This window comes from Sus scrofa, chromosome 16, assembly GCF_000003025.6.
Source record: "Sus scrofa isolate TJ Tabasco breed Duroc chromosome 16, Sscrofa11.1, whole genome shotgun sequence".
NCBI lineage: Eukaryota > Metazoa > Chordata > Mammalia > Artiodactyla > Suidae > Sus > Sus scrofa.
In genome coordinates, this window is record NC_010458.4 from 61,815,764 (window position 1) to 61,887,852 (window position 72,089).

General features: G+C 36.0%; 1 protein-coding gene across 2 annotated transcripts; it reads right to left on the bottom strand.

The window, feature by feature from the left end:
* On the bottom strand, window positions 39,935–56,740 carry GABRA6 (gamma-aminobutyric acid type A receptor alpha6 subunit). Of its 2 annotated transcripts, none has more exons than XM_021076850.1 (9): window positions 56,280–56,740; window positions 55,958–56,071; window positions 55,320–55,387; window positions 52,876–53,096; window positions 52,708–52,790; window positions 52,250–52,393; window positions 51,688–51,840; window positions 50,092–50,351; window positions 39,935–40,981 (listed from the first exon to the last, which is right to left on the bottom strand). In XM_021076850.1, exons 3-9 carry the CDS (start codon window positions 55,320–55,322, stop codon window positions 40,706–40,708), a joined length of 1,140 nt encoding a protein of 379 aa, XP_020932509.1. In that variant the 5' UTR covers window positions 55,323–55,387; window positions 55,958–56,071; window positions 56,280–56,740; the 3' UTR covers window positions 39,935–40,705. The 2 variants fall into 2 exon arrangements, with proteins under 2 accessions (XP_020932509.1, XP_003134138.1); XM_003134090.4 differs by having other exon boundaries at window positions 55,958–56,076; window positions 56,280–56,738.

Below are 72,089 nucleotides of genomic sequence, written 5' to 3' on the forward strand. Positions count from 1 at the left end.
CTAATTAGTATAAATCAATGAAATTGAAAACAGGAAAGCAATAAAGAAAATCAATGAAACAAAACTTGATTCTTACATAAGATTGATGAAATTGATAAACATCTAGCCAGGCTAACCAAGGAAAAAAAAAAGAGGAAGACACAACATCACTAATATTAAACGTGTAGAAGTGATTGTCACTATTGATCCTTTGTCGCTACTGATATTCAGAAAAAGTCAACAAACTGCTGCAATTCACACAAGGAGAAATATATAACCTGATAAATCCCAACTGTATTAAAGAACTTGAATCAATAATTAATACCCTTCTGAAATGAAAGCAACAGGTCCAAATTTTTTCACAGGTGAATTCTAGCAAACATTTAAAGAAGACGTAGTACCAATTCTCCACAATTTCTTCCAGAAAATAGAAGCAGAGGCAGTTTTTCTAACTTGTTAACTTCCAAGGTAACTAAAAAATCTAACTTCTTTAATTTATTTAAGGATGTCTATTTTAAAAGTGCAGTTGATGTCATATTTAATTACAAGTCTGGATTTCTTTTACTAAGGAGAACTATGTAAGAATGTCCTTTTTTACCAGTCCTATCCATATCATAAAAGAGCTTCTGGGAGTTCCCTTCATGGTTCGGCAGTTAATGAACCACGGCCTAGGATCCACGAGGATGCAGGTTCGATCCCTGGCCTCGTTCAATGGGTTAAGGATCTGGCGTTGTTGTGAGCTGTGATGTAGGCGGCAGACATGGCTCAGATCGCGTGTTGCTGTGGCTGTGGATTAGGTTGGCAGCTACAGCTCCAATTAGACCCCTAACCTGGGAATCTCCATTTGCTGTGGGTGTGGCCCTAAAATAGCAAAAATAAATAAATAAATAATAAAAATACAATAGCTTCTAAATAGAACAATAAAACAAGTTTTAAAAAGTTATGCAAGTTGGAAAGAAATAATAATGTTTTCATTGGCAGGTAACTGTATTGTCTATGTGGAAAATTTCAAACCACCCCTCTTGGGATGCCAAAAAATATATAAATAAACTCCCAGAAATAATACACAAGAATAGAAAAATCTTAGGAAAAAAGATCAATACATACACGAATTATGCAGAAGTATCAAGATGGCCGAGGAGTAAGGCATCGTGCTTGCCTTCTCCCACAAACACATAAAAAAAAAAAAAAAACACATCTACATCTAGAACAATTCACACAGAACATCTACTGAATGCTGGCAGAAGAACTTAAACCTCCACAAAGGGCAAGAAACCCTCCCCATAACTGGGTAGAACAACAATAAAAAAAACCCACACAGAGAGAAAAGAAATCAAGATGGGACTAGCACTCCTGAGAGGGTGCTGTGAAAGAGAAAAAGAACCCACAGGCTGGAAGCCACCTAACCAACTGGGAGATCAACTGAGATGGAGGGACTTCAAAGTCGCTGAGAAAAGTGCAGCAGCTGCACTGAGGAAGGAAAAGCAGAGTGAGAGGCGCACAGATCATCTGTACCACTGCCCTGGACAGCACAGCCTGATGTCTCGTGCAGGGGCTGAATGCTGAGACTCAGGCTCCAGAGGTCAGTTCTGGGGAGATGACTAAGTTTGGCTGTGTGGAGACAGCATGAAGGGCTAGGGAGCAGTGTGCCATTGGCTGGGGAGTTAACTTGGGAGGAGGTCTGGGTCCACAGGAGAAGCAAGGCACCATTGCTGGGGAGGGTGAGAGGAGGAGGGGTGGACCACCATGGGAATCTCTTTCCCTGTGCATGACCAGGCTCTCAGAAGGCAGGTGCCTCGGGTGCAGGCTACAGGTAGTGAGAAGCCACTTGCTCAGGCTACAGGAGACCGGGCGCCTCTTATGCAGGCTGCAGGTGACAAGGGCTTAATCTTTAAAATATACAAACAGTTCTTACAACTCAACAGCAAAAAAAAAACCACAAAAAACAAAAAAAATACCTAATTGAAAAATGGGCAAAATACCTGAATAGACATTTCTCCAAAGAAAATATACAAGTGGCCAACAGGCACATGATAGAAATGCTCAACATCACTAATTATTAGAGAAATGCAAATCAAATCCATTATGAGGTACCACCTCACACCTGTCAGAACGGCCATAATTAACAAGTAAACAAAAAACAACTGCTGGACAAGGTTTGGAGAAAAGGGGTACCCTCTTACACTGTTGGTGGGAATGTAAATTGGTACCACCACTATGGAAACAGTATGGAGGTATGGCAAAAAATAAATATAAAACTGTCATATGACACAGCAATCCCACTCTTGGGCATATATCTGGACAAAACTTTCATGGAAATAGACACATGCACCCATATGTTCATTGCAGCACTATTCACAATAGCCAAGACATGGAAAAAACCTAAATGTCCATAAACAGATGAATAGATTAAGAAGATGTGGTCACATATACACAATGGAATACTACTCAGCCATAAAAAGAACAAAATAATGCCATTTGCAGCAGAATGGATGAAACTAGAGACTCTCATTTAGTGAAGTCAGAAAGAGAAAGAAAAATACCATATGGTATCACTTATATCTGGAATCTAATTTATAGCACAAATGAACCTTTCCGCAGAAAAGAAACTCATGGACTTCAAAAGCTGACTTGTGGTTGCAAAAGGAGAGGGAGAGGGAGTGGGGTGGACTGGGAATCTGGGGTTAATAGAGGCAAACTTATTTGGAGTGGATAAGCAATGAGATCCTGCTGTAGAGCACAGGGAACAATATCTAGCCACTGTGACAGAACCTGATGGAGGGTAATGTGAGAAAAAGAATATATATGTGTGTAAGACTGGGTCACACGGCTGTACAGTAGAAACTGACAGAACACTGTAAATCATGATAATGGAAAAAATAAAAATCATAAAATAAAAAAAATCCAATTGCTTTACAATACACCAATGGTAAACCACTAGAATGGGAATAAATATATATTTGCAGTAGCAACAAAAACAATGCTTGGGTATAAATATAACAAAATAAGGCTTTATTCTTGTATTTATCCATATTTCTATCCATAAAATAAGGCTTTATTCTTGTATTTATCCATATTTCTATCCATTTATCTCCTCGTTAAAAATATGTATGTGTTTCCAACATATTATAGGCATTATGTATGTAGATATGAACCAAAAACATGCTATTCATAAATTTACAGGAAAGTGAACATTAAAATATCACACAAATTTTAAACATCACAAGTGCTGATAAGTTCAACAGGGAGAACACATGGAGACCAAGGTCTGTCATTAAAGTCTTATCTAAGAATGCAACACGTTGGCTTTAAAATAAGAGTAGTTGAGATAGTCACAAATAGAAAAGGAAGTACAGACTAGAAGGACCCTCAAAAGGGAATAATCTAGTGTGCTTAGTCAACTGAAAAAAAGGCCAAAAGGGCAACAGGGAAACTGGCCCAAAAAATCTGGAAAAACGAATGGGGGCCCAACCATGAAGCCCACTTTAAGAATTCTAAATTTTTGTCCTTAGTAAAGAGGGTTACCTGCATGAATTTTTAAAGATAATAGATCACATTTAAGTAGTTAGAAAAAGGGAATTAGTTATGATGCTAAAAGAGTGTATAAGAGAGGCTAAAGACAAGATTACAACAGCCCGAAGAATAACCTAGTATATGATATGAACGAGCACACAGAACTCTGTTAGCACTAGGCATTTCCATGTTTCTGCATTATTCTTTTCTGACTACCCTTGGAGCTTCTCAGGCTCAATAGCTGAACTTTCCTTATAAATGCAGGTTAATGGCAGGAAAGGCAGAACTGCCAGTCTTCCAAGAGCACCTGGACATTCAGTATACCACATTGCCCCCACCCTATGCCTCAAACTCCCTCTTCCTGCTGGATCTTTCTTTCTTCCTTTCTTTCTCTTTCTTTTCCTTCCTTCCTTCCTTCCTTCCTTTCTTCCTTCCTTCCTTCTTTCTTTTTCTTTCTCTCTTTCTCTCTTCCTTCCTTCCTCCCTTTTTTGTCTCTTTAGGGCCACACCCTCGACATGCAGATGTTCCCAGGCTTGGGGTCAAATCAGAACTACAGCTGCTGGCCCATTCCGCAGCCACAGCATTGACATTAGCAGTACTGTAGGTTGCAGACATGGCTCAGATCCCACGTTGCTGTGGCTGTGACATGGGCCAGGGATCAAAACTATGTCCTCATGGATATTAGTTGAGTTCATTACCACTAAGCCACAATGGAAAATCCTAGACATCATTTCTGGTACGCAATCTAGAGTGGGATCTGGACCCTAGTCTTCTCATATTTTTTTAAAGCCCAATCTGTGCCCCATCTATACAAGAAAACCTTCCTACACTATCCTAGTCTAGATACATTACTCTGGTTTCCTTACTCTCAAAATACATAATCTCTTAAATATCTTAGTATTTTGTTAAATGTTGCCTTCATTTGTTCTTAAATAAATATCTTCTTGTAATTTGTGTCTTGTTAGCCAGAATTCTAGATATTTCAGGACTGAAATTATGCGTGTATCATTCCCGGTATGCCTCCCACTTGGACACATACATAATGATTGCTCAATGAAAACATTTGCATAGCTAAATAAATGATAAAGTTAGGTGGATACATAAAAGTATTATTTATTAAATACATTTCAAAGTGTTTATGATGTATTTTTTGTGTGTCTTATGAAAGACTTATATTGGATCATTTTAAATTTAGCTATGGAATAAATTTGCTTTATTCCCCCCATCCCACAAGATAACAAAGTACTATGCCCTAGGCATTCAGACACAGGCATTCCAAGTGAGGAGTGAACTTTTCTTCCCATATTCTTCAAGATCTTCATTCAATTGCTTTCATCTTTCACCTGGATTATTGCATCAGCCTCTGCTCTGGAATATGCCTGATTTTCTTTTTTTTTTTCAAGGTAAATTTCTTATTTGTTTAGAGGAGATGCAACAGTCATAATTTTTGTTTTCTTATTTTTCTTTTTTCATTTTATAAAAGTTTCATTGAAGTAGAGTCGATGTACGATATTGTGATAATTTCTCCTGTATAACAAAGTGATTCAGTTATGCATATACACATATCCATTCTTTTTTAGATTTTTTTCCCCCTATAGATTATCACAGAATATTTGATAGAGTTCTCTGTGCTATACAGCAGGTCCTGTCGGCCGGTCATTCCATACACATCCATGTGCATATGCCAATCCCATGCCCCCAACCCATCCCTCCCCCTACACCTGTCCCCTTTGGTAACTGTAGATTTGTTTTCAAAGTCTGGGAGTCTGTTTCTGTTCTGCAAATAAGTTAATTTGTGCTACTCTTTAATTAGTCCTCCACATGGCTGTCAGAGGGGTCCTTTTAATGTGTAAATATGAAGGGTCAGTGTTCTGATTAAAATCTCTTAACGGATTCCCTTTACCATTATGAAATCCATACTCTGGCATAACTCTCAAGGGCCACTGTGAGGAGTCATCTCTCTACCTCTATCTCTTGGGTGGTCTATGACCAGTCATCTAGAGATTTACTAGCCATTCTGAGTTTTCTCTCACGCCCTCTACCTTGATTGACCCCTACGCCCTTTTTAAGCCATTGCTTGGGAAACGTCTCCTATAGTCACTGAGATGAATGACTGATGTTTTCAAGCCTTTAGTCACCAGTAGCCATCTTGTGCTAAACCGTGAATTCTTCAGAGTGGGGATAATGTCTTTGAGCTCTTTTCAATCAGTCCTTAGCACTGGGACAGGCATAAAAATGATTCTCAATTAAAATACGTTAAATAAATAAAAAAAGTACCTGTACCCAAAAGAGAGACTTTAAAGAGCCCAAATTATTTTGAGGGCAGAGGAGAGACTTCTATGTTCCACCCCCCTGCAAAAAAAAAGGATTTTGGATTGGATTGAGTTAATGTTTTCCAGAGAAGTCTTAAACTATTTTAAAGCATCTTAATTAGAAATCCTTGAAAATATCTAAAATCAGTTTTTGGTGTTTTTTTTTGTTTGTTTGTTTTTTTAATAAACAGGCCTTGTATAACCTCAGTGGCCATACCATCTGTTAAGCATTTTAGTAACATCACTTATAGTGAATTGCATTTTCTAAGTTTGGCCCATCAGTCATCTGTTCTGTGTGGTAAATGGCATGGCATTTTTAGCATGTTCAAATTGCAAGTAATTTAGCATTTGTGAAAGTTCCTTGGTGATTTGAGTCATATTCAGACAGTAATTATGAATTGTTTGAAAATGGACCATAATGTGTGATTATTGTATCATATACATTGAAATGCATTTATTGACTTTCTAAGTTTTGAGTACAGTAATTACTCTGAAATGAAGCAAAGCCAATTTTACTTGTTTTTATCAACTTCAAAATATGCAAGTTAATGAGATTTATACACTGACAATTTTTATTATTTTACTTGTTCTGATTGTGGTGAATGTTAGCATCCCAAAATCAACATATTATCATTTGATGTGATGTCCACAAGAGGAAAAGTTTAGGTTTTATTGTCTCTTTTTTTTTTCCACATAGGTGGTACTTTAGATCTTAAGGACAATCAATATGGAAGTGTTTTACCTTCCTCAGAATATCTTTAGTGGATGCCTACCTCATGCCCATTTTCCCATCAACCTTTATGAAATGAATGGCAGTATTCAAAGAAATGGTGAGGTGAGCCTAGGACATTTACATCCCTAATAACTTGCTTTGACAAATGGGTAAGTCTTTAATTCACTCACTTATTCTTTCATTAAGATATATTTAGCAATCACCTATTATGCAGTAGATACCATTGTAAGCATGGGAGACTTGTCAATAGAAATGAAAGGTGCCCTGTCTGGCCTCACAGAGCTTATAATGCAGTCAGTGAAAAATGCAAATAAAAAGACAAGGTAATACATGGATATGTACTATGACCCAATAAATGAAGAATACTAAACAAATGTATAGGAAAGATGTTTGGCCCAGTTTGGGGAGAGAAACTGGGCCTCTGGTTTGAGTGAAGTGATAACTCATCAGAGATCTAATGGACAACAAGAGGCACCTCTTCACTCAGGTGATGCAAACAGAGATTGATATTTAGAGACTTGTGTGCAAGATGAGTTCTGAATCCTGAGAGGATATGTGATCTACACCATGGTTTACAATGTACCAAAACAGCCATAATTGTTCCTAAACAACACTCCTCTCCACTTTCATTGGAGGTTGCTGCGTTCCTTGTTATGTAAGTCAGTATCAGGTCTAATTCTTGAACTTTTGCTCCCCTTTGTGAAAAATAGAGTTCTACCAGCTTCTCCTTGTTTAAGAGATTAATCATGTGTTGAATCTCCTTTTAGTACACTTTTCCTTTAAATGAATCCTTCAGCAAGTCTTGTTAAAATCACACATCCTCACCTGAACATTCTTCAGAAGGATTGGTGCTATGCACGAGTCTTCATTAGGAAAATGACAGAGTCTTGATTTTTATTTAATTTAGAGAAAATGATACCTCGTGTCTGGGCATGCTAGTTCATGGACTTAAAAATAAAAGTGAGATCTCAGAGTCAGGTGGACTAAGCTAGCTCAGGCTGTGGAATTCTGAATAGGGAAAATGATTCAGTGATTAGGACAGCTTGTGACTATTTTTATTCATTCTTTAATTTTGCATTTTAAGGGCTCCTCATATTATTTGCAAATTCACCACATGGGTTGTTCAGTATATGAATGAGACTTTTTAAGACATATATTTTTCTACACTGAATTAGAAGCACATATAAATGATCTGTAATTAGAACTCTGTATGATCTCAAGCAATAAATCCCTCCCTTTCAAAAGGCTTCATTGCACCTTCTATGAAATGAGGAAACTGATTTTGATAACAAGTGGCAAATACCAGATACCATAATTTTCACATTCTGCACCCATGGCAGGCATCACTAATCAAGGTCAACTTCAGAATCATTCTTAGCACAGTGTTCTGGGCAACTGTGAATCAATTAGAGCTAGAAGATAAAAATATATTTAGATTATTACAATAGAACAGATGATTCAATATATTTATTATCCCTCAACTCTCTTTGGCCTTTTATGCCCCTAACAGTCCTCAAAGAGGATGATTTTATAGTGGAATTTTAGTGCTATATTGGTTTTAGTTTTTAATGTTACTTTTATGCAAATAGAGATACATATTTAAAAAAAAAACCCTCATGCAATGAGATAAACAAGATTTCTTTACTTTGAACATCTATGTATTAACATGATTTATTTATTCCCAAACCTTTTTATTTATTTATTTATTTATTTATTTAAATATGAGATCTCACTTTTACTGGCCAACTCTTGTCTTCTAGGAAAGCTGATACCGGCCTGACAATTTAGGGTCTTTATAACAAATACCAAAATTGCTCCCTCTGGGAAGGACCCTTATTTCTGATTTTAGAAGCACTCACATCCCATGGGCCATATCACCTGGAAGGTACCTGTGACACAGTTTTTATCTATATGATCAAAAACCAATGATAATCTTTTTGAAATGTAGACTGATTTTTTATAGCATAAAATAAATCTGTCTAAACCTCAGGTTGGATTATATGACATTTTGGCTTAAAATATTTCTAAGGACCATGATTGTTCTTAGAATGAGATCCAAATACTACAACATTACATGTGACATTATTTGTGATCTGGCCCTTCCTAACCTCTCTGTTTTTTTTTCCTTGGAGGGTTTATCCCCAACTTTTACTACAAGCTGACTAAATTATTTTCAGTTATCAAGGGGATCAATCACTCTAGAGCCTTTCTACACAATGCTCCCTTTTCATCTGGCAAACTTCTAACTTCCAGAAGTTCATCTTTCAAATATTATACATTGAGTTCCCTTTCTTTGGAAAGCCTTTACTCTCGTAGATTAAACAGGATGACTCTTGTTTGTTTCTCTAAATGATTTCAGTAATAACAGTTACAGTCATTGTAGAGAATGGCAGACACTTGGATACTTGGTATTCACCTTAACATCAAAAGACTTCTTACTATAAATGTGAATAATTCTCCACCTGAAGAATTTTGGGGAGAGGACAAAAGTATAATGAACCTATACTTAGGACAAGTGAGAAGTGTAAGAAAATTAATGTCTTGGGAGTCCATCATCTACCCATGGCAGCATGTGAACTGGAAACCCTTTCCAATACCCTTGGTTTCCCCTCCCCATGCACTGAGGGTGGAGGATAAATATGGGATGTGATCCTGTGATGTGTACCATCTGCCTGAATCCCTGGCAGGATTAAGCTCATGGTGCTAACTACCTTGTTAATGTAAGTATTCCAGGATAACCTCCTAGATAAACTTTTCATAGTCAAATTCTTGTCTTAGCAGCCATCAAGATTAAGATCAATGAAACAATTCCTCTCACCATCATTTAATAAACACTTGCAACAGGTGTGACATTAAGCAGTTTTCCTGCATTGTCTCACTTGTTCCTAAGAATAGCATTAAGTGAGAATATTCTCCCCATTTATAGCTTGGATATTACCTCGTCTTCTTATATTTCATGATATTTACATATTTATTGTCTTTATATAAGACTGAACAACTTAAACATAGGAGTCTTATCAGTGGATGTCAACTAAATGGGTATTTTGAAAGAGTTCCTGACATCCTTAGAAATTCCTTGAAAGCCAAAGATCTTTTATTTTTCATTTCTGTATCAGAAGACAAGGTCAAAATAATTAGTCCTAAGAATAAAATGCATTATTTAAATTATAAATTTTGCATGAAGAAGATACTTTTCATGATTAAATATTTTTAGAGGAAATTTTATTTTCAAAGATGATAATAGCTTTGGATAAATTCACTGAGCTGAAATATCTAGGAATACTCAAGGCTACTCTTTTATAACTAAAACCTAGTGTCATAAAGGACATGAAAAAAGTCTAATAGGCATGAAAAAAGAAGAAAGGGAAAGAGTAGAAAATTGAGAACTGAAAGAAAAGGCAACATGAGAAATAACTGCATCCAAACAAGTTCATTCAGTCTGTTTATAACAATAATGGCTAAATTATAAAAAAGTCTAATAATTTAGTCCATTATAAAATAATATTAACAAATTATAATGGAATATTTAATATAGAGAATAATTGTAATAAAAATTTATAGCAAATTATAAATCATTTTGTAAATAGAAAAACTAAATTCCCCTTCATTGCAATCTCTCTGACCTAACATAAAGCATTATTATATTTTTTACAAGCCTCTATGTTACAAGCCTATGTGTCAGGTCAGAAAGAATATAGTAAGAGGAAATACACGAGAAAGATAAACTCTTCTAACATATAAGAAATGAAAATACTGGTTGCTGCTGTAGTTTTTTTTTTTTTGTTCTAAATGACACTACTTTAGAATGCAAATTTCAGGGAAACAAATTGTGCTATTATAATGTTTCTCTAACAGCCTTGTAATTTACTTCAATTAAGTTTCTAGGTTTCTCATATTTGTTTCAATAACATGCATTCAAAAATGTATATGTATATACACTTGATATGTATTCGGTATGTGTGACTACTGAATATATGTGAAAGACAAGTTTTAGTTTTTATATAATGAAAACTCAGTGAGAAATTTTGGGCCTTGAGCATTATACCCAATGTTTCTCACATCCTAAATGTATACTTCAGCAATTCTTCAGTTTTGCATTATTTTTCACCTTTTAATGTATCATATCCATCAGCATATAAAAAGCTGTTACTATTCTCATCTTTAAAAATATAATACTCATAAATAAGAAAATACACAACCCAGAGGTGGGAAGAGGTGTAAGATGTGGTGCTCAGCTTCTCCTACAAACACATCAAAAAAGCCCATCAACACTTAGAACATCTGGCACAGAAATCTGCTGATGCTAGCAGAACACAGGCTATATGTGGCGGGGCAACTCTTGTGCAGGCTATAAATGGCAGGAGCAAATTGATGCAAGCATCTCAGACTCCAGAAGTGGGCATGGTCTGCCACCACTAGGCATCCCTGAGTGGGCAACACCTATGGCTCTAGTCACCTCTGGACTCTCCACAGAGGATGGCCCTGAAACTGAGCATCACTTGTTGCCCTCACTCTCCTGGGAATGCTTATACCCTTCTGTTGCCACTGCCAAAGGCCCTGGGCACCACCTATACCTCCATGAGGGTTACTGCCATTTTCCAGAGCCCTACAACAAGAATCAACCTGTGCCACCTCCCCTTGGGTCCTTGCCACTACCAAAGGCCTAGCAACAAGGCACTTGCTATAGGACCTGCCCATTGCCTCCATCTTCATGGAAGCAAGTGCAGCCCTTATATGAGCACACCCTCTATTGAGGGGATAACAGTCTATACACAATGAAGAGAGAGACACCAAGCATCTAAAGCAAAAGCAGCCCCCATGCCAAAAAAAAAAAAAAAAAAAAAAAAGTAAACCTGCATAAACTACACAGGGGAGCTCTCGAATATAAATAGCTCTCCAACACTACAGGAGTTGTTTTCCTCAGACTCACAGAATAAAAAAAAAAAATAAGCAAAATGAAGAAGCTCAGGGACTGTTCCCAGTTAAAAGAGTAGGAGAATTCCACTGAAGGAGCAAACAATGAAATAGACCACTGCAGTCTAATGGACACTGAGTTCAAAAAGGAGATGGTGAAAATACTGAAGGAATTAAGAGTGGATATGAATAGTAATGCAGATTACTTTAGAAAGGAGCTAGAAAATGTAAGAAGAAGCCAAGAAAAATTAGAAAATTCATTAGCAGAGTTGCAAACTGAGTTAAAGGCTTTGAAGAGCAGAGTGAATAATGCAGAGGAACGAATTAGTGAAGTGGAAGACAGAATAATGGAAATCACACAATCAGGACAGCAGACAGAAAACCAAATGAGAAACATAAAAGCAATATAAGATTGATGGGATAATATTAAGTGGTCCAACCTACACATGATAGGGATTCCAGAAGGTGCAGAAACAGAAAAGGGGATTGAAAATACATTTGAAGGAATTATGGCTGAAAACTATCCAAATCTAAAGGAAACAGCTCTCAAGATACAGGAAGCACAGAAGGCCCCAAACAAGTTGAACCTAAACAGGCCCACACTGAGACATATTATAATAAAAATGGCAGAAGTTAAAGCTAAGGAAAGGATTCTAAAGGCAGCTAGAGAAAACCAAGGAGTTAATTATAAGGGATCCCCCCCCCAATAAGGCTATCGGCTGTTTTCTCTACAGAAATATTACAGGCCAGAAGAGAGTGGCAAGATATATTCAAAGTTCTAAAAGGGAAAAAATTGCAGCCTAGAATATGCTACCCACAAAATTATCATTTAAAATGAAGGAGAAATAAAGAATTTTTCCAACAACCAAAACTAAAAGAATATAGCAAGTACTAATCCCATTCTAAAAGAAATACGCTAAATAGGAAAGAAATAAAAAGATATAGGATCTAGGAAATCACTACTGGAAAGCAGACACTTAAATAAACCAGTATACAGATCTAAAAGGGGGAGAAAAATAAAGCCCTGTTTTTAAAGTCAACAATAAAAGGAATAGCAAAAGGATAAACATAGATATGTTTAAAAAGACAAGAAAATCATAAAATGAGGGGAAGGAAAGTAAGAAAATCTAGATTCTTCTTCTTCTTCCTTTTTTTTTTTTTTTTTAAGAATGTGTTTAGCCCATAAGAACATCAGGCTAAAGCAAGCAGATATAAGAAGGAGTTAACATACTTGAAAAACAGGGCAACCACAAATTAAAACCAAAAAATAAATTCACCAGAACTAAAAAGAGGACACAAGCATAAAATAAAAGGAAATAATCCAACCCAAAAAAGAAAGGAATAAATGAGAAACATAGAATCAACTGGAAAACAAGATTTAAAATGGTAATAAATATATATTTATCAATAATTACCTTAAATGTTAATGGACTGAATGCTCTAATCGAAAGACATAGAGTGGCAGACTGTATAAAAAAGAAGAGCCTACAATATGCTGCCCATAAGAGATTCACCTTAGGGCAAAGCACACATATAAATTAAAAGTGAGGGAATGGAAAAAGATATTTCATGTGGATGAAAATGACAGTAAAGCAGAAGTCATATCAGACAAAATAAACTTTAAAACAAAGGTCATAAAGACAAAAGGATCAATTCAAGTAGAGGATATGACAATCGTCATATATATGTCCCTAATATAGGAGCATCCAAATACATTCGACAAACACTGATAGACATAAAAGGAGAAATTAATGGAAACACAATAGAAATAGGAGATTTTAGCATCCCCCTCACATCAATGGACACAGAATCCTCTAGACACAAAATCAATCAGGCAAAAAGAGATCCTAAATGGCACAGTGGTATGGTTAGACTTAATTGGTATTTTTAGAACATTTAATCCAAAAAAATCAGAATATGCATTCTTTTCAAGTGCACATGAAATGTTCTCAAGGACTGACCACATTCTGGGGCACAAAGCTAACCTCAACAAATTTAAGAGTATAGAAATTATTTCAAGCATTTTCTCTGATCACAGCTGCATGAAAGTAGAAATTAACCATGGGAAAAGAAATGAGAAGAAACTGACTACCTGGAGACCAAACAACATGATACTAAAAACAAAAACAAAAACAAAAACAAAAGACAGTGGATAAATGAGGAAATCAAAAAAGGAAATTAAAAAATACCTCAAGACAAATGACAATGAAAAAAACCATACGAAATCTATGGGATGTTGAGAAAACAGTTCTTAGAGGAACATTAGTATCAACACAGGTCTTCTTCAAAAAAATCTCAAATTAACAACCTGAGTTACCAACCAAAAGAATTACAAAGAAAAGAAAAAGCAAAAACCTAAAATCAGTAGAAGGAAGGAAAAAAGACCAGAGAGGAAATCAATAAAATAGAGATTAAAAAACAAATATTTTTTTTAAAAAATCAGTAAAACCAAGGACTGGTTCTTTCAAAGGGTAAACAAAATTGAGAAGCCAGACTCACCAAGAAGAGAGGAGGAACTCAAACAAAATAAGAAATAAAAAAGGATAATCATCAAGGGATACTGAAGAAATACAAAAAAGAAAAGAAAAAGAAAATCCTACGAACAATTATATACCAACATATTTGACAACCTAGAATAAATGGACAACTTTCTAGAGACATACAGCCCACCAAAAGTGAATCAAGAGGAAATAGATCATTTGAGAGTTCCTGTCATGGCTCAGTGGAAATGCATCTGACTAGGAACCATGAAGTTGCGGGCTCAATCCCTGGCTTTGCTAAGTGAGTTAAGGATCTGCCGTTGCCATGAACTGTGGCATAGGTCACAGACATGGCTTGGATCTGGCATTGCTGTGGCTCTGGTGTAGGTAGGCAGCTACAACTCCAATTGGACCCCTAACCTGGGAAACTCCATATGCCATGAGTGTGGCTCTAAAAATAACAAACAAACAAACAACAACAAAATCATTTGAACAGACCCATCATTAGAAATGAAATTTGATATTTGTAATAAAAACACCACTCCACAACCTAAAATTCAAGACCAGATGGCTTCACAGGCAAATTCTACCAAACATACAAAGAAGAACTTACATATCCTTCTTAAACTTTTCCAAAAGATTGATGAAGGAACACTCCCAAAAACGTTCTATGAAGCCATCATCACCCTAATATCAAAATCAAAGATACAATGAAAAAAGAAAATCATAGGCCAATATCTTTGATGAATATGATGCAAAAATTCTCAACAAAATTTTAGCCAACCAAATCCAATAACACATAAAAAAGTTTATACACCACAAACAAGAGGGTTTCATCCAAAGTTCACAAGGATGGTTCAACATGTGCAAGTCAATCAATACCTACACCACATTAACAAAAGAAAAGTAAAAAACCACATGATCATCTCAATAGATGCAGAAAATCTTTGACAAAATCCAATATTCATTCATGATGAAAACTCTTAACAAAGTGAGTATAGAGGGAACATATCTTAACATAATAAAAGCCATTTATGGAGTTCCCATTATGGTTCAGTGGAAATGAATCTGACTTACATCCATGAGGATGCAGATTCAAACCCTGGCCTTACTCATTAGGTAGGATCCAGCATTGCCATGAGCTGTGGTGTAGGTCACAAATGCGGCTTGGATTTGGTGTTGCAGTGGCTGTGGTGTAGGCCAGCAGCCACAGCTCTGATTGGACCCCTAACCTGGGAAACTCCGTATGTCATGGGTGTGACCCTAAAAAAGACAAATAAATAAATAAATAAATAAATAAATGTCATTTATGACAAACCCACAACCAATATAATAATCAATGGAGAGAAGCTGAAAGCCTTCCAACTAAAATCTGGAACAAGACAAGGATGCCCACTTTTACCACTTTTATTCAACGTAGTACTGGAAGTCCTAGCCACAGCAATCAGACAAACAAAAGAAATAAAATATCCAAATTGGAAGAGAAGAGGTAAAATTGCAACTGTATGCAGATGACATTATACTATACATAGAAAATCCTAAGAAGTCCACACAAAAACTGCTCAAACTGATCAATGAATTCAGCAAAGTAGCAGGATACAAGATTAACATTCAGAAATCAATTGCATTTTTGTATACTAACAATGAATTATTGGAAAAGGAATCTAAAAATTATACCTTTTAAAATTGCACTCCCCAAAATTAAATACCTAGGAATAAACCTGACCACAGAGGCACAGAGGTGAAAGACTTATATGCTGAGAACTATAAAATATTAATTGCAGAAATTAAAGAGGATTCAAGGACATGGGAAGATATTCTATGCTCCTGGATTGGAAGAATTAATATCATTAAAATGGCCATACTACCCAAAGCAATGCAATCCCTATCAAATTATCCATGACATTTTTCACAGAACTAGAACAAATGATTTAAAAATGTATATGGAACCATAAAAGACCCAGAATTGCTGAAGCAATCCTGAAGGGGTGGGGGGACAGGCAAGAGGCATAACTCTCCCAGACTTCCCAGACTTCAGACAGAATTACAAAGCTATAGTAATCAAGACAGTGTGGCACTGGTACAAAAACAGACATACAGAACAATGGAACACAGTAGAGAGCCCAGAAATAAACCCAGATACTTACAGTCAATTAATCTGTGATAATACATATAAATATTTTCTTGGTTCTATCCATCAAGGCAAAAGAAATAAAAACAAAAATAAACCAGTGGGACCTAATCAAACTTGCAAGCTTTTGCAAAGCAAAAAAAACCATAAAAAAAAATGAGAGAATACAACTTACAGAATGGAAGAAAATAGTTGCAAAGTATGCAGCCAACAAGGGCTTAATCTCCAAAATATACAAACAACTAGTACAACTCAAGAGCAAAAAAAAAAAAAAAAGACAACCTCATAAAAAATGGGAAGAAGACCTCAACATCACTAATTATTAGAGTCATGCAAATCAAAACTACAACGAGGTTCTACCTCACACTGGTCAGAATGGCTATCATTAATAAGACTACAAATAACAAATACTGGAGAGGGTGTGGAGGAAAGGGAACACTTCTGCCCTGTTGATGGGGATGTAAATTGGTACAACCACTATGGAAAACAGTATGGCTGTTCCTCAGAAACCTGAATATAGAACTATCATATGATCCAGCAATCCTACTCCAGGGCATATATATCCAGACACAACTTTCATTTAAAAAGATACATGCACCCCTGGAGTTCCCAACGTGGCACAGTGGTTAACAAATTCGACTAGGAACCATGAGGTTGCGGGTTCAATCCCTGGCCTTGCTCACTGGGTTAAGGATCCAGCGTTGCTGTGAGCTGTGGTGTAGGTTGCAGATGTAGCTTGGATCCCACGTTGCTGTGGCTCTGACGTAGGCCGATGGCTATAGCTCTGATTCAACCCCTAGCCTGGGAACCTCCATATGCCGCGGAAGCGGCCCTAGAAAAGGCAAAAAGACAAAAAAAAAAAAAAAAGAAAGAAAGAAAAAAGAAAAAAAAAAAGATACCTGCACCCCTATGTTCACTGCAGCCCTATTCACAATAGTAAAGACATGGAAACAATCTAAATGTCCATCGACCTATAAATGGATTAAGCAGATGTGGTACATATACACAATGCACTATTACTCAGCCATAAAAAACCAAAATAATTCCATCTGCAGCAATATGGACGGAACTAGAGACTCTCATACTAAGTGAAGTAAGTCAGAAAGAAAAAGACAAATACCGTATAATGTCAGTAATTTCTGGAATCTAAAATATATCACAGATGAACATGTGACATAAAACAGAACAGAAACAGGCTCACAGAATGGAGAGCAAAGCTCTTATTGCCAAGGGGGAAGGGGAGGGAGTGGGATGGACTGGGAGTTTGTGGCTAATAGTTGCAAACTATTGCATTTAGAATGAATAAGCAAGGAGATCCTACTGTATAGCACAGGCTACTATATCAAATTACTTGTGATAGAACATGATGTAAGATAATGTGAGAAGAGTGTTTATATATGTATGACTGTGTTACTTTGCTATACAGCAGATATTGACAGAACATTGTAAATCAACTGTAAAAAATTTTTTTAATGAAAAATAAAAAAGAAAATACACAACCCAATAAAAAATTGTGAAAAAGATCTGAACAGACATCTCACCAAAGAAGATATAAAAATTCTTGTACAAGGACATGTTTTTCTTCCTTATTTGGTTGTAATATTTTTTTCTGTTTTTCAATTAAATTCGAGCTAGTTATACATTCAATAGTGAATGATTTCTGTGAAATGTCTACTTTCTAGCATCTACACAAGTATATTTTGAAGCCTAATATGTGGCCACATTTGTAAAGGGTCCTTAAAAATGAAGTGTAGTGTCTAATTTTCACATCCATCTATTATGTTCACTATAATTGGCTTGCTTCATTTTTTGTCAATTGAAAAATCAAGAAGTAAAAGAACTGTTAGTTGTACTATTTTGTTTCTATAAATGTTATCTAGTTTTTCCTATTGATTTTATACTCTGCATTTGGTTCCTATAACTTTTTGTTTTATAAAGATTGAATACATAGTAAGCTTAAATCCCTTAAAATGATATTCTTGAAAATCATTTATCTTGATTCCTTGAATGGAGTGTAAGGAAATCCTTATTCTATGCCAAATTTTGGTCTTGGTATAGACCTAGATACAGTCTTCTTTTATACTTTCAGAATAAAGATCATGCTCCCTGTTACTCTGGATATTTTAAGGAACTGGGAAGTAACTACTATTATCTGCAAGTAAAACATTAATTTTTTCTACAAAAATGTTATTTGTACAGTAATTACACATAGTTATATTGATCTCAGAATACGAAATACCCTTTTTTTAATAGTAATAGGAATAATTTTACACTGAGACAACCGTATTCTTTAAACCAAGTTGTTCTTTATGAACATGAACAAAAAAATTTTAAGATAGCCATCATAGGTTAAATGCGTAATCTGAAGTCTATGGAAGAGGATGGATTAACCTGTAGAGTACTGATATTTACACTCCCCTTACAGAAATCTATGCAGCAATTTGTAATAATTTGTATCATGTTCTATAAACATTTCAATGTTGTATTGTTAGTCTGTATTAATTTTTTAAAAGGAAAACCAAATTGTGGTAAGCCCTTGATGACCCTTGCCCCAAATTCTTTAAAATTCTTGTCATGTAGCACAAAGTTTTCTTTCCTAATCTATGTACAAAACAACCCAGTGAGAGTCAAAACACTGTCCTACTTATTTCACTCAGATGAGCACATAAAACCCTCTAGAAATTGAGCTTTTTTTTTTTTAGCAGTGCAGAAGTTTAAAACTATAAAGTTTGGCCTGACAAACTAATTAGATTTGTTAAATTTATAAGTTTTATCCTGTCTGCATATAATTTCTTTTGTTAAAGTTTCACAGAGAAATCTAGAATAACATGCAGCACAAGTGATATTATGTATTTTAAGCTTAGGAATAGAACTATTAGTTGTCGTTTATGACAGTAAAACATAATTGTATTTCTGGGCTAGGTTTTAACTTTAGCACCTGTCATAAGTATCATTCATACAAAATTATTCATACACACACTCATTAGATAGATGAATATATTGAAGAAAACAATATTTTAGTGAATATGGATACTGGTAAACTCTGCAGAGCTTATAATTCAATTTATTAGAAGATAATAAAAACAGAAAACACCTTTACATAATAGAGATCTTCCTCTATGTTTAGGAGTAAAACCAACAATATTATTTATTACTATATCTTGCATAGTACTTTGTATATGGTAGATGCTGGATTTTTGTTTATAGATGGATATATCAGGCTGCTATATAGGAAAGATATTAAAAATAGTTGTCATGGATTATCCACTGACTCCTAATTGAATTAGCTGTTCTTGGAGAACTATGCATGTAAAAGTCAACATAACCCTTTCTCTTAGACAGGAATTTTGAATATATAGGAGTAATAGTTTTCCCTCCTCACTACACCTTCCTACTGTAGCCAAGTACTCCATTGAATTGAAGGAAATGGATGATATGATTTAATAAAGGTATATATACTGTTTGTGAAAAAAAAAAACTGGAAAGTATATACACAACAGAAAAATGTTTGAGGTACTGCTTGACAGTAAGAGGAATACAAGTCAACCATGTTCTATGGCCAGCATGTCATCCTAGGTTTAATTAATAAACTGAGATAATAAAAATTGATATTAAATTAAAAATTTTTGAGCAATTATTTTCAGTTCTGAGTCCACACTTGAAATGAAAAGAAAAGAAAAGAAAAAAGAAAAAGATGGAACCTGCCTGCTGGAAGAAGGCAGAATGAGAATACAAAGATGCCTATACCCAGAAAGCATTGTAGTTTCCAGAATGCTGTTATCCACCCGTTAGACTTCACATTTAACTACTCATAGTTTCTGTTGATGAGTATAAGCTAAACAGGGATTTAATGTAGGATGGCTGTGCTGAAAATGTTTTATCGTCTTAATTCTTTTTTTTTTTTAGGGCCACTCCTGTGGCATATGAAAGTTCACAGACTAGGGTTTGAATCAGAGCTACAGCTACCAGCTTACACCTCAGCCACAGCAATGTGAGATCTAAGCGACATCTGTGACCTACACCTCAGTTCATGGCAAGGCTGGACCCCTGACCCACTCACTGGGAGAGGCCAGGGATTGAATCTGAATCCTCATGGATACTAGTTGGATTCATATCTGCTGTGCCGCAAAGGGAACTCCTGATTGTCTTAATTCTTTATCAACATATCTTTAAGTTTGCCAATGATTGTATTTTGTCAAGGACTTCAATTATGTTCTCTTTTCTTTCACCTGATAGAGAAAAAGAGAAAGAGAGAAGGAGTGAGGGAGTGAAGAGAAGACAAAAGGGAGAGAGTGATGGAAGAGAAGGTGGGAGAGAATGAGAGAGGAGAGAGGGAGAGAAATGGAAGAATTTAAAAAGAGGAGATGATACTATTGGCCATTGCCTACTGTGAATAATATATAGGCTGGAGTGATCTTGAAATGACAGAAGAGAATTTCTTATTTTTTCTTTAATTCCCAATTTTCTTCCTCTTTCCCCATTATCTAGAGAGTATCTTGGAACATGGGCTTCTAGAATTTGCAGATATATAATTTTCACCACATGACACTTTTTGTATGTATTGAGTATAACTGTATATTGTCTATTTTATTTTCCATGGGCATTTTAAAGAATTAAAGCCTATATTCAGTAGCATATAATTCTTACCTTATATACTGGCTTTGAAAGCAGATTCCATATAATATGTTTCTATCTTGCATACATCCAAATTTCAGAAAAGTTAAATGTGTAACATATTTATATCATAGATACAGAAAATTTCTTTTTTTGGGTTAGTTCAAGTCATTATTTTGAAATAGTATATAGCAATTGAATAAGCAGTGCTAATAATGCTGTATGTTGAGAATAGTTCTATCGAGCCCTTATACACAAGCTCTATCTGCATAATGACTTTCATGAAAATAAAATAATTTCAAATGTGCCTATAAGATAAATAAAAGAGGAACACTGGAACATCATATCTATAAATAACCTAACAGATTTTTTTCTCAAATTTCCCTTGTTTTCAACTATACTTTAAGCTACTTTAGCATTTATTTCAGTATTTGCTGCAATCTTAAGATTTTCTCTAACCTCAGAGCATATAATCCCCAAGTATATGAATAAAAAGCAGTACAAACAATTTTAGAGCTTCCCCCCCCCCCAAGCGTTCTACAGTGGCCCAAGAAACACATCAAAAAAGAGCTTTAAACAACAGCTCTAAATCTGTATCACAGCACCATAAACGGAGTTTGATATATAATAATTGCCTCTCATAAAGTTTAGAGAAGACACAGAGAAACTGTCTACATTATAAATTTATCTTTGAAGAAGTACTCCAAAAGAGTTTTAAAAATGCAAAGAAAGGGGGAGATAATTTGTTCCCTTTTCTTTTTTCAAAGAGACTGAAATGTTTGCAGTATTTGGGAGCAATGAAAAATATTTGTATAAAGGGAAATCTCTGAAGGTTTACTTCAGCATGCTTCATGTTGTTAGTAAAACAGAGATATGAGTAAGGATTTTTTTCTTATTCAGATAAAACCAATTTCCAGACTAGATCTTCAATTTCAGCTTTAAAAAGTAATACCGTCTTTCTATGTATGTCTAAAAGAAAGAGCTGGGAAATACTGCTTTAAGCTATTATAGTTTGAGCCATATTATCATATTTTATGTATTGGCTCTTTTATTCAGATTTGGCTTCAGCTATAATGTCACAAGTTAGAATACTATAAAGTTAACCAAACTCAGAACCACAGAGTTCATTTAGTTCTATGGAAAGATGACAATTGACTCCCTGTGGAAATTTCAGAAAATGACTTGACCACATGTGCCCTCTATTTTCTTATCCACAAAATGAGAACAATGTTACCTTCTCATGTGGATTTCACTAAGATTCCAGGAGGATCAACTCAAAAAAATCAATTCAAGTGCTTTGAAATGTATTAAGCATGAAGATAGCAGTAAAATACTATCAATAAAATGGTGAGGATAAGTGAAATTTCATAGATTGGATAAGTGAAATTTCATAGATTGAATAAGTCCACAAGTAGAAATCTTTCTAATTTTGCTTTCATGATTAACTTTAGAAAAATTTCTCATTTTTTCTTACAATTTAGTTGACAACTGGTACATACACATTGAAATTTATATCAAAAGATGACCTTTAATTTTGTTTAAATATGAACATTTTAACAATAGTAAGTCTTGGACTTCCCATCTTGGCTCAGTGGTTAATGAATCTGACTAGGAACCATGAGGTTGCGGGTTCAATCCCTGGCCTCGCTCAGTGGGTTAATGATCCGGCGTTGCCGTGAGCTGTGGTGTAGGTTTCAGACATGGCTCGGATCCTGCATTGCTGTGGCTCTGGCTGGCGGCTACAGCTCCAGTTGGACCCCTAGCCTGGGAACCTCCATATGCCACAGGAGCGGCCCTAGAAAAGACAAAAAAAAAAAAAAAAAAAAAAAAAAAAAAGAATAGTAAGTCTTCCAATCCATGAACATGATGTCTTTCCATTTATTATGTCTTTAATTCCTTTAATTCCATGTATTATAGTTTTCAGTGTGTATGTCTTTCATCTCTTTGATTAAGTTTAGTCCTAAAGCATTTTATTCCCTTTGATACTACTGTAAATGGGAATGTTAATTTCCTTTTCAGGTATTTCATTGTTAGTGTGTAGACATGCAAATGGTTTTGATATGTTAATTTTGTATCCTGCACCTTTGGAAACTAAATGTCTATTGAGAGATGAATAGATAGATGAAGTTGTATTTACTTACAGTATAATAGTACTTGACCTTAGAAAAAAGGAACGACATGGATGGATTTGGAAGACGTGGTTCTAAGTCCATCACAGAAGGGCACACAATTGCACTACTCCAATTATATGAGATTCTGAAATACTCAAACTTTTAGAAGCAGAAAATAGAATGTTGGTTGCCAGGGGATGGTAGCAGGGGGAAATAGGGAGCTGTACAATGGGTAAAATGTGAGAGTCATAAAAAAATGAGTAAATTCTAGAGATGTGCTGAACAACAAAGTGCCTATAGTTAACAGTGCAGTATTGGGCACTTAAGAATTGGTAGAGAGTAGGTCTTATGTTAAGCGTACCTATCACAGAAAAGAAGAAAGAAAAGAGAAGAGGAAACTTTTGCAGGTGATGGATTTGTTTATAAAGTTGCTTATGGTGATGGTATCACTACGATATGCATGTTTGCAAACTTGTCAAATTGTATATATTAAACACATGCAGTTAATTTTGTATATAGATTATACTCAGTAAAGCTTAAAAGAAATTTAAGTAAGACTGGAGTACATTCACAGATACATAGACACACACATATGCTATAGAATATTTATCTGTTCTACCATGCAAACATAAATACATAAACCACTACTGCAAATTATTGATGTCACATTCCAAACCTCCTACCAAATAAACTTGTGAATAGCATTGATTTTGAAAAAGAAAGGAATGAAATAAATTTAAGAAGAGGTTTTTAACAAAATTTGTAGGAAAATCATTTTATTAATCATCTTCCTACAGAGTTAAATAAGTTGAATTAGGTAAATATGAGCTTATAGACATGATTGCAGAAATGTTCTATACAGCATTATTTAAGCTTGTTTGCTCTGTTCATCAAAGTGTTAGTCTTTAAGGAGTTTCCATCATGGTACAGCACAAACAAATCTGACTAGGAACCATGAGGTTTTGGGTTCGATTCCTGACCTCGCTCAGTGGGTTAAGGATCTGGTGTTGCCCTGAGCTGTGGTATTCGCCGAAGACGCGGCTCAGAACCTGTGTGGCTGTGGCTGTGGCGTAGGTCAGCAGCTGTCGCTCCGATTGGACCCCTAACCTGGGAACCTCCATATGCCATGGGTGCAGCCCTAAAAAGCCAAATAAATAAATAAATAAAAATAAAAAATTAAAGTGTTAGTTTTTAAAAACTAATGCTTTTTAAAGTATTTGAACTTTCTGGACTTACCTTCTGAGAAACTGAATGAATAAATGCTTGATTAATTTAAAAAGATTGGGTAGACACAATTACAGTGCTTCACAGAAGTCTAGGGTTTATACTAAACAAAAAGGAAATAATTTTGCCACTTAACAAGTGGAAAAACATTTTCACTCATCAATTGATACTCCCTAGGGAAGTTTAAACATTTATTTTCTAAAGGTGTCATAACAGAAAACACGAAATGTGGACCTTAGTTTCTAACATCAGGTAAAGAAGAAATAATTGATATCACTAATTGGTTGAGTTCAGAGCAGCTTTGTTAGCTGAATTGGATTAAACCTGATGACTTTTACTTTTCCCAGTGAAGTATCTGCTCTACTTTTCTACCAGTCCAGAGTGGTGTTAACATTGCTGAAGGCAGTTTCATGATTGACAACCTCTTGTTATAAATCTAATCATGAACGTGTTTTGGTCAGGAGTTATCAGCAGAGCAAACTCCATGCTGAAGATAAGCGCTCCAGTTGGTGACCTGCGGATCATATCTCCCTGCTCATCTAAATGGTATTTGTTTTTGGAAGCCAGAAACATTGTTGCAGGAGGGGTTTTTCTCATGTAGTGAAGGAAAACATACTCTGATGCTTCTTTGAGTTTCCAAACCCCAAATGCCACAGACTGGAGAGAGAAACATTGAACAATAGAATAGAGAGTGAAAACCTCAAGAATATTCCAGGAAAATTTTTTTCATTTTTCATTTTTATTTTTTCTTTCAAACACTTTATTGAATCCTTTAAAATGCCACTGCCAAGCAGGGGAAATTTGATTTCTTGCAGAGTTGTTCCTAGGCATTAAGTTGCACAATGTATTAACTAAGCTTTGACTCTTTATATCCTTTCCACACCTCTTAAAAGAGAGTGTGTCTCTAGCATTGAGTGATTTTTTTTTTTTCTGTTTTTCCTCAAGGAGCCAATAAAATTGAAATTTATATCAAGAAAGGGTAAAAATTAGAGATAACTATGGTGAAATCATGCTTTGAGTACTCAGGTGTTTTTTTCATAAACTACTCTCTACTTAATCATCATAATATCTCCTTGAGAGAGCAAAGTAGATGAATAAAAACACCCACTTTTACTTTGAGAAGTGTCTTTCCCAGTTTTATTTTTAACACAAATTTCCTTTCACTTAAAGTATGATGAAGTACAGCAATAATATCACATATGTTCTTTAAATGTGGCCAAAAATATATTATCTATAGTTTTATTTCATGGATTTGATGATATTCCAAGAAAAGTAATTATGTACCACGACTTAGTAAATTCCAAGTTCTTTCTGATTTCCAAATAATAATAGTTTGGAGTTCCCACTGTGGGTCAGCAGTAATGAACCCAGCTAGTATCCGTTAAGACACAGGTTTGATCCCTGGGCTTGCTCAGCGCGTTAAGGATCCAGCGCTGCTGTGAACTGAGGTGTAGGTTGCAGGTGCAGCTTGGATGTGGCGTTGCTGCGGCTGTGGCATAGGCTGGCAGCTTCAGCTCTGATTTGACCCCTAGCTTGGGAACTTCCATGTGACATGTCTGCAACCCTAAAAAAAAAAAAAAAAAAAAAAAAAAAAAGAATTTAATAATTCAGGTGAATTCACCAAACTTCAAGAATGTATCAGCTCTTTCATTAATTCATTGTATGTTCATGCTCAAATTCTTTAACTTTTTTGTTCCTCTTTATAAAAGACTGATAATTTTGTCGTTTGTTGTTTTTGTTTCCTTTTTAAAAGGTCATGCCTACAGCATGTGGAAATTCTCAGGCCAGGGATCAAACCCACACCACAGCAGTGACAATACCAGATCCTTAATCAACCGCACTCCCAGGGAACTCCTTGGCTGTTTTGCCAATATTTAAATTACTTACATGCATTATACAAATTCAAAACAATGTTATTATTACATCTGAAATCAATATTTATCCATTGACATGGAAAAATACCAGTGAAAATAATGACTGTCTCAAATCCCAATGGTTCTAACAGTTTCTCAAATTGGTACAAATGTAGATATAAAATTACATTTGTATGTATGCATAATGCATGTAAAAAGCATACATCTAACTAGGTCTCACTTCCTTATCTTTCTATTTTTCATTGAACAGATGAATCATAGTTAATATAGAAATAAAATTAGTAGCTTTCTATAAAAGTGTTTGATATTTAAAAAATTATAGCATTGGACATCATCCTAGTAATAATGTACTTTGTTCTCTCATTTTCCAGTGTGTTGATGCTGCAGAGGAGGGTGATTTAAGAGAAAGTATGTGGAGAAAAACACTTGAACTTAACAACTGACTACGACTAGGCAGCTCTGTAGACTTGGCCAAAACCTCAGCCTATTTTTTGCACTTTTGTAACTGGATCATTAGTTTATAATTCATCGCACTGTTAGTGTTAAGTAAGGCAATATATTCAAAGCACTTGGTATATTGAAAATATACAAGGAGGAACAGAGGATGATAAAGAGATGAAATGATAGGCTTCTTTGTCCAAAGGGCTACCAGGTGGATTCTTTGTGTTCTATTAGAAAGATTTCTCTTTGATTCAGTTTTCTAATGTCCTTCCTTTCCCCCTCTCCTGGAGGCAATGGATAAAGGGTGCATAAGCATCCATCTATGAACATTTCCCTATTTTTGCCTCCATATCTCTTAGCTTCCTTTGCAGCAGTTCCCACTGATAAACAAACTAGTTTGGGGAGTGAGCCAATTTGGCAAAGGTCCCTCATCTCTTCCTGAGTTACTTAATGCACTTAGCAGGGCATGGCTCACCATGTCTTTTTCATTGCTGCCATATTGTGTTATAAATATCTCAAAGAGCACTTCTTTCCCTAGATTCTAATTATCTGTTGATGTTTCTCTTTTCACCAGACTGAGATCCTTGAGGGCATAGTGTATGTATCACTTACTCCTTTTTTAAAACTTTTTGCACAGCTCAGGCACATGTTAAGTGCTCAGTATGAATTAATGAATGAAGTTTCTATTTCAGATAAAAAATGGGACATAAATTCAGAAAAGGAGAAGATACAGATATACATATATACAGTAGGTATTGCCTTAGAAAAAAACGTATGTAGAATGGAGATTTTGACATTTATAATTTATGGTTACCATTCTTGCTATATTTGCCCATGTTCTACATTGTCCTCTCTTTGTGGGCCCTCTCCTAAACCTGATGGTCACACTTGATATGAATTTAATATTTGCATATTATATGAGGAATGAGCTACATTTTCTTTGACATTGATTATTCCATGGATATTTTGGCTAAAAAACTTCAACCTCCATCCCAGTTGCTGTTCACCATATGCCATGGTTTGTTGATCCTTGAACATGTAAGCACCATAGAAGGATCTGTACATTTAAATTTTAATCCTCATGAATATAGTGAAAGAATTTTGGCATTCATATTTTACAGATAAGTACATGAGGGCATGGAAGTGAAAATGATGATACTAAATTTATAGATAATTATACACATATATTGATGTTTCTTTCTCCAAGTGACCTTAAGATGACTTGCTAATTAAGTTCACAATGTCCTGATCTAAATATGCTTTTGCTAACCACAATGAGAAAAGAGCCAGCAGCTGGACAATTACTAGAAAAATGAAAGGATAGGAATAGTGCGCATACTGGATTATTGACCCACTTGGTTTATCTGTGTGACAATGGAAAGAGCATCCCACCCTCTTTTATCCTAAATATCACTTCTCAGTATCTAGGATAGACTCACAAACAAGGAGAGAGGCTGCACAAGTCACTGAGGAGGACTAGTGAAGAGGCCACTGCTACAAACTTGCTAACATATACAGGTGATGTATATAGGCACAAGACCTTTCTCAAATCTCCTCATGATATATAGGCCAGCAGAGAGAAGCAACAATGCAGCCTGGTTCAGATACAAGTCAAAACGGGATTCCAATTTCCATTCTGCTTTCCTTTGCTGACTGTGAGCAAGTTATGTGAGCTCGTTCCTTGTCTGTAGAAAATGGGGGAAAATATCTTAATACTTTCCTTAAGAGATTTTATACAAAGTAAACTACCTGATATCCCATATGACCTGTAATAACCCTTTCAGGTAAGCAAAGCTGGTCATTTAGGTCCATCAGATGTTAAAAATTTGCAACCTTAGAGAAGTAAATGACATGAGTTCAAAAATTTATGAAGCCTCTAAAAGATATATGGTATTGCACTAGGCACTGGGGAAATGAAATAGAGCCCAAACATAGCTCTCAGTTATCTCCAGTCATTAGTATGCTTGTTCGTAATTGTTCTGAAGCAGCTAAAACATGTTTTTTTAACACTTGGTATTCAGATACTATTTTACATATATATTTATTTAGGCTTCATAACAGCCTTTTAGGCTAAGAATTATTATCATCACCAGTTTTTAGATGAGAAAATCAAGTATATGATCAGGCCACCCAGGATAGCTGTTCTCTTACTCTCTGCACCCTCTGCTGGACCACGGAACTGCTTCACCTACCTACTCACATGGACCTTCCTATATACTTGCCCCTATCCCAGCTAGAGATTGTCCTGATCTTTAGATGGGAATATCTTCACCTGTTAGCTTATCAAAGGAGCCATGAGGGAACTGCCCTCTTCTGGTTTCCTTGGTAACAAATGAACACACCTGATGTCAATTTCCCTATAACTGGTAACCTCCCCTTGCCCCCTGGGAGTGAAGCCTGGTTCCATGTTTTGCCTGAGTCTGCTGCACATGATGAGGGGTCACTCCAGGACCTTGCTTCAGACAGGTAAGCTCCCCCATCCATTAAACCATTGATGTCTCTGGCACTGACTCCTGGCTCTTTCTTAGGTCTCGAAGCTGGGCAATTACAGGCCTTTCAGTCCTGCTGGGCACAGCCCTATACCCAGGTGGAGCAGCCAGGAGAACTAGGGGAGGCTTGTGAGCCTGATATGTCCAGGACAGAGGATGGGAATTTGCGGGCCTCCATTAATATGTGTGCCCTGAAGTTCTGAGAGTAATCCTGGTGTGGCCTTGCATGAGGATGTCGTGCCCTGTGGTGGCTGTCGTTGGTGAATAAGGGCTGCCAAGAGAATACAGAGAACTCATAGACACCCCTATGGCTGTTGGGGAGATACTAGCTGCTTTTACAGTGGGAAAAAGTAGCTGCAACTGTAGGCTGGCTGCTGCTTTTTGTATTAAGGAAGGCCACTGAGGCTGGGCTGATAGCAGAGGTGAAGATTGATTTCATACTGATTTTCGTTCTTCTGAAAGTGAGGCATGTGAGTGATAACCATTATTGTCTATTACTGTTATTTGTTTAAATTGTATTGACTATTTGGAAACAGAAGAAAAACTTTCTTCAAATGTCCAAGATGGGACCTTTGGACATTCTGAGTCTAGTTTTTGCTTATGCTCCTAGAGGAAGTTAGCTTTTGAGAAGGAATTGTTATTTATTTTGTGGCTTTGAGATGTGAAATTAAAGCTTTTAAGTAAACTCTATAGGAATATTTATGTTCTGGGAATGTCTATAATAGTCTCTTCAGATTTTGGTAACTTGAAACTAAACTAAATGAAGAGAATCTGTTGACTTTTGGGGTCATTTCAAATATAAAATACTGGAGCATTAATTGCTAGGTGGGTCTAAGTTTACCTACCTTTGTCTTAGGAGAGAAAGATGAAATCATTAATTTTCCAATCAGGAAATATTGGTATGGCAAACAGTTCATAATGACTTTCTTCTTGGTTTTTGCCGGAGATTAAGGTTTTTAAGGGTTAAAATTATAATCAGTCATGATTCTAGTTATTGTCACCAAGTTTATCAATTACATTGTAATAAGGTGTTTAACCATGCATTTTTTGACTATTTTGTCATTTATAGACAGTTATTGTTGTACCCTGATGCTTTTGCAAAAGTGCTTCACCTTCAGGAATGTTCATTAGAGGGACCTTTTGATAAGTGCGTGTGTCTGATCAACTTCAGATCATACCACTGAACTTGGAAAGAAATTCAAAGAATCCTAAGGGAAAACCTGATAGCTTCATAAAAAGTTAGCAAAAGGATTGATAACTTGGGTGAACTGGTGAATATGGTTATAATTTTTTATGTTTTTATGTGGAATATGACTAGTTTTGATGTGTGTTTTCCAGATATAGGGAAGCCTTTCACCTCCAGTTACATGTGACTTAGAGCAATTAGGTAAACTACACGTGTGGGTAGAATTGAAACTTTTTTTTCTCCCTGCCTGGTTCGGAAGTGGGAGACTCTTGGGCTCTGAGCAGCCTCATCAGGTGACTGGGAAAGACTTTCCTGGCATGTGCAGAAATCTCAATATTTCGGATACTTCTAAAAGAGAGAAAACCACTGAGGTGGAGGCTGAGGGCAGGCTTTTGACATGGCTTTCCTGACCTTGACAGTCCTTTTGGAAATTCAGTCTAGACTCTTTGTGAGGAATTCTACCACAGCCAGTCTGGAGGAGATTATGTGCTCAAATAACCAGACTTTTTTTATAAACAAATTAATCTTGATTTAGTTGAGTTGGGTGGAGATAAGGGTAATTTATCTTACCTTTATAAAAGTATTATATTTCAGTAGATATTTAATTCTACCTCTGCTAATTGAGGCCTGTATTCATGAAAGTTACTGTGCTAGCCATACTTTTGTCCTGATGTTTAAGATGTGGATATTAAATTCTAGTCCTGCTAATTGAGGTCTGAAGTTACGAAGTTTATGTTAGCCTTACTTTTGCCCTGATGTTCAGGATGGAAAGAAAGTTAGGGAAGCTGTCACAGTGTCTAACTCCTTATAATATATCACTGCTTGCTTTAAGTCTGCTCCTAAAAGCCCATATACAATGTTTGTGTAATAATTTGGTGTAAGTGATACAATGTATAGTTTAGAAAATGTTTCCCCATTAACATACCCCTGAGCTTGTCCACAATATGTGATCAGTTTTCCATCAATGTAGATAACTAGGTGAGTAGGAAGGAGGCCTAGCATGGAGGGCTATGATCTGCACCCAGTGCAGGCAGGCAGGCGTCATTCACCCTGGCTTCCAGGGACGTATACTTTGGTCTAGCGAAAGATTTGCAATCAAAAGAGGAAATGATGGAAACATCTTCACATAGGAAGATATGGGAACGTCCTTCTGGTTTAACTTAAACTTTATGGACCAGACTGCTCTGTTTGTGGCCTATCGAACATGCTTTGTACGTCTACTTTGGCCATTGTGGAGGGGAATTCATTTAAAAGTCAGAATGGAGTAGCTGTAGTTCAGACATCCAAGGTAAAACTAGGTGGCTGTTGTAGATATGATTTTGGGCATGTTCTTGCACTACTGAAAACTTCTGCATTTTCTGAACTGTATGGCAGACCAGGACAAAAACCACAAGCTGGTGTCTTCTTATCTCAGAATGCAGGTACTTGCATTTTTGCTTAATAGTCAAGATCTCCCCTGTGTTGTGCCTGTTTGATATCTAACATTTCATCCCTAGCCTGAGCAAAGGAAACTTATTTGAAGACTGGGAAGCAACAATGGCCTCACTGTGAAAAGAATCTATTTGCTTTGTCTACAGCTAGATGCCATTGTCATCCTCCTCTGGATGTCCATGAAAAATTGACCCAGCTAATATGATTATGTAAGGGTAATGGGGGAAAAAAGGCTTTGGCCATCTTCCTGTCCCATATGCCAAACATCAGAAAGACCTACAGGATCTAGCCATAATGGCACTCAACATAAATGGTATGGCAGACCCGTACTTTGACAGCTGACCCCTGGCTAGGTCACCAGAATGTTTCTTTTACAGCTGGGGGCTCTGGGCTTTTGAAAAAAAAGGTGGCTTTACCTTCCTTATTACCTTTCAAGATTCTGGCACCATTGATGCTCTTTCTTCTCACCTACTGATCACTTGCTCAAAATTTACCCATATCCTGGTAAACGACTATTATTAGCATAGTAGGTATATTACTCTTGATACTGTTTAGCTGCTGGTGTATGTGTTGTATTTGCGGTGTCCAGTTGCAGTGCCCTTCTGTATATCTGACCTCAGGGATACAGCAGAAGATGAGGGTATGAGGGGTCAGGCAGGGTATGAGGGGTGGAGTGTATGATCAGACCACCCAGGATGGTTTTTACTCTTGGTCTCTACATCCCCTGCTTGACCGGTGCCTGCTACTCACATGACTGACCATTCTATGTACTTGCTCTAACCTTTAGGTTGGAATATCCCTACCTTGATAGCTTATCAAAGGAGGGGGATGCTCCTCTGTTGGTTTCCGTGGTAACTGCTGAGTCCACCTGACATCAATTCCCCCTATAACTCATAACCTTCCCCTCTCCCAGGAGTGAGGACTGCAGTTAAGTCTTGCCTGCATCTGCCACACACATTGGGGTGTCACTCCAGGACTTTGCTTCTGATATGTTAAGTTCCCCATCCATTAATCCATGGATGTCTCTGTCATTGACTCCAGGCTCTTTCTTAGGTCTCTAGAATGGGCAAGTACAGGGCTTATAAGCCTCTGGGGCACGGCCCAACATCAAGGTTGTAAGAGTATAAGTAACTTGCCTAAAATGATACATTTGAAAAGTGCAGCTATACCAGATGGCCTTCATCATTGATGTCACACCTGGGAGATCTTGCTTCTTGCATGTTATTTCCATTGTTAGGGAAAGGGGACAGCAACTTATGATCAAGACATCATGGGAGGATATTTGTGCCTACTTCTTTGCTTCAAATACAGAGAAATGACAGATTTCTAAGAATAAATAGATCGATAACAGCCTTGTCCAAAAAGAACAGAAAACTCTCCATGTATCAGCAGTTCCTTTCTGATAAGTTGGTATAGGGGTGGGATCAGCAGGGGGAAATCCTCTTCAATTACTTGAATGCTCTTAGAGTAACTTGGACCACTGGCTACAACAGCATAATCAATAGCTGCAGGAAGTCAGAGTCAGGGGCCCCACTCCTAACCAGTGAGCTGTAATTGCAATAGCACAAATGATACATCTACCTTTGCAAACCAGAAAATTGCTGGTGTCCTGTGACCCAGGAATAAAGTGGAAGCACCCATACAAACACATGGAGATTATCTGTGCTACTTTGGGAGCAGATGACAAAAATGGATCCTGGATATTGCGTCACCGTGAGATACTAGGATGTGAACACCACCCGTGTGAGCCTGTTTCCTCAATTGTACAGTGTGTGTAAATAGAATCTACTGCACTGAATTGCTGCAAAGATGACATCAAAAATACATGCAAGCGCATATAAAAATGCCCTACTTTGCTAAATAACAAGTATTTACTACTAATAAGACCATACCATTTTGATTTATTTAACTGCTTTTGGGAGATATATTTTAAAAGATGTCACATATCCTTCCAACACTTTAAACGGAGGTCATGGAAAATACATTTTTAAATTGTTATAATAGAAATTTAGGTAGTTAAAGGGTTTTGAAAATCATCTAATCAAACCCCTAATTATAAAGCTATATGCATCAAGAGCCAGAGAAGTAAGTGACTAGTCCATGGGTCATGCCACTTAGTACAGTAATCTGTTCCAAGGCACTGATGACATCGGGGCCGTAGGGCTGATGTGCTTTACTTTGCAATGCAGGGCCATGTGCCCCAACGCACAAGGAGCCCACCATTTTGAAACTTATTTTTTATAGTCTTCCACCTGCTTTCTATCTGCTGTCATCTCTACTTCTGGTTTATCTGGCTCTAATGTCCCCGGTATTTCTCCACATTTTTACTCCCCTCATCCACACTGGGCTAAGAAACAAATTAACTAGTGTGAACTAGGTTTAAAATATAAATGAGTAGGATTTGAATGAGGGTGGAGTAACTCTTCAGTGAGTAAAACACTTGCCTTCCAATGCCTTTATTTTGGATTATTTATTTTGATTACTTCCCATTTGTACATGGTGGTGAGAGTTGAGAGGAATTCTGGGCTGAGCATCAGGTCATTGGCATTCTTGAAAATTAAAATCCTAGGAAAAGTGAACTCCAGACAAATGTGAGGCATTGATGCATTAACATGTGGATAAATGTGAAAATTAGACTTTGAAAGCAGATTAATGAACCACCATCCCCATCCAACAAAAAATAATCCCAGAATGGTAACTAAATTATGAGATTTTAATGTGTTGAATTAGAGCTAGCATGTAAAAATTAAAGAAAGCAGTCCATCAATTCTGTTCTAATTGAGAAACAAGCAAATTAAGAAATGTAGGAAACTTCTATTTATATATTGTCTTTCTGGCTCTCCATAAATCATCTAGCCTGCAAGAATTCCCATTCCAAGGGACATTGTTATTACTGTGCTAATCTTCCATTTCCCCCAATATTTACCAACATGCTCAGTACACACGCCGTCAGAAAGATGAATGTAGCACAGGTTCTGGAGGGTTTAAGACAATAATTGTCATCGATTTTTCTGGGAAGAAAGCATTATACTGCCAAAATCATGGATTAAGAACATTATTAAATCATAACACGTAATCAAATAGCCAAACTTTGTAGGAAGGTCTTTGAAAATGTACTCTTTGGGGCATCACTCAAATTTTCGACAGTTAATTTGTGGTTTTCTTTTGCTTTGCTTTGTTTTTGGTGTGAGAGCACACATTTTGGTACCATCTAATATCTGTTATCAGGAAATTCATGATTATACATTTAATAACCTGAACATAGAATGCATTTAAACCTTAATTTTATCAACTGCATATCAGTGCTTAATACTAGCATGTAGTAAGATGCTTTGATGATAATGATACTATTACTACTATAAGCTACACTTACTATGGTGCTTTATATATGCCAGGCACTGTTCTAAGAAATTTACAGATATAAATTCATTCAATTATAACAGACATGAGTTTTTACCAGCAAGTATTCTCTAATCACAAGTTTCCCTTCTCCTATATGGTTCCCCCGCTAGCTCATTATGGCTTTTGGAATTCAACCATTAATGAAGAATTTTTGAGGGCTTTAAATGGACACCAGAATAGTTTACATCTCAGTCTGATATTGGCTGACCTCCACTTGGTTCTGTCACTGGTTTGCATTGCATTCCCAGGAATAGCTTTATCATGTCCTAGACATTGACCATTTCTTAGAGGTCTGGGCCCCGACTTCTTAAGAATCTTTCCCTAAATGATAACTCTAGCCCCTTTTCTTTTTTTGATTATTGTTACATATTTTTAATGTGGAAGTTATAAAAATATGACAACTAATTTGAAGTCCTAGAATCACAAATTTACACTGAGTAAAAGAATATGGAAGTGAATCTAACAACTGAAAACCTGGCTTTTCCCATAGTGCTGGGAGGGTTGAGGGGTTGGGTAGTTGAGAAAAGAAGGGTTTGAAGACTAGAGAGAAGTTATTTACATGTCTATAGATAAGAATTAACCCCACAACAAGGTTATAGAGAGGCTAGGAAGCCAAGTTAAGAAACTCCATCAGGGTTCACCTGAAGTACTCATAAATTTATTTATTTATTTATTTATTTATTATTTTTTTTAATGGTTTATATAAATATATTTTTTCAGGGGATTATTTTAAGAATTATCTATTGATTAAACATTTGAAGGTATTTTCCCCTCAGTTCTTAATTCTTTCACATTTACAGTTAAATGATATTTTGATTTTGGAATAGAAAATAGTGTTAATTTTGAAAGATTATTTGAGTGGCCTATAAATTTTTTCTGTTTTCTTTCTATTTTTAAAATTTTTTATGATTGATTTACAATGTTCTGTCAATTTCTGCTGTACAGCAAAGTGACCCAGTCACACATATATATATACATTCTTTTTCTCATATTATCCTCTATCATATTCCATCACAAGTGATTAGATATATAGTTCCCTGTGCCATACAGCAGCATCTCATTGTCCACCCACTCAAAACGCAAAAGTTTTTATCTGCTAATCCCAGACTCCCAATCCATCCCACGCCCTCCCCACCCCACTGCTGGCAAACTTGAGTCTTTCCTACGTGTTTGTGATCTTTTCTGTTTTGTAGATAGATCATTTGTGCCATATTTTAGACTTCACATATAAGTGATATCATATAGTGCCTGTCTTTCTATTTCTGACTTACTTCACTCAATTAGAGAGTCTCTAGTTCCATCCATGTTGCTGCATATGGCATTATTTTATCCTTTTTTATGACTGAGTAGTATTCCATTGAATACCTGTACCATATCTCCTTCCTAGTGGGAAATGAGATACTAGTGATTTATAATATTAAGCTTAATTATAGTTAATATAAATTATCCCTTCTTGTTGATTGTAATGAAATATCCTGAGAATCAAGGGTGTTTATCCCTTAATTTTTGCAGTACTTATCATGACTGCTGGAACTGTGGAGGTGATGGCCTCTTCTGACTGCACTGGAGAATCTACAGACAGAAAAGTATAAATTCAGGTCTTCTTATCTTCAATTCAAGCAATAGAGAACAAATGAGTTTTGATAGCAATCTTAGAATCTCTTTTTCTTATAGCTGCAGGGCTGATTTCTTTTAAAAAGTAGATGCATATTTTCATTGTGCTAATTGCAGAATTACAGTGTAAATCAAAATCTTACACTTGCCATGTCTCTCATGAAAAAGCCAGGATATTAATTGAGAGACTAAGGCTGATACTTGTATAGTGACATCTGAGTGGACTCAAACAGTGCTGAGAATCTTAACACCCTAAGGCTTCCTAAGCCTTCTTGGTAGTGGAATCAATAATTGATCTTCCTAGATGTGAGAAAACTATCCTGCTCTGAGATAAAGATCCTTCAATGATTTTGTGAGATAAAGAATTCCAAATCAACCAGCTGGAATGTTGACTGAGAGACAAGGAGTAGAAAGGAAGTTATTTATATCAATTACCATCATGTAACAAATAACAGAAATGGGGACTATAGGCGCTATGCTTTGTTTTGATCTTCTTACTTTTGTCCCTTTAGTATTTTACATAAAGGGGTTGTCATCATGGATATGTTTACAATTAGGTATTTAGGAAAGAGATTATTCAGATTGAACTGTGATTATTTATAACAGAATATCAAATATCATCATTCAGAATTGATGAGTAAGTGAACCAGAAATGAATGCAATGGCTGTTTGGAGCAGTATAAATATATATGGAAGTATATATGGTACTGAATAAACAGATGAGGGAATTATGTTAGTTATTAGGCATTTTATGTCAGCTCCAAATCCCACCTTCTGTATTCTATTTTGTGATGCTTGAACTGGACTCTATAATTTTCCTTTCTTCTCTGCCAACGGGATTTCTGTCAAGTTCTTCCAATAGGAGGTACTGGAGAGAAATTAGAAAGCAGGTAAAAAGAGTATTCTCCCTGTAAGAGACTTGCTTTGCCTTTTAATGTCACCCTTTACCTTGAGATGGCAATAGATTCCAGTCACCAGTCATTGTGCTTTCCCAAAGGTATCAATTTTAGCCAAGCAAACTTTGCTCCTTGTGAGTCTGATCTCAAAGGCGTAAGTGTAAGTGTTCTCCTGCAAGCTCCCAAGATGCTGGCAGCACATGGGCAGACCTCAGAGGTCTGAGATGCCGCTCGGCAGAGCCTCTCACCTGATGATGTGCGATATTCCTATCAGCCGAGGGGTATCCTGTCCTCAGCAGTCTGAATTTCAGCTCTGGGGCTCTCTTCTCTGAGCTACTCTCCCCATCCAGGTGATGTCCTCTCTTCACATGATTGATTCCATCTCTAAAAGGTCTCTTGCACAAGTTTTAGGTTGTGTTAACCCTATCCTCTTCCTTTTGGTGTCTGCCTCCTGTATTTACTATCTCTGTGTTACTCATGGAACAAATCCTTCTGTATTCAATTCTCACTATTGAAATACCTTGTCTGGTTTCTATTTTACACAGTCCTAATTTGTTCTCTAATAGTTTCATGAAGTAGAATGTCATGACCCCATTCAGAGACTTATCCTTTATCTGCTTCATAGTGGTGAGGGGAGAGAGTACTACCAAGGTGGTCTTTCCCAAGTGGTTTTCTGAGGCATGTTAGTCCCAGCATCTCCTCCTTGAAAAATGATATTTATGGCTATGTGTATTTGGGAAATGTTTGATACCATAGCAAACTATGAAAAAAATAATAATGCACAGAATCATTAAAAAATGCTTAAGAAATCCAGCAGAAAAGAAACATTTTACTTTGATTTACAACCTCCCTTCAAATTCTTTAACTCAGGAAATTTTGATTCTCAGTTAACCTCTATTGCCACTCCGTGATATACACTGAGAAATAGTATTCTCTAGAATCCTTAGCACTTCAAGAATTATGTAATTTTTTCAAGATCCCTTCATTGAGGAGAAGTCTAATGCCTGCAATAGGTAGTGATTTTAATGGGTTTTACTTGTTTCAGCTCTAAGCATAAATGTTGACTGAGAGTAATATCCTTTGCAGTGAAATGTAGAATAAATATTGAGAAGGGGCAGGAAGGACACCAAAACACCAGAAAAATTATGACAGGAAATGAAAGACAAGGTGAGAGAGTTCTGGAGGGGATTACAGAATAAACTCATATTGCATGGTTATGGCTAAGTGAACAAGCTTAAGACACTCTCTGGGAATGACTCTCAGCTGTAGCGTTTGAGTGACACTTGATTTTGAACAAAATTATTCATCTTCTCTGTGCCTTGGTTTCTCATCTTTAAATGGAGATAACAGCATTGCATGCACTGCAGTTTTGTGAAGAATATGAAATGTAACATAGTAAATAATGTGATAATCACCCACCTAGCAATTCATTATTTAATGTAATATCAAAAACAGGAGGAGACCTTGTATAATGATAATTTATTTACTTTTTTTACTGTACCCATGGCATATGGATGTTCCCAGACCAGGGACTCAATCCTAGCTGCAGCTGAGATCTATGCCACAGCTGCGCCAACATCGGATTCTTAACCCACTGCACCAAACAGGAACTGAATAATGACTTAATTTTAGTAGAAAAAAATTGTAATAAAACATATATAAGCTGTTAAAAATGGAAGGACCTACAGAGGGTATCTCTCCCATCTCCCACATCCTATAGAAAAGACTAGAACTACATCTTCCAGAGACTAAGAGATTTGGTTATGGATCTACATAGTAGGGAAGTTGGATGGAGTCTTTAGCCTCCTCACCCTTGGTAGAGACTATTTTAATTAAACTCTAATTTGTTTGGCTGTAGAATTTTTGGTACTTTCCTGGATAAAGGCAAGAGTAGTAATTCCAAAATATTTTTTTTCTAGGTTCTGAACTCTGGGTGAGAGCAGCAATGCTTAAGACCTAGCTGCAACTAAGGAGGGCTTTATAGATTTAGACAAACTATACCACATGCTTTTTCCAGTTTCTAGTCCCTGTTTCCCTAAGACCATTCTATGTGAGAGAAACATGGGTGGAGTTAGCATCAGGCAGAGCTGGAATAGGAAAAAGGGAGAATAGTCTCATTCATTTTTTCACTTTGATTGAGGTATAGTGGATAAAATTGAAAATATTTAAAGTGTACAGTGTGAAGATTTAATATATTGTGAAATAGTAAATTGTGAAATGATTCCCTCCATTGAGTTAATTAACATATCCATCATCCCACATACTTTTTTATGGTGTAGATATTTAGTTTCTACTCTCTGAGCAAATTTCAAGTCTACAATACAGTGTTATCAACTACAGTGATCAAGTTGTACATTAGATCCTCAGATCTTACTCCTCTTATAACAGAAGGTGTGTTGAGAAGGCAGGAAGGAGATGAAGGATGGACCATTTTAATACAAACTCGAATCTTTTTAAGAGCTAGGTGACCAAGCTTGGCTGTCCCATACCTTCCACCTCTCAGAAGCCCCAGGAATGCTAACACTGGGATGGAAGTAACCATTTCATTCCCCCACACCTAAGGAAATGCTTCTAAGCTTTATGAAACAGATCCAGAGAACCATGTTTATTGTTGCTTTCTTTAGCAATAACACTTAGTACAGTGGAGAATACGACATATAACCACAGTCAACGTCATGGAATTATGATGAACATATTGTTTTAAAAAAGCTTAATGAGATAAAACAACACTGTACTGCAGTCCAACTAAAGCTATGTACAAATGCCTACATAATTTATGTCTATGTATAATTCATATGTACACAAACACCATACTTTATTGAGGTAAAATAGCACAGCAAGGCTAAAAACAAATGGCTAAGCTCAACGCAGGCTTTACAATGCCACTGAAAGCATTTTGCTAGCATAAAGGCCTCCAACATGCTGGGATTAACCTACTGATAAATATTTAGACTATTTATATTTTATTCTGTTGAAAACTAGCCAAAATAAACATATTTTAAGGCAACCTTTGGAAGTGTCAGCATTTCAGCATCTGTTTTGTGGTAAATGCTATTCACAGTGACAATTAAAATATTGAACAATGAAGGACAAAGACTGGCAAGTTCATCTTGTATCCATTTTATCCTATTACAGAAGTTTCTCTAATGTACAGATAATTCCTATTTTTCAACAACCTTCAACTTCCAATATTGAGGAGTAATATTATTGCTTTTTTGCCCATACATGCTTATTCAAAGACATGGATTACAGATTTTCAATTTTGATTTCACATTCAGAAAATCATCTCTGCAGGTCTTACTGATGTTTCTTTAATTCAGAAAATGAGAACCTATAGAATACAGGTTATTGTGGCTGCAAGCTAGTCAACACTGCTACTCACTTCCATTGTGTCTTTGGAAAGATAAACTATCCAATATACAAGGTTGAATCCTGCAAATGCAACTGGGAAGAGAATCCGAGAATATTGGTCTATTTTACTGGTATCTCCAAAGACTGGAGAGAGGGGTGGGGGTGTAGCAGGTGTTGACTGTAAGATGGGAGCTCTCGCGAGGACTTTGCTGGCCTCAAAAGATGGAACAATTGGCAAGGTCAGAGAGGTGATTCTTTTCTTCAGATGATACTTGGAATCAGGATGCTGTGGAGAAAAATACATAATAAGCCTGAGCAAAAGTATAGACATCACTTATCTAGTTACTCATTTTTAGTCATTGACAGCTACTTACTGACTACTTGCTATATAAGCTAAAATATCAGTAAACTATTAATAGTATTTGTTGGTGTTAACTTTTCCAAGAAAGTGGTAAACAATTTTTTTTAAAAAATGATTTGCTTCCATCCAATATCCTATGAATTATTACATCAGCAATTGATGCCAAGCATGTCCCATGTTCTAGAAACTATGTTAGGTATTGTACCATTAGTAAGAGATAAGCCAAGTTACACGTGCTTATCTAACCCCTACCCCCAGTTATGCATAAACCTATAGGGCAGTGGGTATGGGCAATGAGAGGGGATTTCAAATTAGAATATGTAGGCAGTGAATACAAGAAAATAACAGGTCAGTTAAATGATATCACTTTTCTAAACACATTCCCAGCTTACAGACTGATCTTTACTCATTCGTAAATTCCAACCAACTGAGGTTATCAACAACAGTACAAAAAATACTAAGGTGCTCTTGGATTTCAAAAGCCAGTGACAAAATAGAAATAACATTAAATTCAATGGGTGACTACTCATCCCTTATAATATGAGTGCCTCTTGGTCCAGAAGTTCTGTATTGAAAACTTTCTGCTCCCCATTCAAAACCTCTCTGCTGGTCTCCCTCCGTCTTAAGTAACCAATAAATGATTCACTTACTAACCTCAGAATTTTTGCTTGTTCTTTTCTATCATTAGATTTTCTGTTCCACTGAAAACAACCAATTCTAGTCTTGAAAGGGATATTTAGTGCATCAACTGATAGATGAGGAGGCTAAGGCCCAGGTAGGGGAAATGCTTTGCCCATAATTGCATAGCCAGTAATAATTGACCATGGTCAATCTCAGTGCTTTTTTATCCTAGCATTTTCTCATCTTTAAAGTATTGAGCCTCTAATTCTGTTGGCTTTAGATTCCTCTTGTAATGTTGGAGACTGGAGGGGGCTTTCTCCAATTCTTGTCTTTTCTTGTTTATAGCCTATAATAATCATTCTCCTTGTGGCCAGGTTGTCCTTGTTGGGTCTCTGCCTTCAGACACTGGCTGTGCATTATCCCTGCTCTTGTAAAACTGCCTTGTTTCCTCCCTGGCAGCAAAATCACCACTTTGCTGCCTGGCAGGGTGTGTTACTCATGTGGGCAGGCTCCTGTGGCTTTAGACAGCAACCCCACAGCAACAAGATGAGGCGGTGGCCTCCCCTGTGCTGGTTGAGCCACAGGACCAGAGTGACCCGCCGATACAGTGACATTTGGACTGCAGGAAACAACAACCCCAAAAACCTCTTTTCTCTCTATTCCCCTACTGAATTTTGCTTTTGATTTGTCAAGGAAGTTGCTGAGTATCTAGATAGTAATAGTCATTGTAGAGCGTTCGAGCCCAATGTTCTTTTAGGGTCGATGGCAAAATCGGTTTCTTTGCCAAAAGTAGAAATAAAATCTGTGTAAAATCTGATTTGACATGACCATGGCGAATTTCAAGCAGAGAATATCTTTATTTGTTATCTGTTGACCCAGTATTGTGCTAGGCATGCTGGACAGAATTAAATAAATCATAGGTCTTAGAAGCAGAAGATGATGTAAAACAGAAGAGTGCCCAGTCCATTGATCTTGAACAGGAAATAAGTGACATTTTCTATTAAAAACGTGACACCTGAGGACCACTGTGTGCCCGGAGTCACCAGAGGTCTGGTGTGGGGATAGCAGCAGAGTCATGTTGTTTTGGTCTCAATGCATGATCCTCTCAGAGAGTAAACACAGCATTGTCCACCAAGAACTTTCTTCTACCATGTTTCTCACACTCTGCTTTGAATTTTCACATACTATATATGTTATTAAACTATTCTCCACCTGAAAGAGCAAAATGTGTCACTCTTTAATTATCTCAAAAGTGTTCTTCTTCTCCCAGGTATGTGGAACATTAAAATACTTTACCCTAGTAAATTTTCTAAGGATCATAATGGAGTAGAAAGAAGGCAAGCCTTTAGATCAGATTTTCTTTCTAAACCCATCTTGATTTGGAATAGCATGCATTGCCTCTCTGATACCTATATTTCTTTCTTTTTCATGGAGAGAGAGGCTCGTTGAGATAAAAAAGTGATTGTAAAACATAGTCTAGCATAAAAATGGAAAGCATTAATTTATGTCTCCTTCTCTTTTTGAAGGTGTGAGGGAAAGTGATTTGCCAGTCTCTTGGTATTGCCACAGTGTCACAAGTGACGTAACGGGGATTACCAAATAACCCTGGTGCGGAGTTAAGCAACATCATTCTAAGACCAAACAGCATGAAAAATGTATGCACAGTGATGTTAGCCTAGAATTAAAGGTTCCCTAAGACAGGATTCACCTTTTCCTCGTCTACTTTCCCAAACAGTTGCTATGGAGGGTTGCTTAAGATTTAAGAGGGCAGCAACATCAGGAAGCCCATCCTGCACTTTCGTGTGGACAACTTACCTGCTCTGGGACTTACACATGCCATAGGAGTCACAGACTCTTCCTAAGCTTCAAGTTCCCAACTTTAAAGTTAGGGACAATTATTATTTCATGTAAGGTTTTTTTTTTTTTTTTTTTTTTTTTTTTTGTCTTTCATTTAAGAACTTGAGAAATAAAATGTGTCTTTCCTCTGTACACTTTTCTGCCTCCTTAGCCATTACAACTCTCCTTGCTGTCATCACATTCTTCCTTGTACATATTATTTCTCCTGTGCTTTACCCCCTTTCCTGACATGAAATCTCCTTAAAGGTAGAGTGCCTATTACTCGTTTGTGTAGGTACTCTACAGCACCTAGCCAGTGCAGAGAACACAGTAAATGCTTAATAAAAGTAAGCTGAATCAACAAATGAATGAAAATCGAAACATTTCCCAAGGTTGCTTAGGCCAAGAGAAGGGAACAAAACGGTCTATGAGTATTATGCCTTATATTTTAACATATTACTTTATAGTCCATTATATTATAGGTATCATATCTAAGTGCTTACCATTTACAAACATTACATGGCATTTTGCATGCTTTATTTTGCTTATTACTAGAAAGAATCTGTAATGTAATATTACTTTCATTTTAGAAGCAAATTAAGGCTTAAGCAGGAAGCTTACACAAGTAATAAGTGGCAGTGTCTGAATTCCACCCCTTTCACATGCCCAAAATCATACTCTTAATAAATACCATTTTTTCCCCATCAGATTTAGGGTTTAGGGCCCAGTTTCTTAACCACAAAACTATTGACATACTGATACTTAGCTGTGGGGAACTGCCTTGTACATCATGGGCTGTTGAGCAGTACCTTTGTCTTCTACCCACAAGATGCCTTGGAGTTTTGATAACCAAAAATAGCCTTATATCTTGACAAATATCCTCAGTGGGGTTAGGGGGGATTCACCTATCATTGAGAATCGCTGGTTTAGAGTTACACTGTCTCATTGCCCAGTGGTGATTAGGGGGAGTTCTAGCAGGCAGCAAAAACAATGTGCTCAAGTAAATGCAAGAGGGCTGGCTAACCCACACACTGGATAGTCAGCTCCTGGATAATTGGGAATTGGTAGTATCAGAGACTGGACACCAATTCAGAAGAATCACATTGAATTTCTGAAATGAAAGGCAATTTTGCAAGCCATTCAAGCTACAGGTTTGCATCAGATCCCGCCTGCTCTATTGTAAGCTCAGCAGCTTCAGCTGATGGTAAAATAGGCTTTTGTCAGAGTCCAGATGAGGGCTCAGCTTGGGGCTGTCACTGTTTTGAGTGGAACACCTGTGGTTTTGAATTTTTCCAGGGCTCCCCTGCTGCTCAGTGCCATCCTGCTTTGGGTATTTTTAGAGCACTGCTTTGTTTTAAGTAACACCATATTGCAAAGGTACTTTGAGTCAAACTGGACTTTGTGACCATCAGTTATTTGGTATAAGATAAGGCATTTGGGAAGTACTTAGAGCAACTTTGATACAACATTCGGTGAGTCTGAGGAAGGGAGCAGTGGGTTACCTCTTAAGAGAGAGATTCTTACTAAGGCTGCCTTACTCAAGGGACGAACAAAGCATCAGCTTTTATAACCAGCAAGTAGGGGCACTAAAAATAAGAGAAAATAACCTGGAAAGCATTTAGTATTTGGCACTTTTAATACTCTCAGATTAAGCATTATGGTGAAAATAAGCTCTGTCAAATATCCTTACATTTATTTTACAGCTGGTAGAATTGAGAGCAGAGACAATTCCCAAATGTCTGCAGAGAAGCAGTTTTTTGGTAGGCATTTTCTGGGCCAGTGGTACCAGGAGGATGTCTGTAAACCATGTTGGAATGTTTGGAGGGTACAGAAAGGAATATTGGATGGTGATTTGATGGACAGTCTAGGAAAAGATGTAACTGCCTACACCCCTGTCTAATCCACCCCTTCTTTTCTCTAAGTCATACAATGGCACCACCATGGGGAAGGGGCATCATGATCTTTCTGTGCCTCAGAGTCTCCGATGGTCTTAATTCAACCGTTAATTCTGGGGAGTAATGATAGCAGTCAAAAAAATCTTAGCAAGATTTGGAACAGAGAAGGTAAACCTTTGAGTACTCCATGCTTTGTATTTGCCTACATAGGTAGAAGGCAATGTGAACGGCCCAGCAGACATTCCCACCTTGACAAGAGTATGGAAGGGACAGTATGTCTTATCTATGTGCCCAAATTTCTAACAGCTGATTTAGTGGCTTCTAGAGCAGGGCCAGGCTCATTTTCTGTTTGTAGCATAGGCAACCCTTCCTCCAGAATCACCCCTCCAGACTAGGTAAGGTACTCTTGTAGGGGTCCTCTTCACCCTACTATATATATATAACTACAGCTTTTATCACTATGTATTGTCTGGTCTTCGTGATTTTCCTCTCTTCCTGCTCGACAAGAAGCTCCATGATGGAAAAGGCCCTATTGATGTCACTTACCAATGTATCCTCAGCATGCTGAAAAGGGTCTGGCACATAACAGCACTTACCAAATGCTTATGGAATGCATAATTTGATGAACACATAGGTACTTAATAAATAGGTGTCAGGTGAAAAGAAATGTAATCAATATAAATATAATTGTCTTGACTAATTAAAATTTGGTCCATATTTTTTGTATATAATTTACCAAGAACACACACCTCCCATGAAAAAGAAGCCACATGGGTGATAGGCAGGGGGACAGGGGATTCATTCTTAGGAACATAGTGATGAGGGCTTAGACTAGCAAAACATCCAAAAAGAGATCAAGGTCTAAACTTGATCTTTCATAGAAAATAAGTATGCTAGAGACATATAACAAACTCTGAACCAAATACAGCAATCTCCCTCTCATGCAAAAATAGCACACCAGATAAAAACAACATGGAAAGATACCATATAAATGTGAAAGAAATTGTGGACAATTCTCAAAATCTAAAAATATAAAGTCTCCATTTCCAAATGCCTTTAAAACAGAAGGATAATTAGTCTGAAGAGCACTTGAGAAGATTTAGTTTTAGATGTCTCTTCAGGTTTGAGTATTAGATTTGAAATACCTGAATTTCCTTGTCATTATTAAGTTTAAAGGTCAAATTCAAAGTGATGAAGTTTTCATATTCGAAGTAGCTTCTATGAAAAGCAATGTGCACATTAACACATAAAACTTAGAATCACATGAAGTAGCTAAGCACTTAATTTCCTTTCAGCTTCACCATATTGCTTTGCTGTTTCAATGTCCAACTTTCTCAAATAATGTTATTTTGATTACAACTGAATAGGCATTTTTAAATGTCATGGTATTTGAAAGAAAAAAAAATGACCTTGCAATCATAGTATGCCACTGTGCTGTATAAATTCCAAATGTGTAATTTATGTTTGTTCCTCTACATTATACAGACTAATTGACAGGTTTTGACATAAATAAAATGTGCGTGTTCTATATAATCATCTGTATTTACTTTCTGATAGCTACCAAGGTTTATATTGTTAGGTTTGGTTATTTTTGTTTTTATTTTTATTTTTACACTTTGACTTAACCTTTCAGAAACAAAATTCTGCTTTCGATTGCTTTAAAATATTTTAGTTGCAGCCAAGTTCAGAAATACAATTTTTCATAAGAAAAGTCAACTTGTAAGAAAAAAAGTACTTGGAGATGATTTGAATGCAATTTTCTATCTAGCTTCCCTAAGGACATCCTCATTATACGTTACTATTTTAGAATTACAGAAGGCAGTTTATATGAAGACCTGAGATCTTAAATTCCATCTTATTAATAAATTATACCTTTAAAATAGTAGACTAAAGGAATAATAACTCTATGCTTTCTCTAAGAATTTGAAATCATTTTCTCCTCAGTAATATATGTTTCAAGAGTTGAAGTAAGGAAGTTGGTCTTTCTTTCCATCTCAATATCTGATCAATGACAATATTCAAAATCATTAGAATTATTTTCTTATCCTGTTTCTCATGAATTTTTATTTTTACTGTATTTCTCACATAAGAAACTGTTAAACAGAATTCTGATAAATATACAATTCTTCTTTTCCAGATATATGTTAAGATAATATATGATCTTTGGATGATATGTCAGTTATATATCTATATAAATACAGACATTATATTGTAACATAATCACTTATTTTTATGAACATTAAGTCTCCATAATATTTGGCATGTATCTTTGCTAAAAAAATAATTTCCAAGTGTCTTGAACTGAATCTTTAGACTAACATATTTTTTGCTACAAGATTTATATTTATTATGATTTTTCAGAATACACATGCATATATTTTAAAAACATCATTAAATCAAGGGAAGAATTTGGAGACTGACTTTACCTACATTCAGCAATATGGGTGAAACTAGAGATTTTCATACTAAGTAAAATAAGTTGGAAAGAGAAATTTCTGACAATACCACATGATATCACTTATATGTGGGATCTAAAATATTGTGCAAGTAAATCTATCTACAAAACAGAAACAGACTCACGGACATAGAGAACAGACTTCTTGTTGCCAAGGTGGAAGGGGAGGGAGTGGGATGGACAGGGAGTTTGGGGTTAATAGATGCAAACTATTACATTTACAATGAATAAGCGATGAGGTCCTACTGTACAGCACAGGGAACTATATCCAATCTCTTGGGATAGAGCATGGGGGAAGATAATGTGAGAAAAATAATATATATATATATATATATATATGTGTGTGTGTGTGTGTGTGTGTGTGTGTGTATATATATATATGTGTGTGTGTGTGTGTGTGTGTGTATGACTGGATAAAGAATATATATATATATATGTGTGTGTGTGTGTGTGTGTGTATATATATGTGTGTGTGTGTGTGTGTGTGTGTGTGTATGACTGGATCACTATGCTGCACAGCAAAAATTGGCACAACACTTTAAACTATGATTTTAAAAAGCAGATGTTTTAACCTAGTGGTGTGTGTGCTATTATATTTCAGTCTTTGAGAAAGTGTTGGGGAGGGGAGGGCCTCAGGTTCTATAAGTCTGTGGATATTAGGAGTTCTGGAATCGATTCCTAATTTTTCTACCATCTAGTGAAAACTACCTTCTCTGAGATTCTGTTTTTTATGTCTTAGGGGAGGTAATTAGACTGGATTGCTAGATGGTAAACTTTGCTTTCCTTTTTTTAAAATGAGGCAAACTATTGTATTTGGAGTGGATAAGCAATGAGATATTGCTGTATAGTCACTGGTGATATCTAGTCGCTTGTGATGGAACATCCTGGAGGATAATGTGAGAAAAAGAAATATATATATATATATATATATGTATATATATGTATGTATGTATGACTTGGTCACTTTGCTGTACAGTAGAGATTGACAGAACACTGTAAATCAACTGTAATGGAAAAATTAAAAATCTTTAAAATAAAAAAATAAAAACTTTAAGTTAGTATTGCTACTTAGTACAGGACTGGCCTTATCCTCCTTAGTTTCTTAGTTTGTCAAAGAGAAAAGTGTCAGTAAAAAAAACCTGTCTTTTAAAGCCAATAAACATCTGAGTACTTGGAAAGTAAAATATAGATAACTTTGTAATATTTATCATAAAATTTAACCAAGGATTAACTGGGCTACATGTATGTTTACTACTTTTATAATATTTATCATAAAATTTAACCAAGGATTAACTGGGCTACATGTGGTTTTACTACTTGGAAATATTCGTAAGAATTGATCAGTTACAAAGAAATGTTCAGTTCAAATATCTGCATTACTTGATTTAGCAGAGCAGAATTTTCTTTTCAATAGCTGCTATTTGGAGTTTTTATTAAAGTACAAATGTATACTTCTAAATTACTTATATAATTCCTTTTTAAAAATTGTGTGCAACTTAATTGTTGTGAGAATTTACTCATATGTGAATTTGAAATTTGGGGGCATATTAATGACCTTTGGATTATTAATGCTATCATTTATTTTTTTATTCAAAAAATCAGAGGTTAGGTACTGTAAATCTAAACTTCATTTTATGGATATTTTCACTGATTGTAAGTATTTGAATAAAAACCCATTAATATACATAAAATATGTATTTTATATACATATAACATGAATGCAAACATGAGAATGTTTTCATGTAAATAAAAAACTTGGCTTATAACTCAGCATCCATAGAACTGAATACTCACATCTTGCCTGCATGAAATCAAGCAGTAAGCAGATTTCTAACTAAAATTGTTCATAGGAGTCCATATTTATTTCCTTGAGACTCTGAAGCCTCATTAGGAACTTTTTTTTTTTACTTTATTCTCCCTGGTTGGTATAAGTGAACCTGTTCAAAGGAAACATCTAAAGGCTAAGAATTTTTCTCCTTTCCTCTGAGAGCTTGAAATCTGCCAGTACTACTGAGAATGATGAAAGAGGAATACCAAAAGTTTAGAGCAAAGATAAATGAAGGATTGTTGCCAGGCTTTTTTTCTGTGAAGCTGGAGAAGAAGTTGGCCTCAGAACCAAAGTTATGTAAGCAGTGTCCCACTAATACTACTTTTGAACTATCTAGCTGACAATTATTGGGCTGCTTTTTCCTGTATGTTGGGTATCATTTAGGAAAGTAAACAGTTACCAAAACAATCTCAGCTTCCAAGGGTTCAGTCGCTTTTGTGATAGTCACAGGGGATGAGGCTGCAATCTGTGCCTTCTTTTTGGCCTTCTGAGTCTGAAGATTGGTGAAGTAGTTGACAGCCGCAAACTCAATAAGAGCAGAAAAGACGAAAGCAAAGCAAACAGCTATAAACCAATCCATGGCGGTCGCATAAGACACTTTTGGCAAGGAGTGCCGGGCACTGATGCTTAAAGTGGTCATGGTTAAAACAGTGGTGATCCCTAAAATGAAAAAGAATGAGAAACGCAGTATTAGCATTTGCAATCCAATAGCAAGATCAAATGGGAACATGTTGATGGAGAGGATTAAACACTCAACAAATGTAATTTTTATTACCATTTTCTAATTTTTTGAATAGTTCACAATTATTATCATAGGCATTCACATTTTTGTATTCTTCCATGCCTAGTGTGGAGATGTGTATATTATAGTTGCTCAAAAGCTTATTTTTTGAATTTATTTAGTTTAAGTCTTATAAAAATTTGTCATGCATTCTAGTTGTTGACTTCTTGAGAAAACCTAGAGCAAAGTGTTATTAATTTTATTTATTTAAATTAAATGTATTAATTTTATTAAGTAATAAAGCTGATCAAATTTAATAGCTGATAGTCTTTCATCATATTTAATTTAATAAGTCAATTTGGTATGAACAATAAATATAAAATATATTTCTCAAATTTTAGTGGAAAATTGCCAGAACACTGTAAACCAGCTATAATGGAAAAAAATAAAAATCATTATGTAAAATAAAATAAAATCTCTAGTTTGGTTTTAAGATAAAATATTTACTTATGAGAAATTTTATCACTCATCTGCCTGCAGTTTTCTGTCCCAAAGCATTTATATAATCTGAAGGTGGTCAACACCATTATGTAAATGTTATTTTATAATTTGCAGAAAGTAATGTCTTTAAATATAGTAAATTAAAAAGTCAAAATTCATCTGAGGCTTCAATTAAACTCAGGCTTTCCTTTTGAACTACTAAATTTATAATCATGAAAACTCAGAAAAAATTGGATTTTTTAACAGATGATATTGTCTCTTACAGTTTGTTTCCTTATTTCATTTTGTTCCCTCACACTAGTAGTGATCCTATACAGCATAAATGGGATGGGACTAAATACTTAGGGTGAAGAGTGGGAAATTTGTGATATTTAACTACTTTTAGGCCTAGAAAAATTTTTTATGATCCAACCTAATGAAACTGAAATAAAATTTACATTAGTATGTTCAATATCTTGGCCTTTGTTTTTGTTGATCTACATGTCAGTTTTTAATTTTCTACTTTTTTATTATGAAAAAGCAAATTGAAATTAAAAAAAATTCTCATAAATAGGAAACAAGCCAGAGTTCTTGCTGAGACAAATCTTCTATTGATAAAAGACATAACTTGCACTAAAATAAGGATCACGTTACGTGATCCATGTAACTGAGTGAGATAGGAGCTTATCTACTTTGTGGGTTGAAAAAGCACACTGGTGTGAATATTCCTCTAAAATACATAAGCAATCCGAGCTGGAGGATGACTGAAATTAGAGCCCAAAGAGTGAAGCATACCAAAGACAGTTCTGGCCGGCACAGATTCCTTATTAATCCAGAAAGACACCTGGGAAAGAATGACTGTCATGATGCAAGGAGTATATATCTGTATCATGAAGTAGCCCATCTTCCTTTGCAAGTGGAAATAAACCGTCATTATTGCATATTCACCTGTTGGAAGACCATTATATTGGTATTATTGCTGTTGACAGCGTGCAAAAAGAATGTAATTGGAAATAAATCTTGCAGATCTTTAAGTGAACATGGGTTGGAAGAAAACAAGCAAAGGCATTTTTCTATGTATGACAGAGTCACTCCATTAGCAGATGATAGATACATCAGCTCATTGTTTTCTGTGGGGTTCTTTGTAACATAAACATTCAAAACTATTTATTTGAATGCTATGTAAATCTGTATATGCATATGGTTGCAAAATCAGCTTTAAAGAAAGCTACTCATCACTTCAGAATAGCAAGTTTAACTGACCATGGCTAATGCAGAGGAAAAGATATAGAAAATTTAAAAATGTGTGCTGGAGTCACCTTTCAGGATTATGTCCATGCACTGGTCAAATTCTTACCTGTGTTAGATTTGATTGTTTCACTAGATACTGTTTGTCCAATCAGATCATACTGAAGTAGGCTTGAAGATTCTTCTGGGACTTCCACTGAGTAAAGTGGTCCTTTTTTCCATGTATATATGATTTCACTTTTGGGGTAAGCATCTGAATTTTTTAAACAAATCAGACACAGTAGTAAATCTGGCTAGTTGTGTGTGTGTGCTTTTTTTCTATTAAGCAAATTTTATTCATTATAAGAAGGAAATTCAAACATTAAAAAAAATGTTTCTCTTTAATCCTGGTAACCCAATCCTCTCACTATTAAGATTTATGATATGATTAAGTTAATTCCCAGAATCAAACTGAGAATGTCATAGTAACATTTCTCTTTTGTTTTCCAGTATATGACTAAATCCCAATAATTACATATTTCATATTTCAAATTCATTATATGACTCTCAGAAGTTTTTGCAACTTACAACTCCCAAACTTGAGTGGACAAGCATGCCCATCCATAGGGAAATTAACCAGCCTCATAGGACAGTCAGCATTGATAGTGAGCCTATGGAACATTGAAATAAGTGGTTCTGAGTTAGTATGATGGATAAACCATTTGGGCAGAGGAAGTAGAACTGGAGAATCCTTACCTCATGGTGTAGAGAATGGTTCCATTCTGCATTATTCTGAAGAGTTTATTAGGAGTTGTCATATTGTGAGCAATTGATTTCTTGCCATTCCTAAAAAAAGTGTCAGGTGTCCAGATTTTACTGACCATCAAGTTATTCAAACTCAGAATCTCAGCTGGCCCCCCAAACTTCAACCTCTCATCAGTCCAAGTTTGGCGGAAGAAAACGTCCATCGTATACTCCTAAGAGAAAATCAAATATTCATGCATGCTTAAGAATAGTTTATTTATTAGCTTGCATGCCCAATCCTAAAACTTAAGAAATAAAGCAACTTTTCATAACAATAACATATCAAGATAATTATTTCAGTGAATTATTATTTTTTCAACTCAAAGTTTGGAATATTACTATAAAAGACAGTGCTGGGTTGTGCCAACCTCTTCATTCCTCCATATCAACCCTTTTTTACATTCTTCCTCTTTTTCTATCAGTCATCCATCTTGCCATCTGTTGGCCTACCGAATTCTCCCTCCTTAATTTAGAAGAAAAATATGAAAAGATTTAGTCTGGGTTTTGAGCTGGTTTTCCTACCATTAGTTAGTCTAACCATTCCCCTTAGCAACATGCCACTTTCAAAGGTATCTCTGAACAGCATGGTACTACTTAGTAAAGTCCCAAGAACAAAGTAACTTTACTTGATAAGCATAATTTGGCTGCATATCTTAATTACTTTACACTGTTCTCAGAGAACATAAAAGCATATGTTACCATGATTACTCAAACAGAGCATCATTTAAGTATGTATACTCAAATTTATGAGTTTTCATTTGTGGCTTTTAAGAAACAACATTAAGGAGTTCCTGTCATGGCTCAGTGGTTGACGAATTCAGCTAGGAACCATGAGGTTGTGGGTTCATTCCCTGGCCTCGCTCAGTGGGTTAAGGATCCAGCGTTGCTGTGAGCTGTGGTGTAGTTCACAGATGCGGTTCGGATCCTGCGTTGCTGTGGCTCTGGCGTAGGCTGGCAGTTACAGCTCTGACTGGACCCCTAGCCTGGGAACCTCTATGTGCCCCGTGGGTGCAGCCCTATAAAAGGCAAAAAGGCCAAAAAAGAAAGAAAGAAAGAAAGAACATTAAAAGTCTTAATAATGATAAGCTCCATTGCAAAAGTCAGTGATAAATAACAACTTGTAATTACATCAAAATACTGCTAAGAATTATTTTGCCTACTTTATATGTTCCTTTATGAGACCTGTTACAGCAAGTGGTGATTATATTTTAAAGATATAATTTAATATACTGTATACCAATATAATAATGATCCAAGCTGTAACAATCATCTCTTGTACAAAAACCCTTGAAAAAAGACACATGCATAAAATAAAGTTTCAAGTGTTCCGAGATTTCAATTCTATAGGATTGGTTATGGATGTGGTTGTGGTTATTTATTCTTGGGATGAGTCAGTACCCAAATGAAAAATATGATAGTTAAAATACTTGAGGATACTGGGGAATGCTGACTCTTCTTTCTTTCAAGACTTGAGACATTTATCTCTTAAAGTCCTCTTCACTCTCTCCCCATCTTCCTTGCTTTTTTTTTTTTCTTATATCTCTTCTTCCACCCCCTCCTCTTCTTCTTTTACTCCTTTATTTTCACTTTCTTTTCATTCTTCTTTCCCTTCATCCTATCTTATCAACTCAAAAAGCAGAAGATGAAAAAGTCTCTAGTAACTGTTTATCTAGAATTACATTCCCGTAGTACATTTAATGATGTATTATTTAATGAATTATGTTAATTTTAGTTTCAGTATCTATATTTTACTTTTAGAGGGACATACTACCTGACAAATACAAAAGAAGCCTGATGCACTTTATTTTGGAGACTGGTTCAGGTTTTCATTGCCACTTACTATAAATACCTTCTTATGAAACCTACAGCCATCTGTACCTGGAACAGAGTTCCCAGAACACCTACTGGTCCATTTGCAAACATAAAACGTGGAACGCATTAGCTTTTCCACAGGACTTCCTTTACGGTTTTAATAAAACACACCGAGAATTATTCACTACAAAAACAGCTACGTTTAATGGATATTCTCAATATACTCTTACGTGGCATACCATTTTATTGTTTTTTTTTTTTTGCTACCCCCTAAATTTATTAGGACTTCATAAAGATGGAGAAAATCTTCTCCTTGCAAGATAGAATTGGTGAATATGTGGACAGAAAAGAGGATATCATCTTAAAAGTCCCCTCGGATTAGAGTTCAAGCAGAGCCTTCAGTGAAATGTCTAGGAGATTAAGCCTGTAATGTGCTCTAATGGCCATTTCCTCCCAGCCTGAGCACACACACTGCATTATGGATCTGGAGCCAAGTTTGGTAACAATGCCCATTATCATTACATCTGGGACTCAGCCCTCTCCCCCATAAGTAAAAGCACTCTCCTCCCTCAGAGCTCACTCACCATCTCCACATCTGACACAGGCCCAAAACTCGTCACGTAGATGTCTGTTTGGACTTCAGTGACAGCACCTGAAATGAGCCCATAGGGATGGGGCAGTTCTCATCAATGGCTCTACTATAACGCCCCTCCTCCTGTCCAGAATCTGCAACCCATCCCAAAGTTATTCCAGTAGCAAGAGGCCTTTAGTTTTTCAACTCTACAAACTCACACCAGTTGCATTATTTTGATTATGGCCAAATTGTGGAATTTAAGGAATGGAAGAGAACTAGGTTAGCATCCCAATTAAAATATATATATATATAACCTTAAGTTTTAGCAATAGCTTTAGTAGGACAAATACTTTAAAAAAGTGTTTTACCTGGAGAATCTTTTTGTAAACTGACACACACCATGAGGCAAGCACTGTTCATAACTCACATTACAGTTGAGAAAGCTGAGGCACAGAGAGTTCAAATAACTCACATTTAAGGTCATTAACTGAGGAAAGGACAGAGACTGGATGGGAACACACACATGTGGCCCCTCTCCAGTGCCCTGCAACCTACAGTCTGCCATCCTGAGCCCTCTGGGCCTTGGAACAGTGCTAAGGGGGCGACAAGTGTACAGATGCTTGATCTAGTAAGGATACTGCCTCTTACCTCCAAATCCTGGCCGTAGCCGATTGTCATAACCTTCTAGCAAGTTGTCCAGGATCCGACTGACATTTTCTGAGTAGAAATTTCCTTCATCTTCAAGTTTTCCTAGGGCATTTTCTACCCTACGAGTAGACAGTCAATGATGCTCACTGCCAGCCTCAGAGAAAATGAGCTGTTCCTTCCACCCTTGTCTAACCCACCACAAAAATCTGCAATACCACCCAGTCTTCTTCCATAATTTGATATAGAAGTTACACAGTGGGTGTGTGCTTTACCTCTCCTCCAAGCTAAAAGGAAAAATCAGGGAAAAAAAAGTCTTACTCACCACAGAATCATGTACAACCAGGACAGAGGCGACGCCATCCTGCAGTGCACTGAAATGGCCCAGTTCTCCCCCTCCTGCTTTCTCCCCTCCCAACTGGATCCTCTTTGCCAATTAACTAGAGCCGTCTTCTGGACCACTCATATCCCTTCTCCTTGTTTGCATCCAGCCAGTAATCCAGTAGATGAGAATGTCGCCAGCTAAACTTGGAGGGTTCCTCTAGCTCTCTTTGCTTTCCGTTCTGTCTTTCCACATAGAACAAGGGGGTTTGGGGCCTTCGACTACATCCTAATGGCCACTCAACCTCCTCTGACTGACTCAGTTGGGAAATGAGACTCTGAAGGTACATTGCATGGTCAGAGAGCAGTGACAATAATTGAATAAGGCATTAGGGGAGATTAGAAGGGAGAAATCCACTGCTAGTTTTGGCATGATCTTAGCAGGGCCCTGTGAGGAAATCTGGAGAGCAGTGGCATCTTGCTGATTGAGATTATGTTCCAATGGGCTCAGCATTTATTATTTCTATGGTTCACAGAAGGATTTCTGCATGCCTCTTACTGCTTTAAAAGTCTAACAATATTGGGATCCTCTTGGATTCTCTTTCTGATTTCATCAGCTTTATTGCATCAGATGCACTTTTCCTCTCCCTTTAAAAACTGGTCCTCATTCTTCTTTACAAAGCACTATAACACTGCAGAGCAGCTCCTGACCACCTTGCTGTTGGATTAGTGTTTTTTTTTTCTTTTTTTTTTTTACTAGTTACTTTGCTGATCCTTCTTGTTAAAGTTGTGTCATCTCAAGCTAAGATATAAAGGAGTTCTACCAGTATCTTTAGAAACCTGGCCAGTTTCATGAATGCTGCCAGTAAGAGACAATGTCTGAAAATAGCTTATTAAGGTTTGTATGTAGAAATGCTGTAAGAAGCAAGCATCCAAAGACGTGGTTAATGATGATGTTGCTGGCACTATTTTATTAGGCTTACAGCAAGTCCAAAGCAAAATGTTGAAACCCAAGAAATAGCATTCTCCACCCAGTCTGGTCAGGGAAATTTGGAGAAAAAGAAGTTTCTTTAAGCCTTAAAATTTTAATCTGTAAATAAAATATTAAAAATAATAAAGTATTGGATATATATATATATTTAAATTCAGGAACATAAGAGCAAGAAGAAAACGTCCTTTTTTACCATTCTCCTGCCAGATCCACCCACTGTCTACTCAGTTCACAGTCTGTATCTTCAGCACCTAAATTCTACAACAGAGATGGTAACTTGAAGCCATATAGCACAGTTTTGAGAGTTATTTCTGAAGACATGACATAAATCATTTGAGAAGCATTTCAAGAAATTAGCTATAAACAAAACAACAGAAATGGGAAAAGTGCAAGATTCCTTATGAAATAGTTTTTGTTTGGTTTTTTAAGATTACTGCATCTCGCAGTTAGATGGAATTTCTGGTTACTCATCAAAATCCTGAATTGTCTCCAATATTCCTGGCAAGTAATATTCAGCATCCAACTTCTCACATTATTTTGCTAGTGCTGAGTTGAAAGCTGCACCCTGGTCCTAGTTCTCATCTTTGAAGCTACACAGAATTTTTCAGGGGAAGACCACAATGGCAGTCATGTAAACAAAGATACCTTTCATGTTCTCTCTAATTTAAGCTAAACGCCTAAAATCTTTTTTTTTTTTTTTTGCTGTTGTTCATTACAGATCCTGGTTTTCATATCTGTTCTTATTGTTTTCACTCTACTTTAAACTTACTACAACTAATCACCACAATGTATTTTCAATTCCCATTGATTGAACTAAAATACTAAATATTTGATGTTTTTAAATAATTCTCTGTTCATTTTTACTACAAATTACCATTTTTATTCCTCATAGGACTCCATACTTATCCCTACAACTTTATCATTTTTTTCTATCAATATATTTACTACCCATCTCTGATTTGTATCACCCTCAAGCTTAGTGAGTTTTCTAAAATTGAATTTTTTAACATGGTAAAAAAATGATCATGGGTGACATTGTACATTTATAGACATATTCCTATAGAAGAGGCATGTTTTCTACTGAAAAATATTTATTCAAGAAAAGAACAAATACTAGCTGTTACTTCTATCTCTAAAGAGAAGATTAACATTATTGACTATTTTCTAATGGGTTTTAATTAGTAATTTAATGAAGGAGAAAGAGTACCTTTTATACTTTCAATGGGAAAAAAATGTCCTAGGCCTTGAAATGTAATAAGGTATGTAATTTCAGTCATTTCACCCCTGTGGAACTCACCTTTAAATAAAGGTGCTGGAACTATGGCCCTTAAGCTCTGATTCTGTGCATTCAATTTATAGTTGGTGTCTATATGTCATTAAGTCACTTGTTCACACCTTCCTGTCAGAACCGACAGACAAGCTCTAGTAACAACATTGCTGATCTGATTGCAATTATTATTTTCCTATGGAATTAGCCATAAAAGAGAGAATTCAAAAACACGGCAATGGCTATGACTTTGAGAGATGTATATTCATTTACGTAGTATTCTGACTATACAAACAAACTCCTCCTATTTAGAAAATTTCCTCCTTCTGGTAAATTAGACAACATTTATTTCACACCTGTCTACTTAACACCTGTGATTTTTTTTCTATATGTATATTTTTAAATCACCTTGGACAATCATTTACTTTGCTTTACTGTTTTTCTTCACTCAAAATCTGAGAATTCCCATCCTCCCCAACAATACTGCTATTAAGATGCTGGACTCAGCAGAAGGACAATATGAAAAAAATCTATCTCCCTTCTTTGTCCTAAACTTTGACCTCCTTTTACCACCACTAACACAGTTTTGTGTGTACAAAGTTAATCAAAGACTCAGTGATGATTGAAGGATGTTATTTCTTGGATTTGCTTTTACCCAAGAAAAAGCAAACTTGGCACCACATACTAAATAGTACTTTTCATGATACAAAAAACCAATACATACTGATATGCATACATGTATAAGTATGGACAAGCAACATCCTCAAGGTAGGTGTGGAATTGCCTCTTGGAAATCATATTATTACAAAATCTTTTCACTGAAAATTTCCATTGGACTTTTTATAAAACAATGTTACAACTGAGCCTCAAAACACCAGTAGCTCTTGTTTTGTTAAATAATAACTTCAGCCAAGTAAATTTACACTTTGAACTTTAGTGTTTTGGTATTTTGTAATATTTTTTAAGTTAACATACAGTTGATTTACAATGTTTTGCCAATTTCTGCTGTACAAAAAAGTAACCCAGTCATAAATACATATGCAATTTTTTCTCATATTATTTTCCATCATGTTCTATCCAAGAGGCTGGATCTAGTTCCTTGTGCTGTAGAGAGCAGGAACTCATCGCTTATCAATTAGAAGTGTAATAGTGAAGTTTGGGGTTTATAGATGAGCATTAGTGTTCTTATAGCTGCTTGTATTTTTGTAACTACTTCCCAGCAAGTACCAGAGGACTTGAAACATTCTCCTTGTCTTTCTTAGAAGCTGTTATGGAGGAAAAGTCAGTCTAAAAATAATAAATGCAATTTAAGACTATATCAATGGAAATTAACATAGTATTAATAATAGCCACAATATATTTAACTTTTACCATGTGCCAAGAATTATGTTAAGAATTCCACATACGCCTGCTTATTCACTGGTAACACAATTGCCCATAATTGAGCCCATTTTGTGCATCAGTAACCTGCCTAATTTCACATAGCTAATAAATGGCAGAATTGGAATTTAAAGCAAGATTTTTCTACTCAAAAGCAAACAAGGCCTGTGGGCAGAATCCAGTGAAAGACAAGTTTCAGTTCTATTAAAGAAATAATTTCTATCTGTCATATTTTACCAAAGATGGAATGAGTTACTATAGAAGACAATGAGGGTTTTTGCGTGTGTGTGTGTGTTAACAAAAGTATCCAAGTCTGGTGTGGACACCATGAATGGGTCCTACGAATGTATGTTTCAGGAGGAAAATTACATGATCTCTAAGAACATTCAGTAGGATATTGAGCTTACTTGAAGACATTCCAAAGAAGACTTGTTGGACAGAGTCCTTAAATGAATATTTGGATTCAAAGATTTAATTCTGGAGTGTCTCTGGAGTGAGAAGGAGAATTTAAAGAGGTTCTTGGTGGTAAAATGTACTTTGGAAGTACATTGGAGGAGTTGGAGGAGAAAAATGGAGAGATCCTATTAAGTTATACTAAGCAAGGGAGCAGAGTGGTGGATTATATAATAATAAATACTTGAACACTTAATAGATATCAGTTATATACATTGTCTGTCTCTAATCTGGGTAACTGCCTTATAAACTAGCCATTTTTATCTTCATTGTACAAAAGGGAAAACAAGGCTCACAAAGGTAAGTAACATCCCAGGGCTAGTTAGTACTTCTGATTCCAAACTATATACTTTTTGACAAAACATGTTGTTTGTTTATTTATTTTTTATTATTATTAAAGTTGATTTACAGTGTTTCATCAAATTCTGTTGTACAGCAAAGTGACATAATCACACGCATTTCCCTGTGCTGTACAGTAGGATATTTTTGATCCTTTATGTAGTCATATATATTTTTTTAATTTAATTTTTTTAAATGTGTTTATTTTTTATTAAAGTTTTATTGATTTATAATGTCGTGCCAATTTCTGCTGTATAGCAAAGTTACCCAGCAGTTGGACCTCACTGCTTATCCATTTGAAATGTAATAGTTTACATTCACCGACCCTAATCTCCCTGTCCATCCTGCTCCTTCCCTCTCCCTCCTGGCAACCACAAATCTGTTCTCTATGTCTTTGAGTCTGTTTCTGCTTTATAGATTGGTTCATTTGTGCCATATTTTAGATTCCACATATAAGTGATATCATATGTTATTTGGCTTTCTCTTATTTCACTTAGTATGATAATCTCTAGTTCCATCCATATTGCTGAAAATGGCATTATTTCTTTTTATGGCTGAGTAGTATTCCATTGCACATATGTGCCACATCTTCTTTATCCATTCATCTGCTGATCGACATTTTGGTTGTTTACATGTCTTGGCTATTGTAAATAGTGCTGCCATGAACATTGGGGGGCATGCATTTTTTTGAATTTGTTTTCTCTGAGGAGTGGGATTGCTGGATCCCATGGTTGTTAAATTTCCTTAAGGAACCTACATACTCTTCTCTGTGGTTGTTGCCCCAGTGTATCGAAGTACATTCCCACCAACAGTGTAGGAGGCCTCCCGTTTGTCCACACCCTCTCTAGCATGTGTTATTTGTAGACATTTTGATGATGGCAATTCTGATCAGTGTGGAGTGATACCTCCCTGTAGTTTTGATGTGGATTTCTCTAATTATTAGCTATGTTGAGTATCTTTTCATATGCCTATTGACCATCCATACTGACATGATTTTCTAAAGTTAGGGCTATTAAGCTCTCAACCAACCACATTTTTTCATTGCTGTTAAGTTATCTGTGAACACTGTAGAAAATCCCATGCAATGCCTCTTGGGAATCCAGTGCAATAAGGGTAAAATTGCTCTGGGAAACAAAGGACAATAAAGGAACATTCTTCTAGACAGAAGTTTTAAACTGTTCTGGCTTGATTAGGAATAAAATGTTAAACACATTACAGTGCCTTTTGATGCCCCTCAAGTATAGGCAGACAATATTGATTGATTTCAAACCTCAAGACACTAATATAGCAGGACCAAAATGTCATGTATGAAAGAACACAGGTGTACGAATACATGATTTTTACTTGTTCAACCAATGTAAGATCAATAAGTTCAGTTTATTGTCTGTCATATGTTGAGAATATAGAAATTAAAAAAATAATGCTTACCCTTAGGTGAGTCAATATGGTAGATATTCATCAATATGATAGAAAAAAATAAGATGCTAAGTACAAAAGATAAAATTTATTAACACTTTACTATGGAAACAGAGAGAGAGGAGGCACCAGGGTAGGGAGGAAGAGGTCATGATTATTTAATGAAAAAGATGACATTTGGACTGAGCTTCAGCAATTGAATAAACTTTTAGTAGATTAGAAAAGGACTTTTCATATTGCATGATGAGCTCAGAAGCATGGTGATTCATGTTGTTTATAAACAACAAATAACTCTGGATAGTAGAATATAGGTAAAAAGAAGAATATGATGGATTAAAAGACTAGAAGAGAAAACTGAATCCTATAGAGGGAGATATCCATGCTCTTCACTGAAGGATTTGAGAAAAGGCTTGGACCTCTGTCCCAGACCATGATGGAGTTGTCCAAGCAGTTCTGAAGAGCACTTTTTCTCTGAGAATTTCCCTGCTCTTTCTTGCCTGTACTACTGGATCCAAGATCAACCCTCCACTGAATGGACCACTTTGGAATCAAGTAACTTGGGTTCTTTAGCAGATAAGTTACTTAGGCAAGTTATTTTTCATCTCTAGGCATCATCTTTATCACCCATAAAATGATAGGGTCTCCTCGAGAATTAAATGAAAAATGCATGAGGATGTTTATCATGGGGAATTTCCCAAAGTGAACAAGAAATAAAAACATCCATCAGCACCATTGCTACCATCATCATCATAATTGTCATTGGCATCATCATTTCTTGTTCAAATCAGATCTACTCTCACCAGCGTTTAGAAATGGGGTCAAAAGTCAAAGTTTGGTCTGTGTCATTTATTAAACCTCGGAGTGTTGGAGGAGGGCCCGCTTGGCCAAGTTTATGCAACATCAGAGAAATACCTGTGGGGAGAGAGGAAAATAAACAAATGCAATTGTCCTATGAAAAGGTCAGGACACTGCAGCCCTCAAATCTGAGATAGCAGCTACCCAGATTTCTGATTGCCTCCTTGATTCAATTTCTTCATAGTCTAGGTGTCATTTCTGCCCTTGAGCTCCTCCTAAAACCACTGTATCCCTTTTATAAAGTCATTTTTTTTTTTTGCTCCAGATAAGTGAGCAACTGTCATTAGTTCTTAAAAGTAGCCTTTGAACTCAGAAGACTATTTCCCAAACTTGAAAGTAAAATTTCAGATTGTGATGATGCAGTATGAGACTTTGATGAACAACGTGACCCACTAGAAAGCAAACCTAGACAATGTCGGATCTTGACTGTACTTCTTGGACCTTCTGGAAAGTGTTGGCAGTTACTTCGTGATCTTGCTGCTTAATGAATTTCTCACACCTCCAGGGAGTAGAATAAGCATTTAGTACACTACATGAACTCTCTTAGGCCACTAGGGGACTACTGAGCTTCTTTTTCTGACAATGCTCCCCAGGCCGCAGAATCTGCCTATTTATCAGATGCTTATAGGAAAGAGAGGATAGTATTTTGGATTCAAGCCCAGTGATAGGCTCTAGGGAAACATTATAAAGAGCAAGCGGAATGGAAGTCTATTAACTTGGATTCTGTTGAACTTGAATAAGATGTAAATTCCAAATCTACTGCCACCTAAAGGGATATTCTTTAAGCGAGTGATAAAAATATACATGTGAAAGTGCAATGATGAGGTCAGAGGACTTCACAGGAACAATTGTGACCTTCATGTTATTATATTAAATGACTTACTGTTTCTTCTTAAAATATAGGAGGATTGTATTTATATGTGAATGATCTAATATGAGAGAGAAAAAAATAAGCGATGGGGGGAACTCATCAGAAAAGAAGCTAAGAAGTATTTGATGTACACTTTTGAGCTAATGACTTATCAGTGACTGATAATATTGCATCAACTCCTCCCCGCCAAAAAAAAAAAAAAAAAAAAAACAACAACAACAAAAAACAGAAAACACCCAACCTAGTAAAAGCTCTCTAAAGATACTGACCATCAAAGAAACAAATGAAGTTCCTGCTCTGGCACAGTGCGTTAATGAACTGGCTTGTCTCTGTGGCAGCACTGGTTTGATCCCCAGCCCAGCCCAGTGAGTTAAGGATCCAGCGCTGCTGCAGTAGGTCGTAGCTCAGGCCCAGGAACTTCCATATGCCATGGGTGCAAGGCCAGAAAAGAAATAAATAAAATAAACAAATGAATTATTTTAAAATAGACCCTTAGGCTTTGAAGAAGGCATGCTAGAAGTACAATATCCGATATATCAGAATATAAAGAGCTACACAGCTCTGTAGACTTTCTGTTTTTTGTTGTTGCTGCCTGTTTTGTTGTTATGGCACTATATCAGTAAAGAATGTAACAGATGTAAAAACATAAAACCCCAGCTTACTGTATTATAAAGAAAATGGCTAACTTTTCTTACAGTTTAAAATGGATGGAGGTAGGTGTCCCCTGGTTTTGAGCAGCTAAGTAACGTCAGCCCTGACATGGTAGAATTCCAGGTTGTCTTCCTTCGTGGTTGCGATGTGGCCGCCTCAGTTTCAGCCACATCATAAATCAACAGAAAAAGTAAAGGATTGAGTCCAATGGCCATCTCTAGCTATAGAGGAAGTCATGGGATTTTTGGGTTCCCAAATTAGGAAATGAACATAAAAAGATAAATGTTCAGATGAATCCTGTAAAAATCTTTTGATAACTTACTGCAGAAATCTAGGAAACTGAACTAATATCAATACGAAGGGATATTCTTTTGAGTTTTGTTTTCCTTTATAATGTAGCTGGCTAAGGAAGATGAATGAATGTTAAATTGTCTTATAAGAGGTCTGTCACAGGCAGTGAACCCCCTGAATGTGGATTAATTACAAGATACCCCTTACTCTGGGCTGAAAGTGTAGAGAGTTGAGAGCTGGCTGCATTTCTGTTGCCACTGGCACACTCAGATGTTGGGCTAACACCTGGTGAGAGGCTTATAAAAAAATAGAAATATTTTCTCCATATGTTTCTTAATATCTGAAGACATTCTGTTGAATTCCATTGTCATCTAATATGGTAAATCCAGCCATTATCCAAGGGCTAGTACAAAGAGATCTGACATTCAGCCAAAGTACTTAGACTATTAAAGACCTAAATAGTTAAACCACCCTACTTTAGCTCCTCCCAGATTTACCCTTCCTGGGTTGAATTTCTAAATTACAAACTGAGATTTTTGGCAACTATGAATAAAGTTGCTGTAAATACTTGCATCCAGATTTTTGTGTCAATGTTGTTTTCAACTCCTTTGAGTAAGTACCAAGGAGCACAGTTGTAGGATCATATGTTAAGAGTAGGTTTTTTTATTTTTATTTTTATTTTTATTTTTTGTCTTTTATCTTTTTAGGGCTGTACCTGTGGCATACGGATGTTCCCAGGCTAAGGGTATAATCAGAGCTTTTGCCACCGGCCTACGCCAGAGCCACAGCAATGCCAGATCCCAGTCATGTCTGTGACCTACACCACAGCTCATGGATCCTTAACCCACGGAGCAAAGCCAAGGATCGAACCTCAACCTCATGGTTCCTAGTTGGATTTGTTTCTGCTGCACCACAACGGGAACTCCCAAGAGTAAGTTTAGTTGTTGTTTTTTTTAAAAAAATTTTATTATAGTTGATTTACAGTGTTATGTCAATTTATGCTGTATAGTGTAGTGAACCCATTATATCCATCCATCTATCTATCTATCTATCTATCTATCTATATTCATTTTCTTATGCTATCTTCCATCATGTTCTATCCCAAGAGATTGGATATAGTTCCCTGTGCTGTACAATAGGACCTCATTGCTTATCCATTCCAAATGTAATAGTCTGCATCTACCAACCCCAAACTCCCAGTTCATCTCACTTCCTCCCCCTCTGCCTTGGAAACCACTAGTTTGTTCTCTTATCTTTGAGTCTGTTTCTGTTTTGTAGATAGGTTCATTTGTGACATATTTTATATTCCATATAAAAGTGATAGCATATGGTATTGTCTTTTTTTTTTTTCCTGACTTACTTAACTTAGTATGAGACTCTCTAGTTCATCCATGTTAAGAAGCCACCAAGTTGTTTGCCAAAGTGGCTGTACCATTTTGAATTCTCACCAGTAACAAATGAGAGTTTCTGTTGCTCTGCATCCTCACCAGCATTTGGTGAGGTTGTCAGTGTTGTGGATTTGGGGCGTTCTGATAGATGTGTAGTATTAGAACATTTTTGCTTTAATTTGATTTCCATGGTGACATATGATAGGTAACATATTTTCATATGCTCATTTTTTATCTTGCTTTTTTGGTGAAGTGCTCTTAAGGTCTTTGACACACTTTTTAATCAGGATGTTTTCTTATTTTTGAGCTTTTAAAGGTCTTTGTATACTTCAGATAATAGTCTTTTATCAGATGTGTCTGCTGTAAATATTCTCTCCCAGTCTGTGACTTGACTTCTCATTCTCTTGACATTGTCTTGCGCAAAGCAGAAGTTTTTAATTTGAATGAAGTCCAGCTTATCAATTATTTCTTTTGTGAATTATGCCTTTGGTGTTGTAACTAGAAAGGCATCACCCAAGGTCATCTATGTTATCTTCTGGGAGTTTGAAAATTGTGTATTTTACATTTAGGTCTATGATTCATTTTGAGCTAACTTTTGTGAGAGGTGTAAGTTCTGTGTCCAGATTCATTTTTTTTTTTTTGTATATGTTGTCCAGAGGTTACATCACCATTTGTTGAAGATACTGTCTTTGTTTCATTGTATTATCTTTGCTCCTTTGTCAGACATCAGCTGATTATACTTATAGGGGTCTATTCTGGGCTCTCTAGTCTGTTCCATCAATCTGTCTATTCTTTCACCAATACCACACTGTCTTGACTACTACAGACTTATAATAACTCTTGAAGTCAGGTAATAACAGTCCTCCAACTTTGTTCTCCTTCAGTAGTGTATTAGCTATTCTGGATCTTTTGCTTCATATAATTTTTTTTTTTTTTGTCTTTTTGCCTTTTCTAGGGCCGCTTCCACAGCATATGGAGGTTCCCAGGCTAGGGGTTGAATCAGAGTTGTAGCCACCAGCCTACGCCACAGCCACAGCAACACGAGATCTGAGCCATGTCTACAATCTACACCACAGCTCACGGCAATGCTGGATCCTTAACCCACTGAGCAAGGGATTGAACCTGCAACCTCATGGTTCCTAGTCGATTCCTTAAGCACTGAGCCACGACGGGAATTCCTCTATATAAATTCTAATATCAGTTTGTTGATGTTTGTAAAAAAACTGGGGCATTTTTTTTTTTGGGTTTGCATTGAATTGACAGATCAAGTTAGGAAAAACTGACATCGTGAGAATAGTTATTTTATTTTGATCTTGACAATAGTTATTTCATTTTGCAGAGTTTCCCAAATCCACAAATGTATAGGTAGTAGTTCCCATGCATTCTGTTATCTAGTAGGATAATTAAAAACATAAACATGTTTTTTCTCTTTAGCTAAAATGTTTTGGACACAGAAAATTCCAAATCAAACTGAAGTTCTGTTTTTGTCTTTCCACATTCTTTTCTACTCCTTTGAGAGAAAGTCAACTAATATCGTAATATGTCATATACCTTTTGGATATATGCTTTTATATTTTTACTATGTGTGTGTAAGTTAGGTGAGTTTATATTTTTAATTTATAGAAATGTTATCATACTATATCAATCTGTCATTTGCTTTCTTTCTAGACTAAATGTTGCTTTCTAGACTTGCTGTATCACAATTCATTTTAATATTCCCCACTGGTAAACATTTGAGTTGAGTTTTTTCTAATTTTTTAGGTTACAAATAATGTCATGATGCATATCTTTTTACATGTCCCTTATTATAGATGTACAGAATACCCTTGAAGGATTTTATGCTTGTGCATTTTAACCTTTATTATATATTGCAAAATTGTTTTCCAAAGTTGATTGACTAATACATCAATTCATCAGCCCTAATGTATGAAAATTCTTGTCTCCTTTGCACTAAATGTTGATATTGTCAGACTTTTTTTTGCTAATCTGACATGTATGACATATCACATTATTGTTTTCATTTGCATATCTTTACTATTGAGTTAAAAAAATATTTTATGGCCTTTTGGGATTTCTTCTTATTGGAATTACCTATTTACTCTCTATGCCTTTGTTTACTAAATCATTCGTCTTTCATATTAATTTATAAATTAATATAATTATGAAATTTTTCATATTAATTTACACGAATAAAATGTATTTTACTGTTACATGTTCAATCAGTGCATTCTACTAGTCAGTTACTTTATTTCCTGTATATTTTGTCACAAACACTTAAAAAATTTTAACATTGTCAACTTTATTTTGTTTTTCCTTAATAATGTATGATCTAGGGTTTTATCTAATGAATTATTTGCTCCTATGAATAAAAATATCTAGTACATTTTCTTCATAAGTTTTGAAGTATTTTTTCATTAAAATCCTTCAGGTTGGGTTGAGGGATGAGCCAAGGGTTTGGGATGGAAATGTTCTAAAATTAGGTTGTGATAAATGTTGTACAACTATAAATATAATAAAATTCATTGAATTAAAAAAGAAAAATATATAACATTGAAAAAAATAAAATCCTTAATTATCTAGAATATATTTTTATTAATGGGGAGAATTAAGGATCTAAATTCTTGTAGTTATAATGCAAGTATTCTAATATGAAGTGTAAAATGGTTTACATTTTCTTCACTGATTTGCAATATCCCTTCTATTTAATAATTTTCCAGTTTTGCCTGGGGATATATTTGGGCTCTCAATTTTGTTCCATGGACTTTTTTGCTTACAGGCCCACCATTGTTTTTCTTCCTTTTTTCCCCTTACATACCATGCATAATGGATGTTATGGTATGCTTCTTCCTGGAAATCTCCTTTTAAGAATGAAAGGCATATTCCTCTACCTGCTGGGAATGCTGTGAATCCTTTTCCAAGTTGCTTCAGCTGAAGAGCCTCACTGCTAACCACACATATTTATTGGTGCAGGAAATGTTCAATAACAAAGATACAAATAGCTAGCCCCCTCCCCAGAACTTGAGACAAATGTAGAGGGCCATCTTAAATTCAGAGATCCCATGCAGTTGGCTGGGGCCATTGTTGAGAATGTCAATTCTCTAGTTCAATCCCTCCCGTTCCACAGGTGGTAATACCAAGAGCACTTCCTAACAAATAGACTGTGTGCTAAGCTCTGATTCAGAATCTCCTATCTAGGGGATACAGGCCTTGACTCAAGGCAGATTAATTGGCAGTTTCTGACCTCTTGCACAAACTTTTCAATATACATGGACTTTTGTATCATATATTTCTAAGCAGTAAGCTCTCTGTTTTCAAGATCTGTAGGTATGGTATAATAAGGAATTAGGCCATATATGTGATTTCAAAAGTATCACTAAAGAGTGTTTTGAAAATATCTATTATGAAAATATATACACTGCTTCTTTTCAAAATTTCAAAAAGCATTTGGATCTAGTATGCATGAGGCCTTTCACGTCATTCCAGATGCCAAATAAAAGGGCTTGGAAACAATTAGTTATGAAATTCATTGCTCATCTTTTGATTACTCTTTTAACCATCATGCCAATGTTTCTTTTGAAGTTCATAGATTTGAAATGCTGTGGTTAAAATATTCTTTTTTCATATCAGTAATTCGTTTAGCAAATAAACATTGGGTACTTATATGCCAAATATTAAAGTGTTTTTTTAAGGAAAAAGAAACAGTAAAAGCGACACTACATCTGTCTCGAGAGAAAGTGACAAGTATGAAATGACCATGTTGCAAACAGGCTACTAACAGGGAAAGACAGAGGTGCTTAAAGCAGTGGGAATTTAGTTTATGGAAACCAGACTTGAATGCTCACTTTTATTTCAATTACTAGGTTATCGATTTTCACTTCTTTAAAATTATTTTTTATTTATGTTGTGCCAATTTCAACTGTACAGCAAAGTGACTAAGTTATACATATATACACATATTTGTATACACACATTTATTTTTATATTCTTTTTCTATCATGGTCTATCCCAGGAGTTTGAATATAGTTCCTTGTGCTGTACAGTAGGACCTTGTTGTTTATTTTTGCTTCACTTTTAATCATCTATTCTAAATAACTCTTATTCCACATTTTTTTGGAAATTATTAAATCTTTATTTATGTTTTACTTCTTCTTGATTTTACCTTTATATTTTCACCACCCGGGTGGGAGGCAAATTCTATCTCTCCTTGATATAGAGCAGAAAGCAATGAATACACATTAGTTTCTAAATTTGTTTTTAGAAGGTCCGGTGGTGGTAGGGTGGTAGGCTTAAACAAAGTTGGTTTGAAGAAATAGGGGGGAAAAAAAGGAAAAAAAAAAGAAAAAGATTTCACTCAGATTGCAAGTTGACTACAGCAGGCTACAGGAGTAGAGAAACATGGAAATATATGTAGATTGGGTAGGAGCAAGGGAGCTGTGCCATGCTTTCCAGCTGTACCACCTGGGAGGCAAGGCACCAAGATGGAAATGATGGCATGGTAGATTATGCAAATGGGACTACAAGCAGATGTCTGTCCCCCAGGAATAGCTCAGAAGCCATGGAGAACCACTAGATCTCACAGGAACATGCAGACAGGGACAATGAAATTACACTGTGAACTCTGTGGACTGATGCTTGAGAACAGATGCCCTGTCCCCAGTCCTTGCCTTGGCACTGAATAAGACCCTATTGCTATAGCATCAGGAAGAATTTTCATATCATGCCAACCAGAATTTGTCAACAAAGATTTATGTCTTCAACAAAATATATAATATTCTGTTTTCCTGCTTATTATTTACCTTTTGCTCAACCACTGCTTCTTTCACTATTTCAAAATCCATTTTCAGGACTCTTTTGAGGGTTAAAATGAGGAAAGAATTTATGAAGAAAACAGGAAAAATAGAAGCAATAAACTGGTTTCCTTTTCAAAAACGTTACTTGGCCTAAATATTTAGCTGCAAAATATTATTCCATGTCTGATGATGGTAGGGGGTCCTGGTAAATATTCACAGACTTGATGTCTAGCTTTCATTTGTTGCCTAGAGTTTTACACTGAGACATACCCCTCAGAGATTTCTGTTCCTCAGACATACCCCAAGGAACAGAACTGGATATCACTTGTTAATCCTCTTGACCTTGTATCTCAAACTCCAAATTGCAACATAAACGTCAATTCACAGCTAAATTTACCTATTTTCAATTTTCTTCTACAAATAAATAGTTGTGATTCTTCAATTACATATTCTCACAGAACATGGTACTTCTCTTGTGAACTTATCATAATAGTAGTTAAATATTTTTATATAATGCTTTGTTTAAGTGTATCATCTTTCCCTCTCACTTACAAGATAACCTGATGTTTGGCACATAATAACTATTTAGTAAGTATTACTTGAGTGAGCATGTGAATGTATATACTTGATTATTTTTGCTTTCATTCTTCCCAATTATATATGTACACATGTTTGTGTGCGTTTGTTTATACACATTAATATAGTCTATGAAAAGACGGCATTATTAGTAACTGTCATTTTGTAATGGATTAAAAAACTCAGGTGTTATCAATTCATATAAGATTAAAGTAGATAGAAAAACTGCAGATTGAATGAAGGATATTTTTGCATTCATTTCAGAAGCCTCTCCTGTTTTATTAAGCTTGCATAATTGTCCAATAATGCATATTCAGAGAGATCTATGTGTCCAGATAAGAATTACGGTATGACAAGGAATTCAAGGTTGTTATTCAGGTACCTTTTCTCCTGGAGTGTTTTCCATGTACTTGCATATCTGAGGGATAGTTATGGGGCTCCACATTAGCTTTTTAAGCCCCAAAAATAACTTAGAAAAATTTAATCATATACTTCCAATACCCACAATGTGCTTGGTAGCAAAATCTGAATGCCAGAAACCATCAT

Excerpts from the sequence above, each read along its gene's own strand:
- GABRA6 (XM_003134090.4), bottom strand. The coding sequence starts at position 56,317 with ATGGCGTCGCCTCTGTCCTGGTTGTACATGATTCTGTG. Across the intron at positions 52,791-52,875 it reads ACCATTCTCTACACCATGAG|GCTCACTATCAATGCTGACT; the intron begins GTAAGGATTCTC and ends AATGTTCCATAG. Across the intron at positions 40,982-50,091 it reads TGGAAGCTGAGATTGTTTTG|CATCCTGATTCCAAGTATCA; the intron begins GTAACTGTTTAC and ends TTTTCTCCACAG.